Source organism: Thamnophis sirtalis, unplaced genomic scaffold (genome assembly GCF_051295495.1).
Source record: "Thamnophis sirtalis isolate CommonGarterSnake01/CBP01778 unplaced genomic scaffold, rThaSir2_p1.2 scaffold_2, whole genome shotgun sequence".
In the NCBI taxonomy this organism is placed as follows: Eukaryota; Metazoa; Chordata; class Lepidosauria; order Squamata; family Natricidae; genus Thamnophis; species Thamnophis sirtalis.
The window spans coordinates 26657485-26709042 of record NW_028261382.1 but is presented as its reverse complement, the minus strand read 5'-3'; the positions used below and the strand labels follow the sequence as shown (position 1 = coordinate 26709042).

General features: G+C 45.3%; 4 protein-coding genes, 1 long non-coding RNA gene and 1 pseudogene across 5 annotated transcripts; 2 read left to right on the top strand and 4 right to left on the bottom strand.

Moving 5' to 3' along the window:
* Positions 1–1516: 1516 nt before the first annotated feature.
* LOC148048516 (uncharacterized) lies at positions 1517–2410 on the bottom strand. The gene is given in 3 exon segments (XM_087707607.1): positions 1517–1682; positions 1684–2102; positions 2285–2410. Coding segments are annotated over 3 exon segments (711 nt in total).
* A 2838-nt stretch (positions 2411–5248) lies between these two features.
* On the top strand, positions 5249–26984 carry CARD9 (caspase recruitment domain family member 9). Its single transcript, XM_087704532.1, has 13 exons — positions 5249–5337; positions 7520–7644; positions 10921–11180; positions 13140–13277; positions 15500–15825; positions 17001–17180; positions 18997–19149; positions 21893–22018; positions 22940–23131; positions 23935–23976; positions 24744–24792; positions 25520–25595; positions 26604–26984. Exons 3-13 carry the CDS (start codon positions 10991–10993, stop codon positions 26698–26700), a joined length of 1569 nt encoding a protein of 522 aa, XP_087560658.1. The 5' UTR covers positions 5249–5337; positions 7520–7644; positions 10921–10990; the 3' UTR covers positions 26701–26984.
* Positions 26985–29033: 2049 nt separating this feature from the next.
* On the bottom strand, positions 29034–32093 carry LOC106547285 (uncharacterized). Its single transcript, XM_087704529.1, has 2 exons — positions 31945–32093; positions 29034–31862 (listed from the first exon to the last, which is right to left on the bottom strand). The coding sequence occupies exon 2, from the start codon at positions 31710–31712 to the stop codon at positions 30663–30665; it is 1050 nt and encodes a 349-aa protein (XP_087560655.1). The 5' UTR covers positions 31713–31862; positions 31945–32093; the 3' UTR covers positions 29034–30662.
* Positions 32094–35093: 3000 nt separating this feature from the next.
* Positions 35094–36377, bottom strand: LOC106547284 (uncharacterized; annotated as a pseudogene).
* A 4827-nt stretch (positions 36378–41204) lies between these two features.
* Positions 41205–50555, bottom strand: LOC148048514 (uncharacterized). Its single transcript, XM_087704531.1, is given in 2 exon segments — positions 41205–42819; positions 49017–50555. Coding segments are annotated over 2 exon segments (2547 nt in total). The 5' UTR covers positions 50399–50555; the 3' UTR covers positions 41205–41654.
* Positions 45379–46031, top strand: LOC148048515 (uncharacterized). Its single transcript, XR_015695462.1, has 2 exons — positions 45379–45564; positions 45674–46031. It is a non-coding gene; the product is annotated as an uncharacterized LOC148048515 (long non-coding RNA).
* Positions 50556–51558: the final 1003 nt, after the last annotated feature.

Sequence of the window (51558 nt, the reverse complement as noted above, 5' to 3'; positions counted from 1 at the left end):
GGCAATTTATTAGAGTATTAAGAGATTTTGCTTAATGAAAACAGGGAATCCAGGACACAGAATCTGGTTTCATTTTATACTCCACAGAGTAGAAAAAGTACAAAAGAAGAGTTGATTCCATGGAAGAAATCATGGCATGACAAAACTGAGCTCGTCAAAATAGCGGTGATTAAACCACGTCGCTAAAGCCGCGATGTCATCACTGCGCGTCATCACCGCCGCGACAACAGCGTGGTGACAGAAGGGCGCTTTAAAGCCGATTTAAAGTAAGGTTCTTTGCCTCTGTACCTCCAAAGGTAGCAGCAGCCCGCGGGAAGGGTCCAGCTCAACCGCGGGGGGCAGCAGAAAGCCCACGGGGGGCCCGAGCGGGGCCGGCAGAAGCAGGCGGGGCCCGAGTGGGGCCGGCAGCAGCAGGCGCTACCCGCCCTGCCTCTTCTTCCGTGGGAGGCGGCGGCGGAGGACACAGCAGCGGCAGCAGCTGAGGCTCTCCCGGGGCCGGCGAAGCGGGCTTGCCTGGCGCCGGCAGCCCCCCGTCCAAGGAGATGTTGTTGAGGAAGAAGAGGGCGGCCTGCCTCTGCCACGCGTCGCCGCCCTGCTTGCGAGCCCCTAGGTTTAGGGTTAGGTTTAGGTTTAGGGTTAGGGTGCTTCGGTAGGCGCGGATTTGCCCTCCGCGTTTATGTCATCGCGGTAAGGTCATTTTTTCGTTGGCGCTTTGGACGGCGCGGATTTGCCTCTGCAATTATGTCGGCGCGGATAAGGGTTTCGCTGTTTTGTGGTGGAACCGGAAGAAATCAGAATGGATAAAAAACATATTTTTTTGAATTTAAATTAAACATCTTTAAAGATACTCAGAGATGATAAACACCCTGGTCAGTGTCTCTTTGCACTTCTACCATCGGGCAGAAGACATCAAAGTATAGCCAGCCGAACAACGAGGTTTAAAGATAGTTTCTATCCTTGGGCTGTCAGACTTCTAAATACAACCACAATTACTCCATGCACATGCTAGTTTTTTTCTTTTTCGTTTCTGCTATAATTTTGCACTAGTGAGGTTAAAACCAACCTTGTTGTATTTAAGTACAATGACAATAAAGATTATAGCATGGAAGAAATCATCCTGCTTAGCTGCAGTTACATCAGACACGTGGATAGTAATATCCCATAATATTAAGCACAAGCATTGAAATGAGCATCGCATTAAAGAGAGAACATTCACATGGGAAATGGCATCATGGGTCACCTAAGTCTGTTGTGAAAAGGTACAATTTCAGCCAGTTGAAACATCTCGCATGTACAATTGAAAAGGTCCTGTACTAATCAGCCTGGGAAAGTCCCTTATTTGGCAATTTTTATTTAATTTTCTTAATCTCTTCTTTACTCCACTCTCTTATTGGAATAATAATTATCGTGAATATCATTATTCCGTTCCTTTGTAAGAACCCTAAGAGCTTGTGCACTAGGGACAAATTGCTAGTATGTCTATTTACACTTGGTCAAATTAAACATGCAATTCAATTCAATTCCTGAGACATACACTTTGTGACTTCTCAAATTCCCTTGTGAATAATTTGGTGTCAATGGAGGCCTCTACGCTCTTTCCACACTCAAGGAATTTGTAGAGTTTCTCTCTAGTGTGGATTATTTGATGTTTAATAAGCTTTCCCTTTTGATTGAAGCTCTGCAGCCTCCAGGCATTTATGAGGTTTTTCTCCTGTGTGGATCCTTTGATATGTATAAAGGTGGCTCCTCCAACTGAAGCTCTTTCCACACTCCAGGCATTTATGAGGTTTTTCTCCTGTGTGGATCTTTTGATGTGTATAAAGTCTGCTCTTCCAATTGAAGCTCTTTCCACACTCCAGGCATTTATGAGGTTTTTCTCCTGTGTGGATTCTTTGATGTCTCTCATGGGTGCTCTTGTGACGGAAGCTCTTTCCACACTCAAAGCATTTATAAGGTTTTTCTTCTGTATGGATTTTTAGATGTCTTTTAAGAAGGTCTTTGGTTCTTTCTGGGCATGGATATTCCTTCTCTCCTGAGTGAGAATGGCCTTGAAGATGTTCACTTCTCTTGAAGGTTTTTCCACATTCCTGTGACCAGATGTCCTGCTTTTGGCGGGACAGTCACGATACTTCACAATTTCTCCCACGTCCCGCGGCATTTTTAAAAAGTCCCGATTTTAAAAAAAATACTGTTTCCATTTAGTGGCGGTCTGGATTTTTGCAATCTAATTCTGACTGGTCTAATTGACGCTGGGGAGAAGCATGATTGCGGGTCTAATCATAACTTCGTTGCTGTGTGTGCTGGGGAGGCTGTAACAGCCGCTGCCGTTGGTCAGCAGATCTTCCGGGTCCTGCCTGATAGGAGGGTCCATGATCAGCTGGTGCACGGCACTGTTCCCTCTAAGGTGCATGGCTGCGCAGTGATTTCTGTCACAGGCTCTGGAAGCTGAGGGGCCTCAGAAAATCTAGGGTTAGCACGGGCGCGGGGACGGCGGCAGGAGCTTACATGGCACAGCTGGTCTCCTAGGACCTCCTAGGCGCCGGCTGCGCCACTCATTACCGTCAGTCGCCCCATGTTCAGCAAAGCAAAGCAAACGTGGGGAAGTCCTTTGCAGGCGGCAAGAACTGGCCGCCCACAAAGGACCTCCCCAGACTTGTTTTGATGAGCACGGAGTGACTGATGGTAGTTTGTGCCGGCCACGGCTGCTTGTTGGAGGAGGAGGAGGCGGCGTCAACAGTTATTCTAGTGGCGGTGGGGGCTCGTTGGCATCTTCAGCGGCAGCCCTGCCCCCTGTGAAAAAAAATGAAGATGGAGCAGATCCACGCAGATGACGTCGCCGCAACATGACTGGAGGAGGACTTCCTGGTGTGTAAAGGTAATCGGGGTTGTTAAAGCAAAAGTTCACACGTTTTGTCTGATGCTTCTCTTGTACCAGTGAAATGACATCTCTCACTAAATGAAAGAAACCCTTGTTCCACATTGTTTTCAAACAACATCTATATTATAGAAACTCCACCCATTCTTGATCTTAATTAACAGGCCGTGTTCAGGTTTGGCAACCTATTGGCAACCTGTTCTTGTTTTTAGAAGATCCATTGCCAAATTATGAGGTGTTATATGTAAACAAGCTATACAAAATTCAGATGTTTACATTTTTCACTTAGATAACCCAAATTTCTGAATATGTACAGTAGAATGAACAGAAACTAATTCCATAGCCAGTGTCCACATGACCTATTAGGCTGGACTAGGTTGATAGGTAATTTTATGTATCACAGCTGTTCAACATGAATTTTAGCTGTAGTGGAAGTTATTTGCTTTCAGGAGAATTTGTTGCCTAAAAATGTATTTCTTTCTTATATTTATTTCCTTTCTTTCCTCCAAGAGCTGCCAATTACCTCTTCCTACTCTTTCATTTTATCTTCATAGTACTCCTTTGTGAAAAATAATAGCTGTGTTCACATAGTATTCCATTAGTTTGCTTAATTATGGTTTCTTCAATAAACTGCAATTAGCTGAGTTCAGACAATCATTGTTTATAAGTATATTTCAACATGCATAGAGTATGTTTTTCAGTATTGAATTCATTTTTTCCTTTTCAAAGTAAAAGGCAATACTCTATGTGAGTATACCTTCTCAGGCAGAAGTGGGACATATCAAAGGTGTCAGTTTTGCAGCTCTTTACAGCTCCATTCCGAGATAAATTCTATGCCCATAGATCAGTGTTTTTCAACCACTGTGCCGCGGCACACTAGTGTGCCGTGACATAGTGTAAGGTGTGCCGTGGGAGAATTACTTTATATATAGTCAATATAGGCACAGAGTTAAATTTTTTTAACATTTTCTAATGGTGGTGTGCCTCGTGATTTTTTTCATGAAAAAAGTGTGCCTTTGCACAAAAAAGGTTGAAAAACACTGCCATAGATTGCAGATTGATAAGGATCTGACATTTGCCAGATACCTTACAAATACAGGGCATAATATATTACAGAAAACAAATGTTTCTACTAAAACCAACAAGTTCGTATCCTTATTACTATTCCCCTTCACAATCATCCTAGTCATGGTTGTCTCAAAGGTGGGGGGGGTTGCCCCTCAAAAGGCAATTGGACTATGTTTTTTCTTTCCTTGGACAAGTAGAAGTTTCACTTCTCATCCAAGACTCTTCATCAGTCCTTGCACTTCCTCTTTTCTCTCGCTCTCTCTTACTCTCCACACAACTTTCACCGTGTGGGAGTGGGGGGGGCCTTCCTGTTCTTGTCCGATGCCTCATGGAAAGTCAGCTACTTCCTTTGATCCGGCATCTTGGAAGGAACCAGAGCTGTGGATTTGGAACCGTGGTCAGGTCAGCTGGAACTGGTTTCTTGGGCAAAGCAGGAAGGTGTTTCCTGGGGTGTTGAGATGTGGGTGGGGAAGGAGAGCACCTCTGTTGTCATGGGCTCTTTGGGTGCTGAATTGGGACCTAATGGCCTGCTGAAAGTAGGAATGGCTTACATCTTTAGATCTCTGGGAAAGGTGGAAATCTTTCTGCTTGGAACAGCTCTTACAAGAGAACTTGGAGCATTGGTGGGAGAGGTTGGGAGTCAAGTTATTGTGCCTGAATCTGCCACATCGGAATCCCTCCCAGAGAGGTGAGTAAGCCATTGGATCGCCTGTGGTGGTTATGCCTTTCTCCTGCTCCTGGATACTGTGGAGATCAGCATTTGGGGCTGAAATCCTTGGCTGGAAGCTAAGAAGGCCAAGCATTTGGGGAGGGGGGATTTGGGATGACCTCTTGTTGGAGGTGATATGGGGGGAGGTAATACGATTCCTCAACAGACAGGAAATCTTAGACCAAAAAAAATGAAATAAAAATCCTGCTGGATCATTGAAGCAAGACCTAAGAAGGTCAACTAGATCCCAGCAAATGGAAGGTGCTGGAGCTATGCCCCTGGTTGTGAAGAGAATTGGGAGGGTCCAAGAGAACCTGCTTCCTCCATCTAAAAACCACCAACCTTCACTGGGGTTTCTTCCTGCCCCATGGATAACCTTTTTCACTGAGATGCGATCAGTCTGACTGCATTTTACAGGATTGGGTTACTTTGAAAACAATTTGGGTTGTCCTGGATGACTGAGAACCTCCCTAGACATCAAGCATTGGGTTGGGATCATAGCCTTTTTTTAAAAAAAATTTTGTTGCTTCTTATTTATTGCTTTGTATTATTTTTATGATTGCAGATCGGAATTGATCTCTGTAGGACTTTCAAACTCCATTTTTAGAGGAGTAACATTACATCAGGAATGTTTTCTAATCATGGGAGATCTTATGAGTCACTGAGCAGCATTTGATTCTGGCAGGTAACACGACTAATCAAATCATACATTTAAATAATTAGGAGAGGCAGGACTGAGCCCGGCTTGCACCAGACAGCTCCAGCACCATCCTGGATATGTGGTTGCCTGTCATATTGCTCTGGTGACTTTTGAATCCCACCCACACTGGTAGCAAATATGCTGTTAATGGATCACCTGCAATATGTTTCTTTCCGGCCCTGGATCTTCTGGGGTTCACCTTCCTTGGGTCACAATTCTTGTATTCTGAGAGTAATGGGACGTGATAATTGTGGCTAAGAGGCTGAGCTTGTTGATCAGAAAGGTCGGCAGTTTGGCGGTTCAAATCCCTAGTGCCGTGTAACAGAGTGAGCTCCGGTGACTTGTCCCAGCTTCTGCCAACCTAGCAGTTCGAAAGCAGATAAAAATGCAAGTAGAAAAATAGGAACCACCTTTGGTGGGAAGGGAACAGCATTCCGTGCTCCTTCGGCATTGAGTCACGCTGGCCACATGACCACAGAGACGTCTTCGGACTGCGCTGGCTCTTCGGATTTGAAACGAAGATGCATGCATGTGCAGGGGGCGGGGTTTGGGGGGCATTAGATAATGGGTGTGGGCACACGCACATGCGCTATCATATGTGTGCATGCACTTTTGACACCCAAGGAAAAAATGGCTTGCCATCCCTGGACTAGCACATACGTGGTGAAGGGAACCTTTCCCTTTACCTATTCTCTCTGGCTGACTCTCTCTCTTCCCCTCAACCTTATTTTATAGCGACTCCATCTTGGGCTAGCTCTCTCCTTTCTGCCCCCTCCTCAAATATCTCCCAGGGTTATATCCTTCCCCACCCCTGTCCAGCCCTCCAAGGTTTTTGGTGGTCTTCTGGAAAGAGAAAGCCTACTTCCCCGTTTGCCTCTTTCTCAATTACTTTTCCAACTTGACTTCAGGGCCTCCTTTCTGTAAAGGCCAAATAGGATATTGAGCAATAAAAGACATCAGTGTCAAGGAAACAGGTTTTTTTTTCCGTTTGAAAATATAAATTGGAACCGTATCAATGAAATGCAGAAATCCAGAAGTTACGACATCAGCCCGTCTTGTGAATCAGTTTCTAGTCCTAAACACGAGGGAAGACTTTAAGTGCAGTTTGAGAAGAGCGCCTTAAAGCCAGCAAATACTCTTCTTTTATTTATTTTCTTCAGCTGGCTGAAGCAGAGAGAAGCAGAGAAGCCCCCCCCTCAGCCTTAGGAAGAAGGTGGCAAGGGGGAGAAAACCATCTGACAAATTTTGTTCCTCAAAAAACCAGCAGGGACTTCTCCAGATAAGTGCCCTGGAATCAGAGCTGGCCTGTTAGCCAAAATATCAGGAAACAACAGCAAGGGCCACCCTCCATTTAAACATGATTTTAAATTTGGTTGATTCTTTTCCTTATAGACTCCTCATTCCTTGCAGACATTTCGCTACCCAACTAGGTAGCCTCATCAGTGCGAGGTTTTCTCTGTGCTTAATTTCAGTGACACAATATAATTCGATAATGTCCCAGGGTCCTATATTATTTCAATAGAATAGAATAGGAATAGAATTAGGATTAGGATTAGGATTAGGAATAGAATTAGAATTAGAATTAGGAATAGGAATAGAAAAAGGAATAGGAATAGGAATAGAATAAGTAACAGGAATAGGAATAGAATAGACTAGAATTAGAATTAGAAATAGAATAGAGATAAGAGTATAAGTAGTGTAGCATAGAAATGGAATGGAACGGAATGAAATGGATTGGAAGGTTTTCGCTATGCTCAATTTCACCCTGTCAATTTTAGTGACAGAGTTAAATTTGATAATGCCCAGGGTCCTATATTATTTCAATAGAGTAGGGTAGGGTAGGGTGGGGAAGAAATAGAATGGAATGGAATGATTTCTATTTGGCCAAATGTGATTGGACACACAAGGAATTTGTCTCTGGTGCATAAACTCTCAACAACAAAGTGTCTGAAGTCAGAGCTGGCCACCAGGGCCAAAATATCAGGAAGCAGCAGCAAAGCCATCATCCTTTTAAACATTATTTATAAAATTTGTTGATATTTTTTCTTGTGGTCTCCTCATTGCTTGCAGACGTTTCATTACCCAAGTAGGTAACCTCATCAGTGTAAGGTTTTCTGTTTGCTCAATTCCAGTGACACAGTTTAACTTGAAGTTTTTTCCCCCATAGCCCCGGAGGTCAAGACAAGAAACAATGGATGGAAACTAATCAAGGAGAGAAGCAACCTGGAATTAAGGAGAAACTTCCTAACAGGGAGGACAATTAACCAGTGGAACAGCTTCCTTCCAGGAGTTGTGAGTACGCCATCACTGGAGGTTTTGAAGAAGAGATTAGACAGCCATCTATCTGAAATGATATAGGGACTCCTGCTTGAGCAAGGGGTTGGACTAGAAGACCTCCAAGGTCCCTTCCAGCTCTATTCTGATTGATTGATTGATTGATTGATAATGCCCTAAGGTCCTATATTATTTAGCTAGATATATTCCCTAGCTCTCAATTATTGAAAGAACTGGCATATTTATGGGCGTCCCATCCCAAACCTCATTAGATTACTATGTTACTAATGGTGCTTGGTGGTAGGCAGCCAAAATGCTGGTATTTGAGAGCCTTGGCATCTGGCGACAGCTTTTGGAGGCCTGCTTTAAGAGGCAGAGGGATGGAGGGATTTCTTCAAAGAGGAGGTGGAGATTTAGGGACCAACGTCTGTGAGTGTTGTCCCCAAAACTGGGCCTTAGCTTGGTTGATCGCCAAACACAAGGTGTGAAACAAAAATACATATTTTATTTTGGTACCAAAGTAGAAGGACCCCTGGCATTGAAAGCTGCCAAGGCCCCGATTACAGTTTTACAGCAATTTTTATAATCAAAGGTGAATTATATACATCCTTTGGCTCTCCCCCTAATAATGCATGCATAACATATAATATTGATTGGTTATCTGGATTACAGCCCCCCCCCAACTTTTACACTTGTAATGCTAAACAGCTAAATCTCAGGGCACTTGTTGCCTACCCCAGGTGATGGGTATCTTGAAAAGTTTCTAATTTCATGTTCTAGCTATGTGGTTTGGGGGATTTTTTCCAACAGGTAAGTTGTTTACTTCTGCCTCGCTTCATTAACCATGGAGGGGCCCCTCTCTCCCGTAAGGATGAAATCAACTTACCTTTGTTGCAGAAAATGACAGGTTTAAGACTTCTCAGATACAGGAAAAATTTATTTGGCAGCCAGGTTCAGAAAGTTAGCCCATGGCTTAACATTGCAAGTTCTGAACAACCTTCATTATCGCAGCACGCATTCTTATACATTCTCAAAGGCAGCATAACACAGAAATACTTAACACATTTCTTAGTGGTTACCTTGAGGAGAAAGTCTTATAAGGAGATGGGGGTCTTACTTCTCCTTCTGTTACAGGTATGGATGATGTGTCATTAATGAACTTTATCTGAACCTTGTGGTTTGGACTTTTGACATAGGGACGTTGGCTGGAACATCTTGTGGTTAGGCACTTGCTTCCTGTTCTTTTGCAAGCTCCAATTCTGCCTATGTGGCTTTTTAATATAGAAATAAAGGGCCCCCGAGAGGCTGTCCAGCGTGACCCAGTAGGTTTCATGCTTAATGTCCAAATCTCACTTTACGTCCTACTTTACCTTCACTACCTCCTGCCTGTGCAGAACTTTCCACACATGGGCAGAGGGTCAAAAACGGGATGTGATGACGTCCAGGCGGGTGGGCGGAGCCTCCTGCTGCAACCGCTACCAGTTCGACCAAACCGGATAGAACCAGCTGAATTTCACCACTGTTCCCACCTACCTTCTTGCCCCCCTCAGAATGCTATCAAGAAAGCCTGTATTGTAAATCCCATATTTCAGCAAAAAAAGCAAAAAGGAATAAAAGCTATTAAATTGCCATTTTAAGGCAAAGAAATGAAGAGAAGAGCAAATGTATTTCAGAATTCATATTCCTCATTCTCATGTCCATCCTGGGCCCTAGCTCCACATATACCATATTTTTCAGAGTATAAGACGCACCGGAGTATAAGACTCACCAAGATTTTGAAGAGGTAAATTAAAAAACAAAAGTTTTTGCACTTTGCAGATCACCCAAACCCAAACATTTTTTGTGAAAAACAGGGCATGCAGAGAGTTTGAGAGGCTTGTAAAGTGCTCTTGGGGGTTGATGGGGGGGAAACGAGCCAAAAAGGGCCCATTTTTTGCTCGTTTTTGCCCTCCCCAGCCTCCAGGAGCACTTTGCAGGCCTCCCAAACCCTATACAATCCATTTTTGTGAAGGGGGAGAGGTTTTGGGAGGGCAAAAATGCTGTGTTTAGTGTATAAGATGTACCCAGTTTTTCACCCTCTTTTGGGGGGTGGGGAGAAAGGTGCATCTTATATTCCAAAAAATACAGTGTAACCCTTTCTGTGATCCCCAGGGCAGTGGTGGGATTCACTTACCTTCGCTACCAGTTTGCAAATATGAGCGTGCATGTACAGAAGGTCGCACATTATGTTGGGGTGGGTGGGCTGTGCCTCCAGCCGCTGCTGCTACCATTTCACCAGAACTGGAACCGGCAGAATACCCCCATTCCCCCAGGGGCTCATCTGTACATACTCATGTCCATTGCACCCACACCTGGGTCCTATCCACACATGCGACCCTTCCTCTGATCCTTCAGCGAGAGAAAAGAATTGCTTTCTTGGTTGACCATAATGCCAGTTACTCACTGAGAAAATGAGTCAGAGAAACAATGAGGAGAAATTGGGCTGAACAAACAGGAACTTCCCCTCCGGAGACAGGATGCTGAGTTCCTTTTCCTTCCTCTTCTCAGTGACTCAGCCAGGAAAATGGGTGTCCGAAAGAGTATTTTTGTCAGGCTGTGGAAACTTTCTTTACACCCACTTTCCACTCCCTCTCTTGGGAGATTCATCTAATGTTTTGTTACTTACACCTGTGCTGATGCCAAGAACAACAGTGGCCACTTATGGCAGGAATTTTGGCTATTCTATTTATTATATTAAGGAGTCTAGAGATTAGATTATTGAAAACTAAAATTTTGCTATTCACAGGAAGTACAGCTGATGTCCTAACACACTCTGGACAAAGACACATATGCCCGTGTGTGCGCGCACGCACACACACGTAATGATGTCAGAGGCAACTTGGGGAAAGGAGACAGGGAGGGAGGGAGGAAGGGAAAGGGGATGGTGGGAGGGAAAGGATGGAAGGAATGAAGGAGGCTGGGAGGAAAGGACAGAAGTACGGAAGTTCTGGATTGCTCATTTCAAATTAAGAGAGTGTTAACAGACCTTTATAAACATACTGTATGAAGAATGGTTGAAGGAAGGAAAAGAAGGAAGAAACAGGAGGGAGGGAAATAAGAAATAGAAAGTAAGAAGGAAAGGGAAGGAGGGAGGAAGAAAGGAAGGAAGGAAGGAGGAAGGGAAGGAGGAAGGAAGGAAAAGAAGGAAGAAAGGGAGGGAAGGGAAGAAGGAAGGAAGGAAGGAAGGAAGGAAGGAAGGAAGGAAAGTGTCAATGAAGAAGTTATAATTCTGCTAACATCCCATTTGCTTCCCAGTTGGAGACACACCCTCTTCTGCATTTTCCGAGAAGATCCTGAGTCCAGCCTTGGTTTTTCTGCCTCCACCATGTCAGACCCGGAGGATGAGGATGGTGAAACTTGTTGGAACAACCTGGAAAGCTTCCGTGTGAAGCTGATTTCAGTGATCGACCCTTCCAGAATAACGCCTTACCTCCGGCAGTGCCGAGTCATCAACCACGATGATGAGGAGCAGGTCCTAAATGATCCCAGCCTAGTACTCCGGAAAAGGAAGACAGGTACCCGCCGATTTTCTGGCTTGGCAAGAAATCTGAGTTTGCAAGAATGTCCCAAAGGTGCTTTTTTCAAGAGGCAACTGGACTTTCTTGTTTTTTCTTTGAAGTTGTTTCACTTCTCATCCTAGAAGCTTCTTCAGCTCTGACTGCACGGTGGGGAATGGAAGGATTTATACTCCTTGCAGACAGCTGGTCATTTGCATCCTTTTAGAGGATCATTGAGGCTACTTGGAGGTTTCTCTGTGTCCTCAGGGTCACCTGAGTGGTGCAAATGGTTCCTGTAGTCTGCAGTTTTTCCTCTGGGAATCCATTCCTTCTCCCACCCCATTCCAAGGGGGTTCATCCCAAATTGTAGAGCTAAAAGTCTGTAGAGATCCTCAGTCATCCAGAGTCATGGTTGTCCCAAAAGTGCTTTTTTTTCCCCAGGAGGCAACTGAGCTTTCTTTATTTTTCTTTTGAAGATGTTTTGCTTCTCATCCCAGAAGCTTCTTCAGCTCTGACAGGATAGTGGGGGGGAATAGAAGGATGCCAATGATCACCTGTCTGCAAGGAACATAAATCCTTCCGTTCCCCACCATCCAGTCAGAGCTGAAGCTTCTTGGGTGAGAAGCGAAACGTCTTCAAAGAAAAACAAGAAAGTCAGAGTTGCCTCCTGAAAAAGCACCTTTGGGACAATCCTGACCTGGGTGACTGAGAATCTCCATAGATCTCAAACAAGAAGTTTCCAAGATGGAGTCTTGGCTGGCATCCTTTTTAAGAGGCAACCTTATCTGATCTTCCATCCTTCTCTCTTCATGGGGAGAACCTGACAGGGACCAGAAAGTCTTCTGCCTCTTTTTCTTTTCATCCTGTCCCATATTCTCCTTCTTAAAACTGAGCTTCATCGCATTCCCCTTGGCTGAAACCTCCGGACCATCTGGGAAGTTTTCTTCCTGCCTTCCTGAAGAACAGTGGGATTCCACCACAAGAGGAAAGTCGACTCTTTCCTTAGAAACTTTTTGAAGAATATATAAAACTGTACAAAGCAGAGCATCTCAAAATGAGTCAAGCCGTCAACACCAGAAGGTATTTTCTGCTTGGGGTTATGATGGCCTTGATGCTAGATGGACTAGAGGACCTCCAAGGTCCCTTCCAGCTCGTTCTGTTCTGTTCTAGTTCTATTGTATTTCTAATTCTTATTTTAATTCTATTCCTATTCTATTCTTCATTATGTTTCTATTCTATTCCTATTCTTCATTATTTTTCTATTCTATTCTAGTCATCATTTTTCTATTATATTCTATTCTCTCTGTTTTACTCTACTGTACTTTATTCCGCATCCTATCCTATCCTATCCTATCCTATCCTATCCTATCCTATCCTATCCTATCCTATCCTATCCTATCCTATCCTATCCTATCCTATCCTATCCTATCTCTGTTGGTAAAATGGGGGTTTTGATTGCTGCAAAACTCTGACCCCTCCTTTGTTCTGATCATTTTGAATTTTGCATTTCACAATTCATAAGTGCAATTAGTTGAACATTTTTTCCTCAAAAAAGAATCAGGTAGGCAGAAAGTAATAGATGCTGAATTTCTAACACTTTAGTAGAAATCTGAAATTGACACAAGATAGTCATACTTTGTACTGATAGGCTCCATAGGAACATTTATTTATCTGATAGGAAGCTATGGAGATATCAGTGAGAAATCTCGTTTCTTGAGAATTGAATGTCGCACCTGCTTGGGTGGGGGGTTGGACTAGATGACCTACGAGGTCCCTTCCAAGTCTGTTGCTATTATTTATTTATAACTGGGCTTCGAAGATCCCGTCTGGAACTTCTTTGTTATCTTTAGGCATTTATAGAGAGGCAAAAGATTAGAAATGACTTTCTGCAGGAACGATTTGGGCCACTGAATCCAACCATCTGAGCAGTCCGGAAGTTGAGATTTTAAAGAGTTTGTGCTCTGTCCATCTTTTCAGGGCTGCTCCTAGATCTCCTCCAGAGGACGGGCAAAAAGGGTTTTGTGGCTTTCCTGGAGAGTCTGGAGTTGTACTACCCGCATCTCTACAAGAAAATAACAGGCAACGAGCCCACCCGGGTCTTCTCCATGATAATAGGTAATGCTTTTGTTCTGTGAGCTCTGCTGAGGCCTTCCGGTGACATCATAGGTCCATCTTTGGTCAACTGAAGTCAATGTCAAGGTTCTGATTGATGAACTCAATCTAGCAAGCACAGACGAGAAGATCCAATCTCTTCATGCAAAGCTCCATTGAGTACACCATTTCGGCAGAGAATGAAAGCAAAACCAGATCTAACTCATTCCCGCGCAGAGCCACATAGATGAAATTCAGGTTCTCCTTTCCCCTATGAAACCAAGTCACATTGTCCAATGGAGTTTCTTGGTATTGTTATGGGAACATCGGGTAAAGTTCTGGCAAACACCTGCTGAAGTGTCCTTCGTTCTGGAATGGGACTGTTCTCCTCGTATTCTTTTTCGCCCCCAGGTTTCTGCCCCCACCCAATAACCTTTACCACTTTGCCTCCACTGTTAGGACCCTAGCTGTTACCTGCTGGCCAATGGGAAGAATTCTATCATTTGAGAAAAGGGGAGAAAAATGAAGGAAATGTAATAAACAAAAAGTAATAGGTATTGTCACATGAAGTAGAAACTTGTTATGTTATAGGAATTTGTTCCATTGTAATATGTATATGTGTTGTGCTGCTGTAAAGGTGTTTTCCTTTTGAGCATTTGGTTGTTGGGCATTTGTGGCACATGTGCCTCTGCTAAAGCATGTGCCTGCAGTCCGTTGTATCCTTCCTGCATTGGGATCCCTAAAAGTGATGCTGCCATTCAATTGGGAGGAGGGGAGCCTCGGAGTTAAATCATTAGCTACATCTGAAACAATTGAGTTTTACAACTTTACAACTGGTTTCCTGTCACCGGGAGACTGAAGGTCCCAACTTCTCTGGAGGGATGTTTATGGTAGCCATGTGGGATATATAACTTTGATGTCTAACTAGCGATAGCCATGGGAACGTGTGCTTTATTGACTCCCAGGGCAGAAGAGTTAAGGAAGCATCTTCACACTTGTGTATTGGTCAGAATCTGCATTCGGACAAAGGGGAGGGGTCATTATCAGTTTAATCCCATTTGCATGGCCTAAAGGTTTTCAGATGCTGCTTTGCCTCTAATGGTTTCCATCGTGCTTGATGAAAGGTTCCTTTTGAAACAATCCATTTCAAGAGTCTTTACTTTCTCAAGTTAGGAGAGGAGCCGTTACATCTGGATCCTTCATGGGTCCTTTTAAATTCCATCCCTATTCCCTCTAGGAATTGACACCTAACTCAAACTACCAGAGCAATCCTCACACCTTTTGTGCTGTTAATAAGCCAATCAAAAGATAAACACTGCCAGAAAGGAATCTGTCTATATTAGGGTATATGACTTACAATGTAGTTAGATTATATGACTAAAGTAATTATAATATTAAGAGCTTTGGCGTACAGGTAAGAGAAGGAGTCTGGGGAATTGTGACAAGTAGAAAGTCATGATTTTAAGTTTGCTGTGGCCATTGTGTATTTGGGGAGGGGGGGAATGCAAAGGATTTTCTAGCTCGGACCTGAGGCAACTGGGCAAAGAAACAACCCCCCCCCCCGAGGAAACCCCACACAGAACACTTTCTTCCTCCCTCTCTCTCTCTTTCTCCCTTCCCTTGCTCTGATTGGCTGGCGGTGAACTGGCACCTGAGTCCAAAAGCCCAGGATGAATAGTATTTCTCCCAAAACCCCTTGAGGAAAAGCCTGGCACTAAAGATGCTGTGTCCCATTGGCCGGCACAACCAGCTAGGGTCCTAACAGCGGAGGCAAAGTGGTAAAGGTTAATGGCTGGGGCGGAAACCTGGGGATGAAAAGGGGGTGGCTAAGGGTAGGAGGAGAACAGTCCTAGACCCCCTTGGTTCCCATCTTGATGTCTGGAACTTTCTTACTCTCCGTGTACCCATTCCCTCCCCCCTCACATTGTCCAATGGAATTTCTTGATATTGTTATGGGAAAATCTGGTAAAGTTCTGGCAAACACCTGCTGAAGTGTCCTTGGTTTCCACCTTGATGCCTGGAACTTTCTTACTCTCTATGTAACACCCCCTCCCCCCCATGGTTCATTGGCAAGCTGAGAAGTGATAATAGTTGCAAAAATGTCTTTTGAAGCTTGACAGTCGAGACTTCAGCAACGGGAGGTATCTGGCAAAGTACTGAAACTTGGGAAACACCTTGGTCTATCCCTGTCGTGCTCCTCGGATCCCCGAGTTGCTCTCACCAACCTGGGTTCCTCTACTCTGCAGACACGGCGGGAGAGTCCGGACTGATGGAAGTGCTGATGAACGAGGTGTCAAAGCTGCAGGCGGCCATCCGAGAAGAAAGGCAGAAGGTCCAGGAGCTGAACGTGACCCTCAGCACCAAGGAGGATGCCATCAAGGAGATGAGGGTGAGGGACAGCGTCCTGCGCAAGTACCAGGAGCGGGCACACAAGGTGAAGGAGGAGAGGGACTCCCTCAGCAAGGAACTGATGCTATGCCGAGAGGAGAACTACAAGCTGGCCATGAAGTATGCCAAGCAGAATGAGGAGAAGAATGTGGCCCTGATGAAGAATCGGGACCTGCAGCTGGAGGTAGGACACTTTGTTGCCACTCCTTGCTTCCCTTGGGCAAGGGGAAACAGAACAGGCCAGGGAGGGAGTGTTAGGACTGATGTGAACTTAAGCTGGGAATATCTGAATCCTGATACCAACTCTACCATGAGTTGGTAATATATTAGGGGTGTCAAACTTGAGGCCTGGGGGCTAGATCAGGCCCATGGGATGCTTAGATCTGGCCCCAGGACCATCCTGGAAACAGCAAAGGACAGGCCTGCAGTACCTCTGCAAGCAAAAATGGAGCTCAAGCTCCATCTTCATTGGCAGAGGGTTGCAAGAGACCACCACAGCTGAAAATGGAGCTCGTAAGGGCCGCAGGTGGCACTCCCAAGCAACATTTTCATTGCCAGAGGATTGCAGGAGGCTATCGCAGCCCAAAATGGAGCTTGGGAGCACTCGGGCCAGCACAGATGCCCCCGACACGAGTGATGTCGAGCTGGCCATGCCCATCCCCCCAACACCCCAAGGTCAAACACAACCTTGATGCGGCCCTCAATGAAATCAAGTTAGACACCTCTGGTGCAGTGATGAAATTCAACTTTTCCCCTTACCGGTTCTCTGGATGCGGCTTGGTGGGTGCGGTCTGGTGGGGGTCATGTGACTGAGCGGGCATGGCCAATGTTATCACTCATGGCAACCCACCAAGCCACGCTCACATAAAAGTTCGGCCGGCAAAGTCTTCTAGCATTCAACCTGGCTGCTTCTCGCCTCATGTTTGCTCTGTGTGTTTGAGCCCAAGAAGGAGGAGAGAATCAGCCACGTTGAATGTGAGAAGTCAAAATTTTCTCCCTCCCTTCACAGCAGAGCTGCTCAGAAGGCAGCCGCCAGCCGTAGCCTGTCCCTCTCTCCCAGGATCGGACCTTCTGAGCAGCTCTGCTTCGACGCCCTCCCTCTGGCAGCTGCTGTTTCCTGGCTGGGTCTGGCCCCAAGCAGCACCGGCAGGCAATGAGTTGGACAATGGAGGTGGAAATTAGGAGTGGGAAGAGCATTATTGTATAACAATAAATTGATCCAGCCAATACGCCGTTCAGTAAACCCTTATGCATGCAGTGTGAAAATATATAAATAAACTGTTTAAAAAAAGGAGGCCACATGCAGGAATTGATCACACTCACACACACACACATGATCTCTCTTTCTTACTCCCCAAGATCGACTGCCTGCGGCACAGTCTGATCAAGGCTGAAGATCACTGCAGCCTGGCACGGAAGCACACGCTGAACCTGAAGGAAGCCATGGAGCAGCGGCCCAGCCACGAGGTGGTGTGGGAAATCCAGCGGGAGAAAGACTTGCTGTTGGCCAAGAACAAGGAGCTGGAGAGCACCCTGCAGGTTTCCTCTGGTTCAGGAAGGGAGGGCGACCGGCAGAACGGGGTGGGAAGAGGCTCTGCAAACATCTAGGGCCCCTTGGACAAAATTGTCGATAAAAGGGTTTGACCGGATGCAGATTTTGATGGGAACTCTGCAGGAAAGTCTTAAGTTCTTCAACTTAAGTTTGACAAATTCGCAAAAAGGAGGGATTTGCTGAAAGGAATCTCAGCATATAGGTTGGCTGTTTATAGCACTAGCACTTAGACTTACATACCACTTTACAGTGCTTTACAAGCGGCTTTACAGAGTTGGTCTCTTGCCCCCCCCCCCCCCAACAATCTGGGTCCTCATTTTACCCACCTCAGAAGGACGGAAGGCTGAGTCAACCTGGAGCCTGGTGAGATTCAAACTGCCAAACTGCACTCAGCCAGCAGTCAGCAGAAGGAGCCTGCAGTACTGCACTCTAATCACTCCACCACCCCGGTTCTTATTATTAATTTGCCCCCACTGTAGAGATTTGCGGAATGAGTTTGTAATAGCTTACCTCATTAAATGCTGATCCCTTTTACATAGAACCACTATTGTCGTGTCAACAGGATTCCATTTCTCTGATTGTAGCTAAGTTTTGTTAAACGATCTGTAAAATTAGGCAGAACTTGGTCACCCACTAACAATGTCACCGTCGCTTGTGGCCTTTTGGAACGGTGGCTGAAGTCAAGGGCTGGGTTTCCACTTCTGTCCAGGGAGTTTCCCATTCATTTGGGGTGTGGATGAGCCACAGTGGCGAAGTGGTCAGAGTGCAGTACTGCTATTTCTGCCAACTGGCACATGCCTGCAATTTGGCAGATCGAATCTCACCAGGCTCAGGGTTGACTCAGCCTTCCGTCCTTCCGAGGTGGGTAAAATGAGGGTCCAGATTGTTGGGGGGCAAAAGGCTGACTTTGTAAATCGCCTAGAGAGGGCTGTATATAAGTCTAAGGGCTAGCCTGTGTATTTGTGCCTGGCCTGAATGTATGAGCCATGCACCTGCAAAGTAAAATTATGCATTTCATGAACTTTTGATATGCCAAGATTGAAAGCTTTCCTTTCCTTGATCCATTCATCCCTGCAAGAGGCAGGGGAAAAAAGCTCATCCTACCCAGATAATACGTTGGAGTGCTGGAGAGAGCACAATAGAATAGCAGATTTATATCCCACTTCACAGTGCATTACAGCCCTCTTTAAGAGTCAGCCTCTTGCCCCCCAAAATGAGGGTCCTCATTGTACCCAAGGATGGATGGCTGAGTCAACCTTGAGCTGGTCAAGGTTGAACTGCTGGCAGTGGGCAGAATTAGCCTGCAATACTGCATTCTAACCACTGCACCACTGTGGCTCATGGGTAGATATAGAGATAGAAATAGAGAGATAGAGATAGATACAGATACAGTTATAGAGCCTGTCAGGGTTGAACTCCTGGCAGGGGCACAATTAGCCTGCAATACTACATTCTAACCACTGCACCATCATAGGTGAGAGGGAGGGAGGGGGAGGGGGAGAGAGAGAGGGAGAGAGAGAGAGAGAGCGCACTAAGACTTATCTAACGTTGCACAGTGCTTTACAGCCCTCTCTAAGAGTCAGCCTCTTGCCTTTAACAATCTGGGTCCTCATTTTATCCACCTCGGAAGGACGGAAGGCTGAGTCAACCTTGAGACTGGTGAGATTTGAACTGCCAAATTGCAGGCAGCCGGCAGTCAGCAGAAGTAGCCTGCAGTACTGCATTCTGACCACTGCACCACTGTGGCTCACAAAGGGGGGAAATGTGAAAGGGTGCCTATTTCGTGCCTTTCCTCTCTTCTAGGTCACCAAGAATGGCAGCTCCGAGAAGGATGGGGTTTCCCTCCAGGCTCTTGAGGCCGAGTGGAGGCGGGTGCTGAAGGAGCAGCAGGAGCTGGTGAACACCACCTGCGATTTACGCCAAGCGCTCCAGAGAGCCGAAGACGGGCGAGATAAAGTAAGCGGTCAGGCCTACAAAGCCACAGCATTACGTCTTGGAGGAACACCATTGGCTTCAGAAAGGGGGGGGGAAATTGCTGGGGGCAGGAAGAGGCTCAAGGGGGACACCTGGAGGCAACAGGAAGAGCATGGAGACTTGACCAGGGGCCTGAGAAGCACTTGAGAACTGTCATGGCCCCATCAGAGCCTGGATCTGAGGAGGAGGATGAAATGGAACCGGGGCCGATGGAGGAGGATTGTGCAAGAGGGAGTGCAAGGAAAAGGGAGGATCCCCCTTGCACAATCCTTCTCCATTGTCCCCAGCTCTGTTTCATCGTCCTCCTTGGATCCAGGCTCCAACGGGGCCATGGCAAGAACTCTACAAAAACCCCACTTCCCTCCAGGAGATTCCTCCGACAGCAGTTCTTAATCTGGAAGGAATGAAGGATTCAATTCTGAATCGATGTGTGGAGGCTAATGATGGAATCCAAAGGGAATAATCAAATCCCTGTGTTTTACTGGATTACTTGACCTTGCCAATGAAAGTGAATCAGATTTAGAGGTGAGTCTAGCTTCACCTGTGTCTTTGTCCCTTCCAATTGGACTGGATATCGTTCTTGCAAGTGGACACAAAGGCCAGGCGAAGCTCTGGACTCTCCCCAAATGCTGTCCAAGAAGAGAAGAGTGACCGCCAACATGGGGATAAAGGTCTCCTTGGCACTGATGAATATTTATATTTAATCTGCATTAAATAAACCTTCCAGCGCACTTTTTCTTTCCATGGGAAGGACAGCCAGCTGATTTACAGTCTCAAATCAATGGAGACTAAATGTATCACCCGTCCCTGCAGTTTTCTTGACAACTTTTTCAGAAGTGGTTCCGTTCATCTTCTTCTTCCTAGTTTGAGGGAGATTTATAGAAAACTCTTCTTTCTCTTTTCTTTCTTTCTTTCTTTCCTTTCTTCTCTCTCTCTCTCCCTTCTCTCTCTTTCTTTCTTTTTTCTTCTTTTTCTTTCTTTCTTCTTCCTTTTTTCTTCCTTTTTTCTTTCTTTCTTTCTTTCTTTCTTTCTTTCCTTTTCCTTCTTTCTTTCTCTCTCTTTCCCTTCTTTCTCTCCCTTCTCTCCATCCCTCTTTTTTCTTTCTCTTTCTTTCCTTGTTTCTTTCCTTCTTGTTTTTTCTTTCTTTCTCTTTCTTTCCCTCTCTCCCTTCTCTCCCTTTCTCTTTTTTCCTTTCTTTCTTTCCCTTCTTTCTCTTTCTCCATCCCTCTTTTCTTTTTTCTCTTTCTTTCTCTCCTTCCTTCCTTCCTTTCTTTCTTCTGACCCGGGGGTCCTGAAAATGGAACTGAGGTCCCTCTCCTTTCATCACCTACCACCACATTTTTTTCCCCACAGTTTAAAGGCACAAACTTCCAGGTTGCCCAGCTCATTAAAATACAACGATGGGTTGCTCATTTTAGTTTTCAGGGCTATGTGAAACATCATGTCTAAACCACATTCTGCCCTCCTGTGGCAGCTAATTTACAGGGTTTTTTGACTCTCAAATCACTGGAGACTAAAAATCCAAGTCCCTGTAGCTTTCTCGGCAACATTTTCTGCTTTAAGTGTGGTTTAAAAATGAGTCCAAGGAAGTGTTTTGTGATCCTGACAAGGGCATCTCCTTTCCTGTCCATTAAAAGCAGATTTCTCCCCTCCACCTTTCCCCCAGAACATGTAGAGACTTTTGGGGGTGAAATGAGCCCTTTCTACTTTTTTACTCTAACCCCTGACACCATTTCAGTATCTCCTCCCGCTTCGCAAGGTTGTATTCAACTCGAGATTGAAATGCCCAAGGCAGATGGTCAATCATAAAGGCCATTGCCCAACTTTCAGAGTTTGGATGGAGGCAGCTCAGAGCCTTGCTTTGAATCTGAAGCTGCCTGCGCAGATAGGGATGGGTGGTGTTTCAAGCAGAATCATTGTTGTTTCTTTTCTTTTCTTTTTAAACAATTTTATTTGTTTTTTAAACAAGGACAAACAAACATAAAAATAAAAACAAAAAAACCCATCTTCCATTACAAATTGTAGAAAGTGTGCCAGTTGGTTACAGTATTTCCATGCATCTCTTCCATAATCACCACCTGCTTTTCATATCAAATCGCATATTTTAAATTCACCTATATTCATGTAAATCATAATTATTATATCTCAACCTTAATTTGACTATAATTGTTTTTACATCCTTTTATATATAATATTCAAAATCTAGGATTATATGATAACATTCCATTAAATCATCCTAAAATCATCCAATCACAATACATATTTATAACATATTCTAGATAAAGCTTTTAAACCTCCTCTCATAATCTCCATATATTGTTTATATAAAATTTCATATTATCAAACTAATATATCTATATGTATTGTTATCATTATTAATAATTTAACTGTAGCTATTGTCGCTTCAGAATAGAATAGAAATTTTTATTGGCCAAGTGTGATTGGACACACAAGAAATTTGTCTTTGGTGCATATGCTCTCAGGGTACATAAGTGTACATAGTACACAGTGTAATACATTCATCAATAATAAAAAGATACAACAGTAATAGTTGTATTAGGACACAATTAAAAACAATATAAATTTAAAGATACAAGCAGCAAGGTTATAGTAATAAGTTGGAAGAGATAGATATTAGTAAGGAATAAAAAAATAATAGTAATACAGTCTTAGTAAACAATAGCCAGAGATTCTCCCACTGACTTATATTGTATTCTTTTCCCAGCTTGTAGGAGAGAAGGAGCTGCTGGAACTGAGATGCACTTCCTTGCAAAACGATAATCAAATTTACCAAAATCGTATCAAGGCTATTTTAAAACAGCTGGAAGAAGTGGTGACTGAAAGAGATCAGGTAAGGGTCAATATACCTTTCCCCAACTTAGTGCCCATGACGGGCTGGATTTCATCTCCCAGAATGTATCACCCTCTCATTCTTCTCTTCTAAGGAGGCTCCTAAAATCAGTGAGTCTTATTAGAGATAACTATTAAACAATTGGAATGTGGTGGCTCAGTGGCTAAGACACAGAGCTTGTCGATCAGAAAGGTTGGCAGTTCAGCAGTTCGAATCCCTAGTGCCACGTAATGGAGTGGGCTCCTGTAACTTGTCCCAGCTTCTCCCAACCTAGCAGTTTGAAAGCACATAAATTAATGCAAGTAGAAAAATAGGAACCACCTTTGGTGGGAAGGGAACAGCACTTCGGCATTTAGTCATGCTGGCCACATGACCATGGAGACGTCTTTGGACAGTGCTGGCTCTTCGGCTTTGAAACGGAGATGAGCACCACCCCCTAGAGTCGGCAATGACTAGCACAGTGATGGCAAACCTCCACTGGCAGAGGCACCGTGGGCCCGTCCTATGCTGTTTCCAGGGTGGCCCCTATGGGCCACATTTAAAGCACCTCATGGGCTGGATCCAGCCACCAGCCTTCAGTTTGACACCCCTGTGCTATGGAGTAGATCTTGTCCCAGAAGAATGCCCTGAAATGGGAACATGCTTTGGGAGTTACCTAGAGGTCACTTAGATCCCAAGGATGGCACCTCAACCAGCGGAACCTGAGGTGGCCTAACACACAAGCCTAGCAAAAATGGGTTTTGGTTCAACATCTGGTGAGAGCCATTCCGTGGTCAATGTGGGGAACGCATTATTTGGGTGGGATGTGTTACATGAGCACAGCATTTACATTCCATCAGCTATGCTGGCTGGCTCAGTCTGCCTGGTTGGTGGGCTTTTCTGGCAACTCTCTTTGCCTGCTCCCTGCTGGGATGGCTGCAGGCTCTTTTAACCCAGGAGGAATGTCACAAGCAATACTCCCAAGGCCTGAGAGAGAAAGACAGCTACCGGAAGCAGATCCGGGAACTCGGGGAGCATTGTGACGAACTGCAGCTTCAGCTCTTCCAGAAAGAAGGACGGTTGCTGAGTACCGAAACCCAGCTGAAACGGCTGTGCCGTGATCCCTCCGCCATGGTAGGTTGTCAGGAAAAAGGCCATCAGGAATGGAGCTGGGGTGGCACAGTGGTTAGAATGTAGTAAATCAGGCTAACTCTGCCCACTGCCAGCAGTTCAATCCTGGCTCAGGGTTGACTCAGCCTTTTGTTTTCTTGAGGTCAGTAAAATGAGGACCCAGATTGTTTTGGGGCAATATGCTGACTTATAAAACTACTTAGAGAGGCCTGTAAAGCACCTGGGAAGCAGTAGATAAGTCTAAGTACTATTGCCCTTCCTTCCTTCCTTCCTTCCTTCCTTCCTTCCTTCCTTCCTTCCTTCCTTCCTTCCTTCCTTCCTTCCTTCCCAGTGCTTAGAATGCAGGACTGCAGGCTAACTCACTGCTAACTGTTCACGATTCTGACCGGCTCAAGGTTGATTCAGCCATCCGTCCGCCTGAGGTCAGTCAAATGAGGACCCAGATTGTTCTTGTTTTAAATTTAAACTGCTACCTTAAGTGTTATTCAAGGCCACAGTGATGCATCAATCAAGCATCTATGTAATTAATCAGTAGAACAGCTTGCTTTCAGAAGTTGTGAATGGCCATCCCTGTAGGTTTTCAACAAGAGGCTGGACAGCCATTTATCTGGAATGGTATGTCTTGCTTGAGCAGGGGTTGGACTAGAAGACCTCCAAGGTCCCTTCCAGCCCTATTTTTTATGTTCTAAGAATCAATCAGAGCAATTATATATAATTTTTCTGAACAATTGGGGTATACATATATAAAGTCTTTCAGCACTTAAGCTGTTTTTAACATCTTGCCACTTAACTTCTTGTTGTCCCAGACTTCAGATCTTGAAGAAAACTCATCCCGCAGCTCTCAAGAGGTGAGTTATGAGTATCTGCTTCCTTATCTTTACTACTCCGTTGTGGCACAGTGGCTAGAATTCAGTAGACCTGGCTAACTCTGCTCACTGCCAGCAGGTCGATCCTGACTGGCTCAAGATTGGTTCCATCCTTCCGAGATGGGTGAAATGAGGACCCAGATTGTTGGGGGCAATAGCCTGACTCTGTAAATCACTTAGAGAGGGCTGAAAAGCTCTGTGAAGCGGTATAGAAGTCTACCTCCTATCGCTATTGCTATTCTTGCCCACATTTGGGTAGAGTTGCAGATCCACACACCCTCAGACCCTGCTATTACCATCTGGGAGAAGAAGGGAAACTGAAAAGGTCCAAGCCCTATTTTCCTACATTGCAGGGACTGCATTCACACAGCACCCTACAACAATTTGTTGACTTCATCTTTTGCGGGTTTGCCCAATGCATTACACCAAATGCTATATTAAGCCAAAAGGCTGGATTTCTGCTTGTTCCAAGTTTAAGAACGAGCAACCAGTTGCATTGCAACGGAAACAGGAAAAAAAACATATTGAGTTACATCAGGAATTTGCTATATTTTTGAAATGATGAGAAATAAAATCTCCATCTCTTCTGCCTTCGTTGGATGGCATTAGTTTAAAGTTTAGTTCTGTGGTTTGACAGCACCTTAAAATGCAGGCTTGTTTCAAAATTATTATAGGAAACATCACTTTTTTGCATTTTGTAAACAAAAAAATAAAGTAATATCACACCTCTCTCCCTTTTTTGCCCAAAGCTGACTCCCCAAGGAAATCCAGGCGAAGATAGAAAAGGCACCAAACCAAGTATGTTAATCTGTGACTAGCTATTCTTCTCCCTCCCTCTCTCCCTCCCTTTCTTTTTCCCTTCCTTCCTTCTTTTTTTCTTCCTTCTTTTTTCTTCCTTCCTCCTTTCTTCTTCTTTCTTCCTTCTTTCTCTTCCTTCCTTCCTTCCTTTTATTTCTTTATTTCCTTCTTTCCCTCTTTCCTTCCTTTCTCCTGCTTTGCAATTCAACCACAAGGAGGAATTTGATTCTGGAAGTCCTACCAATGGATCGGGAAAGGTTACCATGATCTACCACCCCTGCCCCTCCTCTAGACCAGTGAATTGACAGTCAAGCTTGTTTGGCGCATGAGTTTAGTCCTATTTCAGAATCCAGCTGGACGCATGTCGAGAAATAGGCCAACTGCCCATTTCAGATACTCGGAGCACTTTCCGACTTCCATTATCCCACAATACCGTTTTTTTCTGGTCTCATTGTATTGTTTCTCTCCCCAACTCTTTTGAACTAGACTAAGGGGAGAGTTTGCAGACCCCTTAAGTGTATTTCGGTGGCCAGTTTGCAAACTTTATTATCATCCCTGCCACTTCCTTATTTGGAGAAATTCTAAATTCACACTGGGAGAGTCAAACCTTGAGTATCCTTTCCACAATGAACGGTCCTGCAGTTTTTAACCTTCTGTTGAGCTGCCGAGTTTCCTAATTCTGTAACTTTATACTACTCTAAGCTTCATCTCTGTTCTCCTCCTCCAGGAAGGAGCCCAGCGGATGGGGACCAGCCAGAGAAAGGGCACCGGCGAATGAAGGACAGTTTTGAGCATTATCGAAGGTAAATCTCCCTCAGCACTAGATCCCTGGTGCAGAAAAAGCTCTTCCCCATCACTTATTGAAATAAAATAAAATCTTTATTACAGTCATGGATGCAGGTAACTACAGGTAGTCCTTAACTTCCAACGATCCATTTAGTGACCGTTCAAAGTTACGACACTGAAAAAAGTGACATTTTTCACACAGCGGCCATGGCAGCATCCCCATGGTTATGGGATCAAACCTCAAGATGCTTGGCAACTGACATCTATTTATGCAGTGTCCCAGGGTCATGTAACTTAACAACGGTGTTACTAGCTTAACAGCTGTAGTGATTCACTTAACAACAGTGGCCCTAAAGGTAATAAAATGGGCCAAAATGCACTTAACAAATGTTTCACTTAGCAACAAAAATTTGAGGCTAAATTATGGTCGTAAGTCGAGGAATACCTGTGGTAAGTTGAAACTTTATACTACTTTATAATTTTTATAGAAAATTAGCAATGTGCAGGAGCATAAAAGTTGGAATAGGACAGACAAAATCTATCACAGCAGGAATCACTCTTGAATAATGGATCGAGGCTCTTTAAGATGTGGTGATGCTACTGTTATCCCCTGATGGAATATAAGTGCTGCTGTGCAGAATCTGGCTACATGACACGTTGTAGCAGGATTTGCACCTGCAAGCAGCAGGGAAGGATAGAATTGTCCTGGGTTGTTGTTGTTCGCCGTTTAATGACCCCGTAATCCCTTGTTCTGGGCAACTGAATGGAGTTGAGTGATTACTGGCCGGATGCCCTTCCTAGCGCCAATGCGGAGTTTTGTTCAGCAGATATATTCTCATTGTGCCGAGAGAGAAATATCTGTCAGTATTGGCCAGTCACTGGAGGATCTGAACTCCCAGGTGCAGCCTCTTTCAAGGCCAGGTAAACACCACAAATTGGAAAGGACTGTTGTCTATATGCTTTTAGCTGGACGGAAACAGCATTTGTGTTTCTTCCTCTAAAATTGATCTGGAATCTTTTTGCAGAAAGAGAGCTCTACGAAGAGTGCAGGAGAGCCGCCAACACGAAGCTTACTGGGAACATTCCTCAGGAAGCGACAACACAGACACCGAAGGCTCCTGACTTTGTCTGCTACCTCCAAGGAGAAGTGGGGAATTCAAGAGTCTCTTCATCCTCTTCTCATTTACAAGCAACATGGGCAGCGGGAAAACTAAATAAGTGCATTATTTTGCTGAGACCACCTTGATTTTACATACCTATCCAGCTGACCGAATGAGGCTGCCCAGATTCCTTCCCACGGTTTAAAGGACTTGGGGATCTGGAGCAGGTTTGGCTTCCATCCAAAGAAGACTCAGTAGCTGTGTGGTTTAGCCACCGCTTCTTCCATCTGGATTTCAGATTCTAGATTTCCTAGTTCTTGACTTCTGACTGGTTGCTTAGCGGTAGGGGTGTTTCACCAGGTGTTTCCCCTACCACTGTGGCAAAGAACTCTGCAGCATTTCCCCTGCCTGTATCCCTCCATTTTCCACTCCACCCTTAGAGTCTCCTTAGGCTTTGAGCTTTCTTCCCACCCACCCACCTGTGCACATTCCCATGTGAGAGGATCAGGAAAGCAGGTGCACACACATTCCATTTGCTGCTCATTTGCAAGGAACCATCCCCTCCCCTTATCCCCACGGGTCCACAGACCCTGAAAGATTGGGAAAGTCTGCTGTAGATCTTCTGGAATCAATAGAGATCATGTTGGGGACCGTGGGACATATTCTCTGTCCCTGCACCAAGTGCCTCCATGCCAAAAGAGGAAAGCATTTCAGATGGACAATTTTTGCAGCCGCTTTGAAAATAGTGCTCACTTCCAAACAGTGCTGTGCAGCCTGCGGGGATGCTGAGGGTGGAACGGCCAGCTCTCCTTCTACATGTTTTTAATATAATGTGGTCCTTAATATGATAGTCCTAGAGTTTATTTAGTGACTGTTCAAAGTTACAACAGCACTGAAAAAGGGACGACAGGTTTTTTTTTACATTTATGACCATTGCAACACTCCCATTGTCACAATCAAAATTTGGACGCTTGTCAACTGACTCACACTTCTGATGGTTTCACTGTCCTGGGGTGATGTGTTCCCCTTTTGTTACTTTTGAACAAGCAAAGCCACTGAGCCAAAGAACTCTGCAGCATTTCCCTGGCTGTCTCCCTCCAATTTCCATTCCACCCCTAGTCTCCTTAGGCTTTGGGCCTTCTTCCCACCCTGCTGAGTCCCATTGACCTCCTCCACAACCCCATCACTGATCTTTTACTGTAGATCAGGGGTCCCCATCCCCTGGGCCGCAACCCACTACTAGGCCATGAACTGTTTGAAACCGATGGGTGAGTGTGCATGCACACACACACACATATTTGTGTGAGCAGCAGATAAGTATGTGCACACGCACTCCATTTGCTGGCCATTCCCGTGGAACCATCCCTTCCCCCTTCCCCCACCAGTCTACAGAGCCAGAAAGATTGGGGAACTCTGCTTTAGATTTCCTTCTGGAATCAAGAGATCATGTTGGGGACGGAGAGAGATCTTCTCTGTCCCTGCACCATGTGCCTCCATGCCAAGTGGGAAGCATTTCAGATGGACAATTTTTTGCAGCCACTTTGAATAGCGTTCACTTCCAGACAGTGCAGTATTCTCCCCTCCCCATCTTCAAAAATTTTATTTCATTATATTGTCTTTTAATGTATAATGCTATTCCCTTTTTTGCTTTGGTCAGCCAGAGTCGTATATGTTACCTAGTTTTTCCTATTCCAAAATTTTTCTGTGTTGCTTTCTAATATGTACTTCCTATAACCATTTAATGTCCAATTTCAATATCTCTAATTTGTTAAATGTTCTTTTTATTGCCAAGTTTAATCCATTTATATTAATGGAGATTACTTTTATTTCTTCCTCCATTTCATTGGTTTATAGGTTTCGCTGATCTAGTCATTCTTAGCTCCCTCTCCTCCTTTGTCTCTTTGGCCCTTGCTCCTTCTCTTCCTGTTCTTTCTCCATCTCCTTTTGATCTTTTCCCTTAGCTTCCTGGCATTTAGCTCCTCCTTCTTCTCTTACCAGCATTCCCTCCTGTGCTGCTATATGATGTTCATAAAATAATTCTGCTTTCTCTAGTGTATCTAGTCTGTACATTTGTTGTTGCCAGTTTACCAAAATCCCCTCAGGAAAAATCCATCTAAAACTCACTCTTTTTTTTGATCAAACTCTTAGTCAGAAAGTGATATTCCTCTTATATCTCTGATCTTGAGTTTATAGCCCACTTATTTTGCAGCCACATTGCTGCAATGATGGATTGGTTTGTGATAGTATCAGTATGTGGAATTGAACACACTTGCACTCCAAGATTTACGAACCCTTTGCAGAAATTGCAAGAGGTGGACAATTTTGTAAGAAAATAATGACCATGTAGCATACTTTTAAATTTTTTAATGTGATTCAACTTAATACTATTAGGTTTCACAAGTTAGGACATTAAACAAACCATCATAATAAAAATAATAGTAAAATGGTTGTTCTCAAGTTTGCATATCCCTGAAGGTTTCGGTTCATAATTCATTACATTTCATTTATTGAATTTCTAGGCCGCCCAATCCCGAAGGACTCCGGGCGGCTTACAGAAATGAAAGATTATTAAAAAAGAATTAAAACAGTGAGATACAACAAAGTTAAGGAAAAGCACAACATACACCCAATCCGGGGGGGGGGGGGGGGCGGACCTCAATCAAGAGGTCAACAGCCCCAGGCCTGCCGGAAAAGCCAGGTTTTAATAGCTTTGCAGAAGGCCATAAGAGTAGGTAGGGCCCGGATCTCTGGGGGCAGCTCATTCCATAGGGCCGGAGCGGCAACAGAGAAGGCCCTACTCCTAGGTGTTGCCAGCCGGCATTGTCCCGCTGAAGGCACCCGGAGAAGGCCCATCCTGTGCGATCTTATTGGTCTAAGGGAGGTATGTGGCAGGAGACGGTCTCGCAGGTATCCAGGTCCTAGGCCATGTAGGACTTTAAAGGTGATAACCAGCACCTTGAATCGTGCTCGGAGACCAATGGGAAGCCAGTGCAGCTCGCGGAGGATAGGTGTAGTATGGGTGTACCTTGGTACACCCAATATCGCTCGTGCGGCTGCTTTCTGGACTAATTGTAGTCTCCGAACACTTTTCAGAGCAGCCCCAAGTAGAACATATTACAGTAATCCAGTCTTGAGATGACAAGGGCGTGAGTGACTGTCTGAAGTGCCTCCCGGTCCAAATAGGGCTGCAACTGGTGCCCCAGGCGAACCTGGGCAAAGGACCCCTGGTCACAGCCGACAGGTGATGTTCCAAAGTCAGCTGCGGGTCCAGGAGGACTCCCAAGTTGCGGACCCTCTCTGAGGGGAGCAAATTCTCTCCTCCCAGGCTTAAGGACGGACTAGATGGACTGTCCTTAGGGGGCAGCATCCACAGCCATTTGGTATTTTCAGGATTGAGCGCGAGTTTGTTCGCTCCCATCCAGACCTTAACAGCTTCCAGGCACTGGCACATCACTTCCACCGCTACACTGAGTTGGCACGGGGCGGACAGGTACAACTGAGTGTTGTTCGCGTACTGGTGATATTTAATCCCGTGCCGGCGAATGATCTCACCCAGTGGCTTCATGTAGATGTTAAATAGGAGGGGGGACAGGACCGACCCCTGCAGCACCCCATAATTGAGGGGCCTAGGAGTCGACCTCTGTCCTCCGACCAACACTGACTGCGATATGGTATGCATCCACAGGCTGAATGGGCAATATCCGCACCTGTGCTTTATTGGATGGTATTTAGGTCTGTGATAAGTATTTAAGCAGGTTCTTAGTGCTAGAGAAACCCTTATTCATATCATCCATGGCTGCAGAATTTACTGGCTACGTTTGTAGCCACAATCATTGTTTCTCCCCCATATGGATTTTAGGTGGTTTTGGAATTGCCATTTATTCTGAAGGATTTAGCACATTCTGTGCCTTTTCTTCTGAGTGTAAAATTTAGAATTTTGAGTGAAACAAATTTTGACTGAAACTTTTCTCCTCTCCATGAATTTTAGGGATTTCCCCCCATGTGAATTCTTTGATGATTACTGAGTTTTCTGCTTGTTGTGAAGGATTCTCCACATTTCAGGCACTTATAGGATTTTTCTTCTGCGTGAATTTTTTGATGTCTATAAACCTGTCCTTTCTGACCGAAGCTCTTTCCACACACCAGGCACTTATGTAGTTTTTCTCCAGTGTGAATCCTTTGATGTCGACGCAGGTGTCCACCTTCAGTAAAGCTCTTTCCGCACTCAAGACATTTATATGGTTTTTCTCCAGTGTGGATCCTTTGATGATTATGGAGCTGTCCACTCACAGTAAAGCTTTTTCCACACTCCAGGCATTTATGTGGTTTTTCTCTTCTGTGGATCCTTTGATGCTTAGAAAGACTTCCGCTCTCACTGAAACTCTTTCCGCACTCCAGGCATTTGTATGGTTTTTCTCCAGTATGGATCCTTTGATGGTTATGGAGCTGTCCTCCCTCAGTAAAGTTCTTTCCACACTCCAGACATTTATATGGTTTTATTCCTGCGTGGATTTTTTGATGTGTATGAAAATGTCCACTCAGAGTGAAGCTCTTTCCACACACCAGGCATTTATATGGCTTTTCTCCTGAATGGAATCTTTGATGTGTATGAAGGTTTCCCACCACACTGAAGCTCTTTCCACATTCCAGGCATTTGTATGGTTTTTCTCCAGTGTGGATCCTTTCATGTCTATAAAGGCTTTCCCTCAGATTGAATCTCTTTCCACACTCCAGGCATTCAAATGGTTTGTCTCCCGAATGGATCCTTTGATGCCTATAAAGGTTTCCCAAATGACTGAAGCTCTTTCCACACTCCAGGCACTGGTGAGGTTTCTTTCCTGAGTGGATTCTTAGATGGCTTTCCAGATGGTCGTTTCTTTTGAAGGATTTTTCACATTCCGGACACTGATATTCCTTTCCTCCCTCCTGGATCTTTTGATGCCTCCCGGATCTTCCGAAGGACCCTCCGCCTTTTTCCTCTTGCCCGCATCGCCCTCCAGGCAGCCCCCTTTCCGGGATTCCCTCTCGATTCATCGCTCCTGCGGCCCCGGAGCCTCCCAGCCTTTTCCCACCATTTCCGGGGAAGTAGCAGCGGAATCGGGCAGGGCTTCCCGCGGGACCCGTGCTCCACCTCCTGCTATCGTGAGGCGCTTCCTTCCTTTCCCGCCGGGCTCCTCCGTCCTCCTGCAGGGGAGAGAGAGAGGCTAGTCACGGCTGCGTTCCTTTCTCGGCAGGGGAAGCCCAGGCCGAAGTTTCCGCCACTCACTGTCCCTCCTGGCCTCCAGACCAGGCCTCCGTCTCCCTTCTCCGAGCGACACCCCCTCAAACTCTGCGCCCTTCTCGCCTCCGAGACCGTCCGGAACCGAATCTATTAATCGCCTCAGCAACCTATTTGATCCCGGAAGTGGGGGCGGGACCTAGTTGCGCGCCTTTTACTAGAAGCTCCGCCTGTTCCTGTTTAGGGACCACCTCAACGAGGCTGCTGCCAATCGACGCCCCATCCGAAACGACCAATCGGCATCGTCCCTCCGCAGGGAGTCAGATGGCGCCTGCGCGGTGCCGAGACCCATCCTGGTCCTTCGCGGAGGAAAGGTCGTGGGTGGGTAGGGGCGTTCTCCCCCTCCCCCCATTCAGTCATTAAGGGGCTCTTCTGCGCCTGCGGCTTTTCCACCCCCCCCCCATCCGGGCTATTTTCCTAGAGGGGGGGGCATCCAGGCATCCGGAGTGAGGGTCCCTTCTGGCCTGCGTCTCTGCCATCCCCATTCGGGGGTCTCCACGGCGTCTTCCCCTTGACAAGGGGGCCTTGGGAGGGGCATCCAGGCAGAAGAGGTGCCTGTCATTATAAACCTAATTTTCCAAAATTGTCCCTTTGGTCTTTTTTTTTCCTGGCAGGATTTCCTTTCCCTTTCTCCATATTTTTGTGCATTTTTCTTCTTAACAACTGAGCATCACTTCCAAACCGACCCCCCCCCCGACTCCCCCCAATCTTTTACATTTTCTAAGCAGGCCATTTGGGACAGTGTCATTCCTCCTTCCACATTCCTATAATGTTGCTGCTTTCCCTTTCTCTGGATATTAACAAATGATGAGTTTACATCTCTGTCTTTCCCACCATCTGAAGGACTTAGGGATCTGCAGCAGGTTTTGCTTCCAGCCAAAGACGACTCAGTGGCTGTGGAGTTTAGCCACCCCTTCTTCCATCTGGATTTCAGACTCTAGATTTTCTGTTTATACTTTGGCTTGTTGTTTCTTTTTTCTTTTGATTCCTGGTGCATTCATGTGGTATGCCACCCAGAATTACACTGGCTGAATTTGTCAGCATTAATTACAGGTAGTTCTAGACTTCTGACTGGTTGCTTAGCAACAATCCAATTTCAAAGTTATAGCCACTTTAGCACTACCAGGTATTTCCCCTACCACTGAGCCAAAGAACTCTGCAGCATTCCCCCTGCCCGTCTCCCTCCATTTTCCACTCCACCCTTAGCGTCTCCTTAGGCTTTGGGCCTTCTTCCCACCCTGCTGAGTCCCACACTCTCCTCCCCAACCCCATCACCAATTACTCACCTTTTATTGTAGATCAGGGGTCCCCATCCTCTGATCTGCAACCCACTACTGGGCCATGAACCATTTGGAACCGGGCCATGGAACTGGTGGGTGATGTGGGGTGATGTGTTCCCCTTTTCTGACTTTGTAACAAGGAAAGTCAATGGGGAAGCCAGATTCAATTAGCAGCCATATTAGTAATTTAACAGCTGCAGTGATTCTTAACAACTGTGGCAAGAACAATAGCGCGAGTGGGGAGGTGTGCGCCCGCAGATGTGCGTGCACATGCCAGCCACTTCCATGGACTGATGGCCAAGAAGCCATGGCCATGGCCACAGGTTGGGGCACCATGTTTTCTGCTGCTCAAGTCTCACATGAAATGTTATCTTTCATCATTGACTTAGAGAAATACCAAATATACTGAATATACGATTATTTGTTTCTGTACTGTATAAAACACTTGATTCCCCCTTAATAAATGCTATTTTCTTCGCCTGAGTTACTTGGAGAGTTGTATTTTTGGGTCGGCAAATAAACTCCTTTGCAAAGATCGAAGTTTCTCTCAAATGCAGTGATCAAGTTCTTATCATCTCTATGCCAAATTTGCAATGGCCAAGTTTGAAGGATACAATTTCATGGGATCACCAACCAGTTCAGAAAGAAAAGGAGATGATTCTTACATCAACCTTCATCAAATTTGTTTATGTGCAAGCCATACCCCAGTTTGCACCACTGTCCAATTGATTCATTTCTTCCCAGGAAGCATGATGCCGTTTGAGAATTCGGACAGTAAAAACCAATGGAACAGAAGTTGCCTTCAGAAGTGCGAGCTTTCAAGAAGACTGGGCTGTTATCAGAAATAGGGTATAGGGTATCCTGCTTGGGCAGGAAGTTGGACTAGATGACCTACAAAGTCCCTTGTTAAGCTATGTAAACCTCTACCTGTCAGCTTTGCATGCTTAATCTGGGACTCCTCAGGTTTGGATGTTCCTATTTTTGCTGGCCTTAGCCTTCAACCAACTTGTCCTTGACTATGACATATTTTTGCAGAGTCTGTAATACATTGTGTACTAACTCCCGAAATAAGGAATTGTAAGATTATGTAGAGAACAAAATGCAGTCTTTTATTTTAAGTGTTCTACCATTCTTTTTATGCTTCTCATAGTCAATTCTTTCATAATTGATATATAATTAAAAAGGACCCCATTAGATGTGGCCTTTGTAGAATTTAACCTACATTCCCCAACAGGTCACCTGCTTCCAATTTACCTGCTTCATTGAGTGGGCCCACTAGCTTTCTTATATTCAATGGCATTGTTATTATGGTAACAAACCTTAGTTGGCCTTAGAAGGTTGTCAGTTGTTTCTATTAAAGTAAAAAAAAAAGCATCAACGGAACACTAAGGGAATCCAAATTACAAGTTCAGAATTTTAAATATGTGGGCTGGTCCTAAATGCTATTGGTATTTTGAAAGCCCATATAGATTGCATGAAATAATTAGCAAAGAGCTCTTACATAGCCAAGGCAAGGAATGTATTTCCTGCAGCATGAAATTATTTAAGTTTATAGCCCACATATTTTGCAGCCACATTGCTCCAATGATGGATTGAATGTGTGATAGTATCAGTGTGTGGAATTGAATACACTTGCATGCATAGATTTATGAACCCTTTACAGAAATTGCAAGAGATGGACAATTTTATAAGAAAATGACCACGCAGTATAGTTTTAAAATTTTTAATGTAATTCAAATTAATACCATCAGGCTTCACAAGTTAGGACATTAAACCAACCATAATAAAAATAATAGTAAAATGCTTCTGTTTCCAAGTTTGCATATCCTTGAAGGTTTGGCCTGATAATACGGTATACATCCACAGGTTGAATGAGCAATAGCAACACCTATGCCTTATTAGCTTGTGATTAGGTCTGTGATAAGTATTTAAGCAGGTTCTTAGCACTAGAGAAACCCTTGTGCATATCATTCGGAGCTGAGGAATTTGCTGGCTACATTTGTAGCCACAATCATGTTTCTCTCCCAAATTGATTTTAGGTGGTTTTGAATTTCCATTTGTTCTGAAGGATTTAGCACACTCTGTGCATTGTTTTCCCCCATGTGAATGCTTTGATGGCTTCTGAGTTTTCTGCTTGTGTGCAGGATTCTCCACACTCTGGGCATTTATAGTATTTTCTCCTCTGTGGATTTTTTGAAGTCTATAAAGCTGTCCTTTCTGATCAAAGCCCTTTCCACACACCAGGCACATTTACGGTTTTTCTCTAATGTGAATCCTTTGATGTCGACGGAGATGTGCACCCACAGTAAAACTCTTTTCGCACTCAAGGCATTTATATGGTTTTTCTCCAGTGTGAATCCTTTGATGTCGAAGGAGGTGTCCAGCATCAGTAAAGCTCTTTTCGCACTCAAGGCATTTGTATGGTTTTTCTCCAGTGTGTATCCTTCGATGCTTAGAAAGACTACCGCTCACACTAAAACTCTTTCCACACTCCAAGCATTTATACGGTTTTTCTCCAGTATGGATCCTTTGATGATCATGGAGCTGTGCACCCTCAGCAAAGTTCTTTCCACACTCCAGGCATTTATATGGTTTTTCTCCTGTGTGGGTTTTTTGATGTGAATAAAAATGTCCACTCAGAGTGAAGCTCTTTCCACACTCCAGGCATTTATATGGCTTTTCTCCTGAATGGAATCTTTGATGTGTATAAAGGTTTCCCACCACATTGAAGCTCTTTCCACATTCCAGGCATTTGTATGGTTTTTCTCCAGTGTGGATCCTTTCATGTCTATCAAGACTGCTCCTCTGACTGAATCTCTTTCCACACTCCAGGCATTTATATGGTTTGACTCCTGAATGGATCATTTGATGCCTATAAAGGTTTGCCAAATGACTGAAGCTCTTTCCGCACTCCAGGCACTTGTGAGGTTTCTCTCCTGAGTGGATTCTTAGATGCTTTTCAAGATAGTCCTTTCTTCTGAAGGATTGTTCACATTCTGGGCACTGATATTTCTTTCCTCCCTCCTTGATCCTTTGGAGATTCCCGGGTCTTTCGAAGGACCCTCCGCCCGTTTCCTCCTCCCTGCATCTCCCACCAGGTAGCGACCTTTCCAAGCTTCTCTCTCGGCTCATCCTTCCTGAAGGCCCGGGATCTCCCGGCCCTTCCCCACTCTCTTCCGGCGGAGGCATGCGGGGCCCGCTCTCCTCCTCCTCTCGGACGGCGCGACTTTCTCCACTTCCCCGCAGTGGAGACCCAGGTCCGGCCGGGGAGGAAGGCCGAAGCCTCCCCTCACACTGTCCTTCGGGGCAGGACGGAGGCTGATACATTCTCTACCCAACAGCGTCCGGTAGCCAGACCCGGCCTCGGTCTCCCTTCTCTGAGCGACGCCGCCTCAGACTCTACGCCCTTCCCGTCTCCGAGACCGTCCGCAGCCGAATCAATTAATCGCCTCAGCCGCCTTTTTTGATCCCGGAAGTGGAGGCGGGACCTAGTTGCGCGCCCTTTTTTAGAAGCTGCTCCTATTCTCTTAAGGGACGAGGCCCCTGCCAATCGCCGACGTCCCCTGAAAGACCAATCACTGTCGGCCTTCCACAGTGAGCCAGTTGACGCCTGCGCAGTGCCGAGGGCCGTTCTGGGCCTGCGCAGAGGGGAGACGGGGGTGCGGGCTTCCCTTGAACTGTGGGATTGGTCTTCTCTCCCCACCCCCACCGCCCCAATTCAGTCATGCGCGGCTTAAGGGGCTCTTCTGCGACTTTTCCACTCCCCCTGTTAAGTCCTCGGGGGCGTGACTGCGCAGCTACAAACGAGCCCGGAGCAATTCCTATTGGCTCTGACGCACCGGTAGGCTGGCGGGAGAATCGCAGGCTCCCGATTGGTTCTGTCTGACAGCCGTAGGTATAAATAGCTGTCAGACAGAGGCAGCCTGTTAGTTTACCTGTTAACGTTAAATAGGTAGTTATTGTGAATTAGCCTCCTGTCGTTCCTCAGTAGCTTGAAATAAGGCACAACGCATCTGCGGTCTCTCTCTAGGCAAGGCGACGAGGGGCATCTAAGCATCCGGAGTGAGGGTCCCTTCTGGGCTGAGCTTCTGCCATCCCCATCCGGATATCTCCACAGGGTCTTCCCCTTGACAAGGGGGCCTTGGGAGGGGCATCTAGGCAGAAGAGGTGTCATTATAAACCTAATTTCCAAAATTGTCCCTTTGGTCTTTTTTCCTGGCAGGATTTCCTTTCCATTTCTCCATATTTTGTGCATTTTCTTCTTAACAACTGAGCACTTCCAAATCGACCGCCCCCCCCCCTAAAAAAAACCTTTTGAGTTTTCTAAGCAGGCCATTTGGGACAGTCATTCCTCCTCCCACGGTCCAATAATATTGGTGCTTTCCATTTGTCTGGATAGTTACAAATAAAGAGTTGGAAGGGACCTTGTAGGTCATCTAGTCCAACTCTCCCAGCCCAGGCAGGAGGCCCTACACCATTTCTGACAGATCCAGTCTCTTCTTGAAAGCTTCCAGTGATGAAGCTTCCATAACTTCTTTTCCATTGGTTGATTGGGTGCCTTGGGTATTTATACAGTAATGGTGAGATGAGTCTCCTATGGTCTCTGTGGTACAAGGACAGGGGAAGTACTTGCTCTGTTGTTTCTGTGTGTCCAGAGTCACAAGGGCTTTGACTCCCTGGGGAAGGAGTCTTCCTGGATCAGCATTCAAGCACCCCTGAAGGGAGGGGAGGGCACCATGTCAGAGTGAAGACCCTGCCAAGCGTTAGGGATTTCAAGGTTAGCTAAGGGTGCCATCATGGGAGAGGCAGAGAACCTGTTGGATCCATCTTTAATCTTAAAACCAAAGGCAAAAACAATTATGACCAAGAGCAGCATATTATTTGCTGCTCTTTAGAGAAGCCATGGCAGTTTAGCAAGCTACAGAGACTTCAAAAGCTTGCTGAGTTTTGGGTTGTGAGAGCAGATTGTAAGAGAAAAAAAAGACGCCTCTCCCGCCTGCAGCCCTGGCCTCCAAACATCCATGGTCCTTTGAGGACAGGAGAGCGGAGGGGAAGCCATGGTGCTTGGCATGAGGAGGAATGGCTGAGCCCCATTTCAATGGCCAGTCACTGAAGGGGCTGAACTCCCTGGTGCAGCCTCTGGCCTTTTCATGGCCAGGTACAGTAAATGCCATAAATTGGAAAGAGCTGCCAGAGGTCGTCCCTGTTTTGGATGTCCTCTGGCAGGTGGAAGCAGCATTTCTGTTCCTTCCTCCAAAACCAATGTGGAATCTCCTTGCAGAAAGCGAGCTCTACGAAGAGTGCAGGAGCCGCTATCACAAAGCTTACTGGGAAAATTCCTCGGGAAGCGACAAAACAGACACTGAAGGCTCCTGACCTCGTCTGCTACCTCCAAGGAGAAGTGGACATTTCAGGGGACTCTTCGGCCAATCTCCAGTCCATCCTCGTCTCATTGACAAACAACATGAGCAGCGGGAGGGCTAAATAGTGCATTATTTTGCTGAGACACTTTTATTTTACATTCATATCCATCTGACCGAATCAGTCTGTCCAGATTCCTTCCCACCATCTGAAGAACTTAGGGATCTGGAGCAGGTTTGGCTTCCAGCCAAAGAAGACGCAGTAGCTGTCTAATTTAGCCACCCCTTCTTCCATCTGGATTTCAGACTCTAGATTTTCTGTTTATACTTTGGCTTGTTGTCTCTTTTTTCTTTTGATTCCTGTGGTATGCCACCCAGAATCCCACTGGCTGAGTTTGTCAGTATTAATTACAGGTAGTTCTCGACTTCCGACTGGTGGCTTAGCAACAACCCAGTTTCAAAGTTATAGCCACTTTAGCACTACCAGGTATTTCCCCTCCCACTGAGCCAAAGTACCGTGCAGCATTCCCCCTGCCCATCTCCCTCCATTTTCCACTCCACCCTTAGAGTCACTTTAGGCTTTGGGCCTTCCTCCCACTCTGCTGAGTCCCACACCCCCATCCCCTCCTCCCCAACCCCATCACCAATTATTCACCTTTTACTGTAGATCAGGGGTCCCATCCCCTGGGCACTGAAAATGGGACTTGACTGTTTTCGCATTTATGACCATTGCAGCATTCCCATGGTCACAATCAAAATTTGGATGCTTTTCAACTGACTCACACTTCTGACAGTTTCAGTGTCCTGGGGTGCTGTGTTCCCCTTTTGTGACTTTTGAACAAGCAAGGTCAGTGGAAAAGCCGGATTCATGTAACAACTATATTAGTAACTTAACAGGCGCAGTGATTCTTATTTTAACTGAGACAAGAACAATACTGTGAATGGGAAGGTGCGCGCCCACAGATGTGCACACACAGGCCAGCCACTCATACGTCCTGGTGGCCTAGATATTATGGCCCACAGGTTAGCTTACAGACATACCAAATATATTGAATGTATGTTATTTGTTTCTGTACCCTATAAAGAAGACATGATTCCCCCTTAATAAATGCTATTTTCATTGCCTGAGTTATTTGGAGATTCATATTTTCGTTGGGCAAATAAGCTCCTTTGCAAAGGTCAAAGTTTCCCTCAAATTCTGGGATCAAGTTCTTATCAGCTCCATGCCAAATTTGCAATGCCTGAATTTGGAGGGTGCAAATTCATGGGATCAGCAGCCGCTTGTTCAGGAAGAAATGGAACCAATTCTTACATCAATCTATTTTTCATGGGCAAGGCCTCCCCATTTGCAACTCTCCTCAATTTGTTCATTTCTTCCCCAAAAGCACCATGCCTAGTGTGAGAACCTCTTGCCTAAAAGAACTTTGCATGCTTAATCCGGGGCTTCTTAGGTTTGGGTATTCCTCTTTGTTGCCTCTTAGCCTTCAGCCAGCTTCTACTTGGCTATAACATGTTCCTATGTATAGACTATCTGTAGTACATCTGTAGGTGCCCTTCAGATAGGGAACTGCAGGACTATAAAGATGGTAATAGCAATAGCACTTATATACTGATTTACAGCCCTCTCTATTGCCCCAAACAACCTGGGTCATTTTACCCACCTCGGAAGGGTGGAAGGCTGAATCAACCTTGAGCCTGGTGAGATTTGAACTGCCATATTGCAGTCAGCAGAAGTAGGCTGCAGTACTGTCACTCTAACCACTGTGCCCCCACGGCTCATAACAGGTAACAAAATGCAGGCTTTTCTTTCATAATGGAGAGATATAATCATAAAGAACCCCATTAGATGTGGCCTTTGTAGAATTTAACCTACATTCCCCAACAGGTCACCTGCCTCCAATTTATCCACTTCATTCAGCGGGCCCAGTTGTACTTTTCTTATATTCAATGACATTGTTATTATGGTAACAAACCTTAGTTGGCCATAGAAGGTTGCTAGTTGTTTTTTTCTACTAAAGTCAAAAAAGCATCAATGGGACACTGAGGGAATCCAAATTACAAGGTGGCGCAGTGGTTAAATGCAGCACTGCAGGCCACTTCAGCTGACTGCAGTTCTGCAGTTCGGCTGTTCAAATCTCACCAGCTCAGGGTTGACTCAGCCTTCCATCCTTCCGAGGTGGGTAAAATGAGGACCCGGATTGTTGTTGGGGGCAATATGCTGACTCTGTAAACCGCTTAGAGAGCTGAAAGCCCTATGAAGTGGTATATAAGTCTAACTGCTATTGCTATTGCTACAAGTTTAGAATTTTAAGTATCTGGGCTGGTCCTACATGCTATTGGTATTTCGAAAGCCCGTATACATTATATGAAAGTATGACCAAAGGGCTCTTACATAGCCAAGGCAAGGAATGCATTTCCTGCAGCATTGATATTATTTGAGTTTATAGCCCACATATTTTGCAGTTAGTGCTCCAATGATGGATTGAATATGTTTGTGATAGTATCAGTACGTGGAATTGAATACACTTGCACTCCAAGATTTAGGAACCTTTTGCAAAAATTGCAAGAGGTTGACAATTTCATCAGAAAATAATGATCATGCAGCATAGTTTTAAAAATTGTAATGTGATTCAAATTAATACTATTAGGCTTCACAAGTTTGGACATTAAACAAACCATAATAAAAGTAATAGTAAAATGTTTCTGTTTCCAAGTTTGCATATCCTTGAAGGTTTGGGCTGGTATACATCCACAGGTTGAATGAGCAATAGCAACACCTGTGCCTTATTAGCTTGTGATTAGGTCTGTGATAAGTATTTAAGCAGGTTCTTAGCACTAGAGAACCCCTTGTGCATATCATCCAGAGCTGAGGAATTTGCTGGCTACATTTGTAGCCACAATCATCATGTTTCTCTCCCATATGGATTTTTAGGTGGTTTTGGAATTTCCATTTGTTCTGAAGGATTTAGCACACTCTGTCCATTTAAAAACTTTCTTCTGAGTGGAAAATTTGTAATTTTTACTGAAACAGATTTTAACAAACTTTTTCTACTCGCCATTAACTTTTAGGGGTTTTTCCCCATGTGAATTCTTTGATGGTTTCTGAGTTTTCTACTTGTTGTGAAGGATTCTCCACACTCCGGGCATTTATATGATTTTTCTCTTGAGAGGATTTCTTGATGTCTGTAAAGCTGTTCCTTCGACTGAAGCTCTTTCCACACACTAGGCATTTATACGGTTTTTCTCCAGTGTGAATCCTTTTACGTTGATCAAGTAAACTCTTTCCGCACTAAGGGCATTTGTATGGTTTCTCTCCAGTGTGAATCCTTTGATGTCGATAGAGGTGTCCACTCTCAGTAAAGCTCTTTCCGCACTCAAGGCATTTATATGGTTTTTCTCCAGTGTGGATCCTTTGATGCTTAGAAAGATTACCACTCAAACAGAAACTCTTTCCACACTCAAGGCATTTATATGGTTTTTCTCTTGTGTGGATTCTTTGATGCTTAGAAAGACTTCCGCTCTCACTGAAACTCTTTCCACACTCCAGGCATTTATATGGTTTTTCTCCAGTGTGGATCCTTCGATGCTTAGAAAGATTTCCGCTCAAACAGAAACTCTTTCCACACTCCAGGCATTTGTACGGTTTTTCTCCAGTATGGCTCCTTTGATGATCATTGAGCTGTGCACCCTCAGCAAAGCTCTTTCCACACTCCAGACATTTATATGGTTTTTCTCCTGTGTGGGTTTTTTGATGTGTATAAAAATGTCCACTAAGAGTGAAGCTCTTTCCACACTCCAGGCATTTATATGGCTTTTCTCCTGAATGGAATCTTTGATGTGTATAAAGGTTTCCCACCACATTGAAGCTCTTTCCACATTCTAGGCATTTGTATGGTTTTTCTCCAGTGTGGATCCTTTCATGTCTATCAAGGCTGCTCCTTTGACTGAATCTCTTTCCGCATTCCAGGCATTCGTATGGTTTGTCTCCTGAGTGGATCATTTGATGCGTATAAAGGTTTCCCAAACGACTGAAGCTCTTTCCACACTCCAGGCACTTGTGAGGTTTCTCTCCTGAGTGGATTGTTAAATGTTTTTTAAGATAGTCCTTTCTTCTGAAGGATTGTTCACATTCTGGGCACTGATATTTCTTTTCCCCCTCCTGGATCCTTGGGGGACTCCCGGGTCTTCCGAAGGACCCTCCGCCCGTCTCCTCCTCCTCACATCGCCCACCAAGCAACGACCTTTCCAAGGTTTCCTCTCGGCTCATCCTTCTTGAAGGCCCGGGGCCTTCCGGTCCTTCCCCACCGTCTTCTGGGATAGCCACGGCGGGACCGTGCACGGCTGCTCCGCGGGGCCCGCTCTCCTCCTCCTCCTCCTCTCGGGCGGCGCTTCCTTCCTGTCTTTGCAGGTCTCGACAGAGAGGCGGGTCACGACTTCCTACCCACCAAGGCCCGGCCGCACTTTGTTCACCCGGGCTGGCCGCAGGCTGATACATTCTCCACCTCACAGTGTCCGCTTGGCAGACCACGCCTCGCGCTCCCTTCTCCGAGCGACGCCCCCCCCCCCCCCCGACTCTGCGTCCTTCCCGTATCCGAGACCGTCCGCAGCCGAATCAATTAATCGCCTCAGGCTCTATTTGGTTCCGGAAGTGGAGGCGGGAGCTAGTTCCGCGCCCTTTTTTAGAAGCTGCTCCTGTTCCTCTTTAGGGACCGCCCAACGAGGAGCCTGCCAATGGCCGCCGTCCCCCGAACGGCCAATCGGCATCGTTCTTCCGCAGTCAGCCAGTTGGCGCCTGCGCGGTGTCGAGGCCCGTTCTGCTCCTGCGCGGAGGGGAGACGGGGCTGGGGGCGAGGGTCCCTAGAAATGTGGGGTTATTCTTGTCTCTCCCCCTGCCCAATTCAGTCATGAGGCGGTAAAGAGGCTCTTCTGCGGCTGCGACCTTCCACCTGCCCCCATCCTGGATCCCTCTAGGCAAGGCGAGGGGGTTGGTGGGGGGGCATCTAGGCATCCGGAGTGAGGGTCCCTTCTGGGCTGCGCCTCTGCCATCCCCATCCGGGGGTCTCCACGGGGTCTTCCCCTTGACAAGGGGGCCTTGGGAGTGGCATCCAGGCAGAATAGGTGCCTTGTCATTAGAAACCTAATTTTCCAAAACTCTCCCTTTGGTCTTTTTTCCTGGCAGGATATCCTTTCCATTTCTCCATATTTTTGCCATTTTTTCTTAACAACTGAGCACCACTTCCAAATCGACCCCCTGACTCCCCCCCACCTTCCAAATCTTTTGAATTTTCTAAGCAGGCCATTTGGGACAGTCATTCCTCCTTCTATGTTCAATAATATTGGTGCTTTCCATTTGTCTGGATAGTAACAAATGAGTTGGAAGGCACCTTGTAGGTGATCTAGACTAACCCTCCACCCCAGCCCAAGCAGGAGACCCTACACCATTTCTGACAGATCCAGTCTCTTCTTGAAAGCTTCCAGTGATGAAGCTCCCATAACTTCTTTTCCATTGGTTGATTGGGTGCCTTGGGTATTTATACAGTAATGGTGAGATGAGTCTCCTATGGTCTCTGTGGTACAAGGACAGGGGAAGTACTTGCTCTGTTGTTTCTGTGTGTCCAGAGTCACAAGGGCTTTGACTCCCTGGGGAAGGAGTCTTCCTGGATCAGCATTCAAGGACCCCTGAAGGGAGGGGAGGGCACCATGTCAGAGTGAAGACCCTGCCAAGCATTAGGGATTTCAAGGTTAGCTAAGAGTGCCATGGGAGAGGCAGAGACCCATCTTTTGGACCCATCTGTTAATCTTAAGATCGAAGGGGGGAAAATGATGACCAAAAGCAGTATGTTGTTTGTTGCTCCTTAGAGAAGCCATCACAGTTTGTCAAGTTGCAGAGACTTCAAAAGCTTGCTGAGTTTTGCGTTGTGAGGGCAGATTGTAAGAGACAAAAAAGACGCATATATATATATATATATATATATATATATATATATATATATATATATATATATATATATATATATATATATCATTATGCTTTATTTGACTATCTCCTATATCATAACATTTTCCCCCTAGTAATCAAAATTTAACTCTGTCTAATTATTTCTTTATTGTTATTATTATTATTAACCTTTATATATAATCCAAAAGAATTTCTAGCCTTCCCTTCACGGGTATCATTCAATATCCGTATCCAATTATTGCTTATCATAACACTACACATTGTATACATTAGTATCATTATCAAATTTTTATTTAACTGTACCTATTGTCACTAAATTTAACTAGGTTTAGCTAGTTTTAAATTATATTCTGCCATCTATCAACCTGTATCTTTCCAGTAACAAAACAATCTCATATCTTCTGCCATTTGTGGAAACCGTCCTCCAAACAACCTCTTAATCAAATCTGTATAGACTCCTCTTAGCAGCTCCTTGTTTGTAAGATCTCTCATGTAGTCTTGATGCCCTTTCTGTTTCTTTGTTCAGCTTATCATTGATTGTCAGCAGTGTTATCAAATATTTTGTAGATAGGATTTCATAGTCCATAGAGTCTTTAATTTTTTCTTCTTCTATAATCTTGCCCTTTGAAATAAATTTCCTCTTGATTTAATTCCTCTTTCAATATTCCATTCTTTCTTTTTCCAGAGATAAACCAATTGCCATAAATATCACCAAGTTTAATCGCTTTATATTTATCTTCCATTTCGGGTTTTTGAGTTTCAGGCCTCTTATTTTGCATTTGAAAAACATCCTCAGTTTTTTCATCATATTTTATTGTTATATACTCCAAGTATTCCAATTTTATCTCAAATTTTTCCTCTGTATTTAATAATTTTTGCAGTTGTGAAAATATTCCTTGCAAGTTCAAAGCCTCTACGCTGTCTGGAGATGCCATATTCATACACAGCTGCTTTTGCTTAGAAGGTCAACAAGATTAAATCATACAGCTGCAGCCTCTTTCAAGGCCAGGTAAATGCCACAAATTAGAAAGGGCTGCCAGAGGTCATCTATATGTTTTTAGCTGGATGGAAGCAGCATTTGTGTTCCTTCCTCTAACCGATGTGGAATCTCCTTGCAGAAAACGAGCTCTACGAAGAATGCAGGAGAGCTGCTATCATGAAGCTTACTGGGAACATTCCACAGGAAGCAACGACGACGGCTCCTGACCTCGTCTGCTACCTCCAAGGAGAAGTGGAGAATTCCGGGGACTCTTTGGCCAATCTCCAGCCCATCCTTGTCTCATTCACAAGCAAAATGGGCAGCGGGAGGATTAAATAAGTGCATTATTTTACTGAGACAGCCTATATTTTACATTCATATCCTGCTGACTGAATGAGGCTGTCCCGATTCCTTCCCACCGTTCAAAAGACTTGTGGATCTGCAGCAGGTTTGGGTTCTAGCCAAAGAAGACTCAGTGGTTGTGGAATTTAGCCACCCCTTCTTCCATCTGGATTTCAGACTCTAGATTTTCTGTTTATACTTTGGCTTGTTGTTTCTTTTTTCTTTTGATTCCTGGTGCATTCATGTGGTATGCCACCCAGAATCACACTGGCTGAGTTTGTCAGCATTAATTACAGGTAGTTCTAGACTTCTGACTGGTTGCTTAGCAACAACCCAGTTTCAAAGTTATATCCACTTTAGCACTACCAGGTATTTCCCCTCCCACTGAGCCAAAGTACCGTGCAGCATTCCCCCTGCCCGTCTCCCTCCATTTTCCACTCCACCCTTAGCGTCTCCTTAGGCTTTGAGCCTTCTTCCCACCCTGCTGAGTCCCATTACCTTCCTCCCCAACATCATCACCGATCACTCACTTTTTACTGTAGATCAAGGGTTCCATCCCCTGGGCCCCAACTTACTACTGGGTCATGAACCGTTTGGAACCATGCCATGGAAGTGATGGCACACACACATACACTCATGCACATTCCCACTTGTGTGAGGATCAGGAAAATACGTGCACACACTCCATTTGCTGATAATTTGCGTGGAGCCATCCCCCTTCCCTATCCCCACCGGTCCACAGTGCCAGAAAGATTGGGGAAGTCTGCTGTCGATCTCCTTCTGGAATCAATAGAGATTATGTTGTACGGAGTGTGGTCTTCTCTGTCTGCGCACCAGGTGACTCCATGCCAAAAGTGGGAAGCATTTCAGATGGGCAATTTTTTGCAGTCGCTTTGAAAATAGCGCACTTCCAGACAGTGCTCTGCAGCCTGCAGGGATGCTGAGGGCGGAGCGGCCAGCTCTCCTACATGTTTTTAATGTAAGGTAGACTTAATATAAGGTAGTCCTTAATATAAGGGAGTCCTAGACTTAAATTAGACTTTAGTGACCATTTGAAATTATAACTGCACTGAAAAAGGGACTTGACCGTTTTCACATTTATAACCACTGCAGCATTCCCATGGTCACAATCAAAATTTGGATGCTTGTCAATTGACTCACACTTCTGACAGTTTCAGTGTTCCGGGATTATGTGTTCCCCTTTTGTGACTTTTGAACAAGCAAAGTCAATGGGGAAGCCAGATTCACATAACAACTATATTAGTAATGTAACAGCTGCAGTGATTCTTATTTTAACAACTGTGACAAGAACGATAGCACAAGTGGGGAGGTGTGCGCCCACAGATGTGCACATAGGCCACACTCATATGGCCTGGTGGCCAAGAGGCCATGCCGAGTTTAGCTTACAGACATCAGATATACTGAATGTATGTTATCATGTTTCTGTACCCTATAAAAGACTTGTTTCCCCCTTAATAAATGCTATTTTCATTTCCTGTTATTTGGAGATTTCTATTTTCGGGTGGGCAGATAAGCTCCTTTGCAAAGGTCAAAGTTTCCCTCAAATTCAGGGATCAAGTTCTTATCAGCTCCATGCCAAATTTGCAATGCCTGAATTTGGAGGGTGCAAATTCATGGGATCAGCAGCCGCTTGTTCAGGAAGAAATGGAACCAATTCTTACATCAATCTATTTTTCATGGGCAAGCCCTCCCCATTTGCAATTCTCCTTAATTTGTTCATTTCTCCCCCAAAAGCACCATGCCTAGTGTGAGAACCACATGCTTAAGAGAACTTTGCATGCTTAATCCGGGGCTTCTTAGGTTTGGGTATTCCTCTTTGTTGGCCTCTGTACATCTGTAGCTGCCCTTCAGATAGGGAACTGCAGGACTATAAAGATGGTAATAGCAATAGCACTTATATACTGATTTACAGCCCTCTCTATTGCCCCAAACAACCTGGGTCGTCATTTTACCCACCTTGGAAGGGTGGAAGGCTGAATCAACCTTGAGCCTGGTGAGATTTGAACTGCCATATTGCAGTCAGCAGAAGTAGGCTGCAGTACTGTCACTCTAACCACTGTGCCCCCACGGCTCATAACAGGTAACAAAATGCAGGCTTTTCTTTCATAATGGAGAGATATAATCATAAAGAACCCCATTAGATGTGGCCTTTGTAGAATTTAACCTACATTCCCCAACAGGTCACCTGCCTCCAATTTATCCACTTCATTCAGCAGGCCCAGTTGTACTTTTCTTATATTCAATGACATTGTTATTATGGTAACAAACATTAGTTGGCCTTTGAAGGTTGCCAGTTGTCTCTTTCTATGAAAGTCAAAAAAGCATCAATGGAACACTGAGGGAATCCAAATTACAAGTTTAGAATTTTAAGTATCTGGGCTGGTCCTACATGCTATTGGTATTTCGAAAGCCCGTATAGGTTATATGAAAGGATGAGCAAAGAGCTCTTACATAGCTAAGGCAAGGAATGTATTTCCTGCAGCACTAATATTATTTGAGTTTACAGCCCACATATTTTGCAGTTAGTGCCCCAATGATGGATTGAATATGTTTGTGATAGTATCAGTATGTGGAATTGAATACACTTGGACTCCAAGATTTACGAACCCTTTGCAAAAATTGCAAGAGGTTGTCAATTTCATCAGAAAATAATGATCATGCAGCATAGTTTTAAAAATTTAATGTGATTCAAATTAATACTATTAGGCTTCACAAGTTAGGACATTAAACAAACCATAATAAAAGTAATAGTAAAATGTTTCTATTTCCAAGTTTGCATATCCTTGAAGGTTTGGGCTGGTATACATCCACAGGTTGAATGGGCAATAGCAACACCTGCACCTTATTAGCTTGTAATTAGGTCTGTGATAAGTATTTAAACAGTTCTTAGCACTAGAGAAACCCTTGTGCATATCATCCAGAGCTGAGAAATTTGCTGGCTGCATTTGTAGCCACAATCATCATGTTTCTCTCCCATATGGATTTTTAGGTGGTTTTGGAATTGCCATTTGTTCTGAAGGATTTAGCACACTCTGTGCATTTAAAAACTTGCTTCTGAGCGTAAAATTTGTAATTTTTACTGGAACAGATTTTAGCAAACTTTTTCTACTCTCCATTAATTTTTAGGGGTTTCCCCCAGGTGAATTTTTTTATGGTTTCTGAGTTTTCTACTTGTTGTGAAGGATTCTCCACACTCTGGGCATTTATAGGATTTTTCTCCTGAGTGGATTTCTTGATGTATATAAAGCTGTTCCTTCCGACTGAAGCTCTTTCCACACACCAGGCACTTATACGGTTTTTCTCCAGTGTGAATCCTTTTATGTTGATTGAGGTGTGTCCCGTCAGTAAAGCTCTTTCCGCACTCAAGGCATTTGTATGGTTTCTCTCCAGTGTGAATCCTTCGATGTCGACGGAGGTGTTCAGCCACTGTAAAGCTCTTTCCGCACTCAAGGCATTCATATGGCTTTTCTCCAGTGTGAATCCTTTGATGTAGAAGGAGGTGTCCAGCATCAGTAAAGCATTTTCCACACTCAAGGCATTTGCATGGTTTTTCTCCAGTGTGTATCCTTCGATGGTTAGAAAGATTACCGCTCGCACAGAAACTCTTTCCACACTCCAGGCATTTGTACGGTTTTTCTCCAGTATGGGTCCTTTGATGATCATTGAGCTGTGCACCCTCAGCAAAGCTCTTTCCACACTCCAGACATTTATATGGTTTTTCTCCTGTGTGGGTTTTTTGATGTGTATGAAAATGTCCACTAAGAGTGAAGCTCTTTCCACACTCCAGGCATTTATATGGCTTTTCTCCTGAATGGAATCTTTGATGTGTATAAAGGTTTCCCACCACATTGAAGCTCTTTCCACATTCTAGGCATTTGTATGGTTTTTCTCCAGTGTGGATCCTTTCATGTCTTTCAAGGCTGCTCCTTTGACTGAATCTCTTTCCGCATTCCAGGCATTCGTATGGTTTTTCTCCTGAGTGGATCATTTGATGCGTATAAAGGTTTCCCAAACGATTGAAGCTCTTTCCACACTCCAGGCACTTGTGAGGTTTCTTTCCTGAGTGTATTGTTAAATGTTTTCTAAGATAGGCCTTTCTTGTGAAGGATTTTTCACATTCTGGGCACTGATATTTCTTTTCTCCCTCTTGGATCCTTGGGGGACTCCCGGGTCTTTCGAAGGACCCTCCGCCCGTCTCCTCCTCCTCGCATCGTCCACCAGGCAGCGACCTTTCCAAGGTTCCCTCTCGGCTCATACTTCCTGAAGGCCCGGGGCCTTCCGGTGCTTCCCCACCGTCTTCCGGGGGAGCCGCGGCGGGACCGTGCAGGGCTGCTCCGCGGGGCCCGCTCTCCTCCTCCTCTCGGGCGGCGCTTTCTTCCTGCCTTTGCCGGTCTCGACAGAGAGGCGGGTCACGACTTCCTCCCCACCCAGGCCCGGCCGGGGAAGAAGGCCGAAGCCTCCCCTCCCACTGTTCATCCGGGCTGGCCGCAGGCTGATACATTCGCCACCTCACAGCGTCCGCTTGGCAGACCAGGCCTCGCGCTCCCTTCTCCAAGCGACGCCCACGCAGACTCTGCGTCCTTCCCGTATCCGAGACCGTCCGCAGCCGAATCAATTAATCGCCTCAGGCTCTATTTGGTTCCGGAAGTGGAGGCGGGAGCTAGTTCCGCGCCCTTTTTTAGAAGCTGCTCCTGTTCCTCTTTAGGGACCGCCCAACGAGGAGTCTGCCAATGGCCGCCGTCCCCTGAATGGCCAATCGGCATCGTTCTTCTGCAGTCAGCCAGTTGGCGCCTGCGCGGTGTCGAGGCCCGTTCTGCTCCTGCGCGGAGGGGAGACGGGGCTGGGGGCGAGGGTCCCTAGAAATGTGGGGTTATTCTTGTCGCTCCCCCTGCCCAATTCAGTCATGAGGCGGTAAAGAGGCTCTTCTGCGGCTGCGACCTTCCACCTGCCCCCATCCTGGATCCCTCTAGGCAAGGCGAGGGGGTTGGTGGGGGGGCATCTAGGCATCCGGAGTGAGGGTCCCTTCTGGGCTGCGCCTCTGCCATCCCCATCCGGGGGTCTCCACGGGGTCTTCCCCTTGAGAAGGGGGCCTTGGGAGTGGCATCCAGGCAGAAGAGGTGCCTTGTCATTAGAAACCTAATTTTCCAAAACTCTCCCTTTGGTCTTTTTTCCTGGCAGGATTTCCTTTCCATTTCTCCATATTTTTGCCATTTTCTTCTTAGCAACTGAGCACCACTTCCAAATCGACCCCCTGACTCCCCCCCCCCCAAAAAAAACCTTTTGAATTTTCTAAGCAGGCCATTTGGGACAGTCATTCCTCCTTCCACGTTCCAATAATATTGGTGCTTTCCATTTGTCTGGACATTAACAAATGAGTTGGAAGGCACCTTGTAGGTGATCTAGACTAACCCTCCACCCCAGCCCAAGCAGGAGACCCTACACCATTTCTAACAGATGGCTGTCCAGTCTCTTTTTGAAAGCTTCCAGTGATGAAGCTCCCACAATTTCTGAAGGCAACATCTGTTCCATTGGTTGTTCTCATTGTCCAAAAATTCCTCCTTATTTCCAGGTTGAATGTCTCCTTGGTCAGTTTCCATCCATTCTTCTTTGTCTGGCCTTCAGGTGCTCTAGGAAAATAGCTTGACCCCCTCCTTCTCTCTG

Bases quoted from the DNA above. Each gene is read 5' to 3' on its own strand.
- CARD9 (XM_087704532.1), top strand. From the start codon at position 10,991: ATGTCAGACCCGGAGGATGAGGATGGTGAAACTTGTTGGAACAACCTG. The intron at 23,977-24,743 runs GTGAGTTATGAG...TTTTGCCCAAAG, and splicing joins CATCCCGCAGCTCTCAAGAG to CTGACTCCCCAAGGAAATCC. The intron at 25,596-26,603 runs GTAAATCTCCCT...ATCTTTTTGCAG, and splicing joins AGTTTTGAGCATTATCGAAG to AAAGAGAGCTCTACGAAGAG.
- LOC106547285 (XM_087704529.1), bottom strand. From the start codon at position 31,712: ATGAATCGAGAGGGAATCCCGGAAAGGGGGCTGCCTGGAGGGCGATGC.